Consider the following 72,089-nt stretch of genomic DNA (forward strand, 5'->3'; position numbering starts at 1 on the left):
GGGTATTTTATCTAACAGGAGGCAGAAGGGCGACTTCGAGACCGTAGCATTAATAGAAAATTACAGCGCTCTACTTATGGCAAATATTCCATCGAAACTTCAGGATCCAAGGAGTTTTTCCATACCTTGTAAAATTGGGTCTGAACTTATACAGAAAGCTTTTTGTGACTTGGGAGCCAGCGTTAGCCTACTTCCGTACTCGTTATGTAAGAAGCTGAGACTTCAGAACATTAAACTGACTACTATGACATTGCAATTAGCTGACCATTCATGTAGATACCCAATGGGAATAGTGGAAGACGTGCCAGTAGAAGTAGGCGGATGCATCATCCCCACAGATTTCATTATCCTGGATATAGAGGAGGATCCCAAGATACCGATCATCCTTGGAAGACCATTCCTTGCCACAGCTGGAGCTCTCATTGATGTGAAAAGTCACAAGTTATCCTTGGAGATCGGCAAAGAAAGGATTGAATTTGATTTATCTGATTCTTCTATCAGCGACCCCTCTTCTCAAGGAAATTCTAGCAAGATGAGCATACACAAAGTCGAGGAGTGCAGTTTCCATGAGAGGTCCCCTCCAGCGAGCAATAAGAAGTACATTTGTCTTGCACGAGCGAAACTAAAAGTGCAGACTGGAGCATTAACCCTAGGAGGAGAGCCGTGCTTCCATGGGTTTAGTCCACACTAACTGAAACGGGGTCGAGCTAAAGACCTAAAACAAGAACTTCTTGGGAGGCAACCCAAGAGTTTTTCATTTTAGTTCATCATCCCGTTTGTCATTTTATTTCTCTAGTAAGTTCAAGTAGAGTACTTTTATTATTTCTTTATTTTTGGGTATTCGTTTTCCGGATGTGCATAGCCTCCACGAGCTGACCGTGAGTGTTTCATGGGCGTGGAGGCGTCAGAGGAACCAAAATGGTGAAAGGCGAGTCACCGTGCGCTTAAAGGAGTCGGTCGTGTGACCCCATATGGCCGTGCAAAGCCGACAGAGGGACAAAGGCCATGGGTCGTGCAACCTTGCACGACCGTGTGGCCTGTGTAGAGAAGAGAAAGACACCAGCTGTGCCAATTGGCACGGCCATGCAAGAGAACCAGTGGAGAAAGATACACTGGTCGTGCCAATTGGCACGGCCGTGCGATCAATGCAGAGAAGAAGAAGGCACGGGCTGTGCAAATTGACACGACCGTACGACTTTGGCCGAAGGGAGAAGAGAGGGGGTCGTGCTAATTGGCATGGCTGTGCAGAAAAACCTACCTACCCGACCGTGTCTATAAGACACGGTCGTGCCCCTACCCGTGTGTGCCACCCACCCCTCTAAAAATCCCTAATCTCCTGCTCTCCCAAAAGTCTTCTCCTCCCCACTACACCTCATCAAACCCTAATCCCCACCTCTAGAGTTCATCTTTACTTAGATCTACATCTAGATCTAACACTTCTTCAAGCCACAAATCCGGAAAGAGAGAAGCAACTCCCCTATTTTTCTTCCTTCTCCTTCTCTTCCATCCTCAAGATCCATCTCCATAAGTAATTCCTCAAAGCCTTGCACATTATGTCGCAAATATTGAAGAGACTTCGTCGAGGAAGCGATGGATCTGGCAAAGGAGATGCGCCGGGAGGCGACAAAGGCAAAGGGAAGACTTCTTCTTTAAAAGGAAAATGAAAAAGGGTGGCACGCGACGAAGGTAATAAAAACGAGTTTAATATTATTTTTAGAAATCATGAACATAAAGCTAGATATGATATCCTTGTCGTTAGAAAAATTATATGCACTAGATATATGGATCCCACCACTTTGGATATGTTAGGAATTATGGATGACGTAAATTGGGTGATTAGTTCTTTAAACCGGAATGATATTATGTATGCTCATTCACCGACTTACCCCCGCCTAGTCCTTGAATTTTTTAGCTCGATTGATGTTAAATTTTCATCTAAGGATGACTACGTAAGGCTCATAACTTTTAGGATGATGAATAAAGAAGTTTGGTGGACTTTTAGTGATTTTAATAATTGTTTTGGTTTACCCATTGGTGGTGCCCGTGGATTTGATGATGAGATTAGATGGAATGAATTTTGGACATCAATAACCAGATCAAAGGACCCTTATGAACCCTCTAGAGCTAAGGCATCCCGAATACAAAACTCGACCTTTAGATACCTTCACCGAGTGATGAGCAAAACGATTTTTGGTCGAGGAGAGAGTGATGGGGTGGTTAGAAAAGTATAGCTCTATTCTCTTTGGGCGATGTTGAATAAAGTGGATTTTGATTCCGGATTTCATTTCTTACAAAATTTATTGAGAGCAGCTAAATTATCTTTAGGGATGATAGTGTTTAGTAGATTGATCACCCAAATAGTATTCAATCTGGATTGTGAGCTTGATGGATTAGAGGCTATTCATGGTAATGACAAGATCGACATCGATTCTTGTCTTGCAATGAAGATGATTTGTCGGGATGAGAATGAGTTTGCCTTCCCTAGGAACTTTTCCATTACCCCTTCCTTGCCCCGAGCGCACTTCAGTTCATAATCCCATAAACTGGGTGATTACTGACTTAATCCCCGAAACTATTCCCTCCATTATAGAAGAAACCGAGTGCCACCAAGAGCTCTCATCATCAGGATTCCCGCAACCTTTTGGATATCCGGAACCTCCTAGGCACTCTTTTGCCTATGGTACGGGACCTTCTAGATTTGATTTTTCTGACTTCTGTGCCTCCTTAGACTCCCTTCATGAGAAGTAAAATACCCAACAACGATTGTTGGAGGGTCGTTTCAAGTTATCTGACGACCAGTTTAGGGAGGTACAGGATCATTTTTAGTTTACTAGGGATTTCCATAGTCAGGCGTCAGGGTTCGTTCAGGACTATGAGGTTGACCAGGAAAGAATGAGAAATTTTATGAATGATATGGATATTACTAGACAATAAGTAGATGTCCTTTATCAATATCATCAATACCTTGGTCATCTTCCTGGTATGCCTAGATTTCCCTCCGGCACACATCGGGGACCCCCTTATCCCCCACCCTCGCCATCGTATTGATTTCATCGGGACGATGAAAAGTTTAGGTCTGTTGTGTCTGCACAACCGGAGTCGAGTCGAGTCGAGTTTTCTTTTCTTTCTGCATATTTTATTTTTCTATTTTGCATATTTTATTTTTCTATTTTGCATATTTTATTAGTCTGCTTTGTTTATTCACATTTTATTAGTTTCATATTTCTATTTACATCTCATTTGCACTTTCTTACCTAAAAAAAAATAAAAAAAATAGTTTTGAGACATATTTGAAAACATCAAACCTTCTACTTTTTTCTACTACTTATCCGATAGCAAAATGACTAGCATTTTCTTAGTTCATGTGTTGTCAAGATAGTGTTAGTATGTTTGGTGTATCTCTTTTCTCTATCTTTAGTAGCATGAAATAAGCTAAGTATTGTATGGAGTTTGGTATAAGTCTTGGCCTAACCTTAAGGATCTTATTTTCACTACACTTAAGTACTTAAACTTGAATAGAAGAAATATTTTTGAAATAGTTATGATTCATCCAAATTATTTAGTACTTTTGTTCTCATAGTGATTTCTTATTTACATTTTGGTTACTAGATGACCTCAGATCATGGAAGTTCATTTGGAAAAATCTAAATCCCAACATACACACACACACACACATATATAGATATGTATATATATATATATATATATATATAGTTGTCGTAAGTGGAAACTAACAATTCACCCTTTGGAGACCAAGTTAGGTTATTGGGGAAATGAATGTTATGTTTCTCTTGATTCCGAGTAGTATCCTTTAAGACCTTGTGTAATTTAAGGAAAACGAACAAAGTGTGTGGCAGGTAAGTGCCTATCACTGGGAACATTAGGAACTCAATTGTATGATGACTTAACTAGGACAGAGAATTGAAACTTGAAGAGTTTGAGTTACTTATTGCACTGAGCACAAGAACTTATGATTAGGTCATACTTAGGTTACTCCACAATCGTGCTTATCAATGAAACTAGTTGATAGAGTTAGGCGAATGTACTAGGGATTATGAAACACTGCCAGGAGCTCATGAACATAGTTTGCAGCGTTTTGCTTGAGGACAAGCAAAGGTTCAAGTTTGGGGGTGTGATGTGCGTAAATATTATGATCATTTATGCATGTTTTAACGCACATTCACTTGCTTTATACGTATATATTCTTTGTATGATCGTCTCTTTTATCATATACTCATCATAAATACTCTTTTGTTCGGATATCTGCTCTTTGTTTGATTTTGTGTTGACAGGGATAACTTTCAGAGCAAAAACAACGATTGTCGACGCACCGGAACAAGGCAGAGAACACGGCCGTGCAACCTCGCATGGTCGTGTGGCCAAACAGCAGAAGAGAAGTGCATGGCCGTGTAACTCTTGCACGGTCGTGCGGCCAACCAGAGACAAATCTTTGCATATGGCTGTGCAATCCTACACGGCAGTACCCCTCATGACCGGAGCCAAGCAGTGCATGACCGTGTCCTAGGAGTCGAGCCCCATATTCACACGGTCGTGCCAATTGGCACGGTCGTGTAGCACAGCCAGAGACAAAAGAAGACACGGTCGTGCCATATTGGCACGGCCATGCAGTGCGGTGCCCTAGCCTATAAGAAGGGTTTTAACCCTTCTCCTCGGGGGGGAGGGGGAAGCGAGTCGTCAAAGGGAGAATCACCTTGGTGCCATTCCACGCTTCATCACCTCATCAACTCCAGAAGCAAAGGATTGGATCCGAAGATCACTCGTCATTGTTAGATAAACATTCTTTTCTCTTCCTCTCTTCGTGTTCAAGAATTGTATGCTTAATTACACTATGTCTTCGGGTTTTTCTCCGACGTCCATGGAGTAGATTCCTTGTTCTAGGATAAGAGAGTAGTTGTGGATTGATTTTGATGTAAGACTCATATTTATGCCTCTATTCATTGGATGATTTCGCTTGCTTTGTTTCAACTATTATGCATGCTTGTTGCGTATTAATTGATTGTGTAGGAATTGCTAACCTAGTAGAGAGAGTATCTTAGATCGTATACCCGAGGGGCCCTAGTGACAGGGGTAACCTGTTCACGGACATCTAGGGTACTTCATTGAAATGAGAGGCAACTTCTCCACAAGGAAATAAGAGACCAAACTAAGCTCCTTATTTCTATCCTTAATGACACCCATTAGAGTTGCGTTCTTGTGATCTACCGAGGCGCCCTATTGACAAGGGTTAACCGTAATAGGATTTCATAGGGGTCTTTTCTATTTGGTACTTAAGGATAGATGCTTTAGCTTCTCGCGAATGCATGCTGATGGACAATGAGTAAAGCATAGAATGTGATACATCAATACCACCACAATGAAACCGAACTCCTAGAACTCTTCATAAACTAAGTTAATTACTCTCTTTTCACTAGTTCTCGTTTCCGCTTCCCAATCTATTTTCTTTAGATAACTTACAACCATCGATAGTTTAGCTAATCCTAAGTGAATCATCGCTAGTGCTTATAACCAGTCCTCGTGGGATCGATAATCTTTATTACTGACGACGAATCCATGCATTTGTAGAATCGTAACAAGTATCCGGATGGTGTAGGGACGTTGGTGACCGGCTAGAGGGGAAAGAATAGCCCTTAAAAAGAGTTAGAAGAATCTCTTGCTTTTTGAACTTTAAAAGGACACAATATTAGATAATCAAAAATAACATTCAAGAGAATAATATAAGAAAAAAAGTAAGAAGACTCAAGAGTTTACTTGATTATAATCTAAATAGTTGTTAATCTAACATAATTAAAAAAACTTCACTAAAATAATTCTTTCATAAAAGCGGAGTTGAAAGCTCATAAATTAAACTAACTAGGAATGGAATACAATGATTGTTATTTAATTCCTACCTCTAGTGGGCTATTTATAGCCTCTTGAGAAAAGTTACTATTATACTAACGTGGCTTGGAGGTGCCTCTAAAGTCATTCAGGGTGCTTCCAAGTGGATACAATTTTATCCACATTACAACGGTTAGTCAATGGCTTTGTTTCGTTGAAGGCGCCTTCAATATGATTAGAGGTGCCTCAATACTATTCATCCAAGGCACCTCAGGCACATTGGAGGCACCTTAGGTCCTGAATGCGACAACTTTGCTGTCGAAGCTCAAGGCGCCTACAAAGCCATTGAAGGCGCCTCGAGCACTATTCATCCGAATGGTCAATTGTTGTATTAACCATTCTTTTCCCCGTGTTTGATTGGGTGATGCTCCGGCCATCTAGAATTGAGCTCATCTGAACTCAATTCAGGTCTTCTCCTCGCGTATACTTTCTCCTAACTTCTCGTCCACCTGTGTACTCTCGTCCACCTGTGTACTCTCATCCACCAGTGTACTCTTCTATAACTTCTTATCCCACAGATGCACCAAGTCTATCGACTCATTTTTCATTCCATCTTTCTCAGTTGTCACATCTTCTGCTCAACTTCTTATGTTCATAAGTTTCTACACCCTTAGATCAAGGCATCAAAATAATACATGACCTAACTTAACTTGGTTGACCACATCAAAACTAATTCGGAGTACTTACAGATAGAACTACTTGGGTGGCTGCGGATGTTCACCCAAAGTTCAAGCAAGAACTAATTTCATGTCTCTCATGTAATCATGATGTCTTCACTTGGTCGGCTCAGAAAGTCACCGACATATCATTAATAGTGATGGTGCACCAACTGAACACACCTACGAATGCCTGGCCAATCCAACAGAAGAAACACTTCAGACCCAATAATAATAAGATAATCTGAGCAAAGATCACCAAATTATTATAAGTCAAGCATATTCAGGAAGTTTAATTCCTGACTTAGCTAGCTAATGTGGTGTTGGTGCCTAAACAAGAAAACAAATGGTGAGTCTATGTGAACTTCCGAGACCTAAATAAGGCTTGCCCTAAAGATTGTTATCCTCTTCCTCACATTGATCAACTAGACAAGTCAACTTTCGGATATGAGATGATCTTCATACTAGATGCATACCAAAGCTACCACCAAATTTCTTTAGCCTCAGAATATCAAGAAAAGGTTCGTTTTGTCACCTCTGATGGAATTTTTGTTATAATGTCATCTCGTTCAGACTAAAGAAAATAGGAGCAACTTACCAATAGCTAATAGACCAAGTATTCAAACATTATGTTGGGAGAAATATTAAAGTATATGCGGATGACATCCTAATCAAGACTACTTACGCCAAGAATTTGACCTCAGAAATGGAAAAGACTTGCAGCACACTAAGGCAATATGGGCTAAAGCTGAACCCAACAAATACCTATTTGGAGTCAAGAGTGGTCAGTTCCTCGGCTGTATAGTGATCGAACGGGGAATCAAGTATAATCTAAAGAAAATCCAAGCATTCCAAAATATGTCCCCTCCTTGCAATCTCAAAGAAGCATAAAGGCTAGTTGGCTGCATCACGACCCTCTCTCGGTTTATTTCCCGATGGGTCAATCGGAGCTTGTCATTCTTTAAAGTGCTCTGAAAGGCCTCTCAATTCGAGTTGTAAAAAGGCTTTTGCAGATCTCAAAGAATGGCTGACATGCTTGCCACTCCTTTTTAAACTAGTAGCAAGGGAGAGACTCTAGGTGTAATTGTCCACCACTAAGGGGACAATCGAATTGGTCTTGCTACGAAAAATGGGTAACATATAACCCCCTATTTATTTTTTAAGTCACTTATTGAAGGATGATGAGAGCAGATACACCACACTCGAGAAGCTAATCTTGGGTTAGTCTTAACAGCTCACCTATTGATGCCTTACATCTGATCTCATCCAGTCACTACCCTCATTAATAGCACCTCGAGGCAAGTGTCGATTAACCTGAAGCCTAAGAAAGATTAATCAAATAGATCATGGAGCTAAGTGAATATGACATTTAATATCAATCCAGAATGGCTATTAAAGCTTAAGCCCTTGTCGACTTTGTAATTGAAACTCTGGGTCAAAAATCAGAGGGAACATGGAAGATCTTTGTGGATTGATTGACGTCCAAGCAAGGTATTGAAGTTGGTATCTCACCCCCGGAAGATGTGCTGTAGTTATCTATTTGGTTGAATTTTTAGGCCTCCAATAATAAAGTCGAATATAAATTTTTACTTGTGGACCTCCAAGCATCCAAACTAGTCTGTTCTTATCGAGTCATCATCCACTCAGACTCATCGTGAGTCGTCCAACAGTTGAAAGGAAACTTTAAGATAAAAAAATAATCGACTTCAACGTTATGATGTAGCCTTCTTGAGACTAAAAGCCTATTTTCAGGAAGTCATTCTTCGGAAGATCTCCTGAGCTTAGAATTAGAAGGCAGATGAATTGATCAAAATGGCAAGTGCATTGACTACCTGGATCTTGGAAGATTCGGTCGCCCAAGTCTTTTTGATTGCTCAAATTAATCAAGTATTGAGCCAAGAAAAATGAGTTGATTGGAGAACTCCTCTCATTTCCTTTCTCTAGCAAGGAACTTTACCCATTGTACTGGAACTGGCTCGACTACTTAAAAGAAGAGTTACTTGCTTTACACTGATCAGGGATAGCATATACAAAAGGACTTTCTCATGCCCTCTTCATAAGTGCCTTGGCCCTGAAGATACTAATATTCCATGTAGAAGATTCATCAAGTTTGTTGTGGAAACCATGTTAGGGCCGACCACTTGTTCGAAAAGTTCTACTAGCCGATTACTTCTTACCAACTTTGTAGGCTGACATCACTCGTCTCATTGCCACATGTGTCCACTATCAGAAACACTAGAGCCTCACCAAGCATCCCACTGAGCTCCCGAAGACTTCAACCATTTCATGCCCTTTTGACCAGTGGGGGATGGATATCGTCGACCTCTTTCCAATAGAAGCCAACCACAAGAAATTTCTCCTAGTGGCGATCGATTACTTCTCCAAATGGGTGGAAGATGAAGCCCTAACTTATCTAATAGAAGATGCTATCCTCAAATTCCTATGGAAGAACATCATATATCGGTATAATATTCCTCATAAATTTATATCTGATAATGATTGGCAATTTCAAGGGCACAAACTAAAAGAATGGTGCGAGGGTTTTGATATCTAGCAAGCTTTGACTTTAGTCATCTATCCTCAAAGCAACAAACAAGCTGAAGTGGCCAATAGAAAAATAGTCCGAGGGCTTAAGATTAAGCTTAACCATGTTAACAGTAGTTAGGTGGAAGAATTGTCAAGCATCCTTTCTTCCTATTGAACCACGCATGGGAAAGCACAAAAATGACACATTTTCATCTTGTCTATGGAGGAAAAGTTGTTCTCCCAATCGAGGTAAGTGACAACACGGCAAAGCACCTATGACCAAGACAACCTCGACAATCGACTCCTTGAACTTGATAAGATAAGTGAGACTAGAGAAAGGGCAACAACTTGGCTAATGGCCTACCGACAGAGAATGTGTCAAATTTATAACAAGAGAGTCATCCCCCGCACTTTCCAATTCAGTGACTTGGTTTGAAAAAATATTAAACCTATAGGTGTTGTTGGAAAAACAAAGCCTCAATGGGAAGGGCCTTACCAGTTCATTCGCAAACATAACTTGAATGTTTACTACTTGCAAGATCTTGAAGGAAAGGTACTAATCCGACTATGGAATGCTACCCACTTACAACCCTATTGGGCATAGGAAGCCTAAGTATTTTTTTTATATACTATTTTGATATGCTGAAGTGCTATTGGATTGTACATGCTCTTTTTTATCAATGGAAAAGCTCTCCTCAAGCTAGCATATCCTCTCGAAGTTCAATTTCTCTTGACTTGGACAAAGTCACGGACCGAACCCCTATATCCCTTGGTCTCAAACTAGCGGTGTCCATCAGCAATTATCTTTTTTAGGGTCCAATCTCTCTCAACTTGAACATAATCATGGATTGAGCCCCTATATCCCTTGGTCTTGAACCAACGAAGTTCATAAGTAATTGTCCTTTTTAAGGTCCAATCTCTCTCGACTTATGGATCGAGTCTTTATATCCCTTTGGTCTCAGACCAGCAACATCCATCAGCAATTGCTCTTCTCAGGGTCTAATCTCTTCTGACTAGGACATAGTTACAAATTGAGCCTCTATATCCCCCGGTCATGGACTAGTAGCGTCCATCAATAATTACCCTTTTCGGATCCAATATCCCATAACTTGGAAATGGTCACAAATCAAGCTCAATTACCCTCCTCAAGGTCCAATGTCCCTCAGCTCGAGTGAAGGTAAAGTGCCTCTTTCCCATTAGTGTATGATTTGACTTAGGACTACTTGGATACACAAGTGAGAGTCAAAAATTCATCATTGACTTCTCAGTTAGATTTTTGTCATCTACTTCTCAGTCAAATTTTCATTATCAACTTCTTGGTCAGATTTTCATCGTTTACTCTTCAATTGGAAGCTCATCATCGACTACTTAGATAGAATTCTATCTCCAACTATTCAGTCAAGTTACATATCCGGCTCCTATGTCAAAGATGCCTCATTTAGATGGAAATCTCACTCTCACTCGAGATTAGACACTTAATACCGAACACACAAATTGTTGGGATATGCCCGATGTGATGTGTGTTAAAACATATTTCGTAAACATGCGCAGCAGAAAATAAAATAATAATAATTCCTAAATTATTACATCACACGCATCATACACATACAAGGATACAACATGCCAAACATGATCGCATAATTAAATTTTTATGGAAAGTAAATTTACGCTATGTGTACCTTACGGATGACCTGTTATGAGGGCATCAACCGTAGCGATGTTGTCGAACCTCGCCTCTGTTCGTATCCACAACAAGCTCCTTAAGACAACTCCTTGAGTACAAGCCTCTCCTTCGGAAGTTACTAGCCATGAGCGAAGAAGAGATATCAAGAGGAAGAGGAAGAGAAGCACACAAAGGAGAGTTTTCTCCCTTGTGGTGATCACTACAACAAGGGGAAAGGCTTCCCCTTGTTGGTGGCGGCAAAGAGAGAGGGGAGAGGAGAACAGAAATTGGGTTAAGGATTTCCAAAAATCTTACAAGCCAATTAATGATCTCATGTGTATAATTTTCTATCGACCATATCAATATATAGTCCTCATTAATGAGTTAGATTAGAAAGCCCAAATCCAACCCATTATCCGTTAACCAAAAATTAGCCCATTAACCCCTTGGTTTGGTTCACAACTAAACCAAGTTGGTTTATGACTAATTCATGATTAAACCAAATATGGTCCAACTCTTCCATAAGAGATGTGACTCATCCGTGCTTCCATTGCGACAAATATTTTCATATTTGTCTTATATATGGTCCAACCAAATATTTATCTCTTGGTCTATGAATCCTATTCTCTAACTTATTTTACGTCTTTTAGAGACTCGTTAGTGCGTGTGACCCAACAGGTTCCCAGTTTATCTTGGTCGTCCATAATTAACTACTTAATTATAGAACAATTATGAGTGACATCTAGTATTATATCATGATCCCCAATTAGCCGAAAAATCATAGTTGATCTTAGAATTAATTCTAAACTCCTCAGTAGCTATAGTGAGTTGTGCCTCGTTCCTTTCACTTGTCTTATACCCACTTGATTCAGGACATGGTATATATGTCTTGTCCCCACTAGGCTGACTACGTCACACCTAGCCCAAGTAATACTTCCTCATTCTACGGATTCAAATTACTTGTACATGTGTACAAGAGTCTCGCACTCTTAACATGTGACATTTTGGCCAAAGAGTTTGAGTAATAATTCTAATGAGTCGTCATAGGGTATACGTCTCCTCACAAGGAGTAGTGAATCCTCTATGGGCTATTCAAATACCTTCAGACACTTTAACTTATACCCAATTATCTTGGTCTACACCTTAATGAGATGCTTGCTTAAGATGTCAATGTATAAGTCTCCATGACCAAGATGACTTGTATACCTCAAGTCGAAGGAAACTTGCATTCGTGTTGCAATAAGAACTTCACAGACATATCTATATATATGTAGAGAATCATATAAAGTCTTACATCGAGTCATTCCAATGCACTAGTTACCATAATCAGCATCCACGTTTGACTCTCGAAATCCCAATGTCTCCAGCTAGTGAGAAAACAGCTGCTTGGCCAAACCAAGGAGTATAACCCATGCTAGTCTTATAGAATTGATGGTGTCTGAATACATCAATTCGACGACTAGGGAAATTTTAATATATTCATAATTACATGTAGAGATAATCACTAGTTACAATCCAATCACAAATTCTCTCATGCTATGAATTATATTATGAACATTCAGTAAATGAGTTTAAGACAATCAAACATATAATATGTACTCAAATAGTGAATCTATACTTATCAAATAAATAGAAAAAAAAAATGTAAGGCAATTGCCTTAGGACATCCCTCAAATTCTAACACTCCCACTTGACCTAAAGCCAATTGCCATGGTGTCCTAAACCGTAAGCACATACGTGACTCTCAAACTTGCTTTGTGGTAGAGCCTTTGTCAAAGGATCCGCTAGATTCCTTTTAGTGGGAATTTTCTCGAGTTGTATTTCTTTCCTACTAACGATCTCCCTGATCAGATGATAACGGTGAAGCACATGTTTTGATCACTGATAAGACCTCAATTCCTTTCTTATGCAATGGCTCCAGTGTTGTGACAGTAAACAAATAGTGCTTCAACAATTGATGGAGCCACTCCAAGTTCAGTAACGAACTTCTTGATCCAAATCACTTCCTTTGCTACTTCTGAAGCTGCAATGTATTCCACCTCATAGGTAGAATCTGCAACAGTGTATTTCTTGGAACTTTTTCAACTAACTACACCTCCATTTATATGAATATGAATCCAGACTAGGACTTGTAGTCATCCTTGTCCGTATGGAAACTAGCATCTGTATATCCGCGTATGGTCATATCACCATCTCCATAAACTAAGAACATATCCTTAGTTCTTTTTAAGTACTTAAGGATTATCTTAACAGCCACCCAATGATCCATTCCTAGATTAGACTGGTATCTACTTGTAACACTCAGAGTATATGATATATTGGGTCTTGTACATAACATAACATACATGATAGATCCTATTGCGGACGCATAAAGTATCTTGTCCATGCAAATTCTCTCGTCTTTTGTGCATAGACACATAGACTTCGAAAGTTGAATTCCATGCCTCATAGGTATGAAACCTTTCTTGAATTCAAACATGCTAAACCGTTTTAGCACTCTGTCTATATATGTCGACTGTGAAAGACCAAGCAGCCTTTTCAATCTATCTCTATAGATTTTCATCCTGAGGATGTAAGTTGCTTCTCCCATATCTTTCATGGAGAACGTACTGGATAACTAAACTTTAACTGACTATAGAACTGACACATCATTTTCTATAGGCAATATATCATCAACATATAATATTAGGAATACGACTACACTCCTACTAATTTTTTGATACACACAAGGTTCGTCTGAATTTTGTGAGAAATCTAACTATTTGATTGCCTCATCAAAACGGATATTCCAACTCCTGGATGCTTGCTCTAGTCCATAAATGGACCGTTGAAGCTTGCATACTTTATTTTTGTTGAAAGATATAAAGCCTTTGGGTTGTGTCATATACACATCCTAGAGCAAATTTTCATTAAGGAAAGCTGTTTTCACATCCATCTGCCATATCTCATAGTCATGATGAACTGATATGGCCAGGAGTATCCGAATGGATTTAAGCATGGCCACAGGTGAGAAAGTTTCGTCATAGTCAATGTCTTCTCTTTGACGATAGCCTTTCGCCACCAACCTTACCTTGTAGATAATAATATTACTGATCCTGTCTGAAAGTTGAAGAGATGGATGTTGGGGGTGTGGCGCTCCTGCTGACTTCCGGTGGACTCCGCTCCCACTTGCAACACAAGCAGCGTCAGTGCTGAGTCAGGGAAGGAGTCCCTAGCGATGGCCCTCCGACGCTTAAGTCAATCTCTGGCGAAGCAAGAAGAAGCAAAAATTGTAGCGCAATAGTAGAAATTATGTGCAAAGCATACCTCCGCCGATGCTTGGACCCCCTTTATATAGAGCTCCAGAAGCGCATGTGCACGCTTCCCAAGATAAGCACGCATCTCAAAGTTTTTCCTGAAAAGACATGACAGTAAAGTGTCCCTGATACAGTACCTTAACGGGCCAAACATATCTCTAAAGTGATAGTGCAAGCTTCTACAGTACGATCTTCTGTCTGGCCATGTCGCCTATCAGCAGCACTAGCTCCCAAAAGGATGTCCAAAGATATCATGCTGTGTCTTTTCTTGGCCGAGCAGAATGACCGCCCGATCAGAATTCTGCTATCCCTGCACTATCTGCTGTCATGCCGAGCGAGATAGCCACTCGACTGAAAGTCCACTGTCGCACTGAGCGGGATAGTCGCTTGGTTGAAAGTCCCCTTACAAGTGTCATCCATTGCTGGGCCGAGCGGGATGACCGCTCGGCCGGAAGCCCCCTGTCCACATTCTCTATTGCTTGGCCGAGTGGGATAACCACTCGGCGGGTAGTTCACTGTCCGCGTGCTCGGTTGATGTCGAGTCAGCTACTAGGCCGAGCGGAGGAGCCGCTCAGCTAGGCTTCTGATCATCCCTTGAGCGTCGGTTTGATTACTCCTTATGTCGAAGACGGTGGGTCGGTGCTTAATCCCTGGTCGGAGTATGATTCGCTCGACCGGCTAACACCGTCCACCCATTGACCGTCTTAACTTTGACCTCCACCGTGGCAGCGGGGTGGGGCCTCTCATCATCACCGCATCACAAGCCTCCCCTTCAAGTCTAGTTGAAGGAGGCTATAGTCTGACTAACTAGACACTTGTTGAGCAGATTCCCTCTCGATCGACCTTCATCACTGTATGGACTTTGATTAGGATAGGCCTGATCTTCGTCGATCGACCTTTTGAAGCTTATCGCTCGATCATAAGCATGCTCCCTCGATCCGATCGGACGGACGAAGGTTTGCACTTGTAGAATTTTTTTCTTAGGCTATCTCGGGCGAGCCCGAGCTTGGTTGACGTCACTCAAATTTCTTGGGAATTATGCAAATCCCCTCTCATTAAGGCTGAACATGTTCCCACATCTTCCTTAATTCCTGGCCTGTGGTGGTGTGCCACGTGTCACGCTCACCGCCGCCACACGTCTGACGTGACAAGCGTGATGTGACGTTTAATGGTTTGAATTCAACGGTGAGATCTTGGCATGGGTTTCCGCGACCTAGATCGGACGGTTCCGGTTGGTCGAGCTTGGGCCTTATAAGCCTGCTGCGCCGCTTGCTTCGCACACTTTGCATGCGAGTTCCCTAGCGTTCGAGTTCCTGTCTCCTTCGATCTCCGGCGATCTTCAGTGCTTCTTCTCCAACGATCTCGACTTTCCCAGTGACCTCTCTTTCATAAGCCTTCTCCCCCTCGCGTCTGCTTTCGCTCCTTTTCAGCATTTCTTTTTTGCTCTGACAGTATTCGAGCGACCTTTCTTCCTTTTCAATCGCGTTTCTACCCCCTTTTTCTTCTATTTTTGCGATGACCAGCTCCTCTCAGTCGCTTGCGCCCGTCCCTGGACTCTAGTACTCATCCATGGAGTCTAGGTTTGATGGGGGCGATGTTGAGAGCCTGCGCGAGGCTTTTAAAATTCCTTCTGATCATCAGATCATTCTACCTTCTTCGTCTGATCGGCCCAACTCTGTGCCGACTGGCTGCATTTGTGTCTTCTGAGACCAATTTATCGTCGGTCTGTGGTTTCCCATTCATCCCTTCATTCCCATAGTGTGTAAATCTTTTTGCATTTCCCCTAATTAACTCATGCGGAACTCCTTCCGACTGTTGTGCGGCGTTGTTATTTTGTTTCAGCTGCACGACATCCCTATTACCCTCCGGATCTTTCATTATTTTTATTATCCCAAACTGTCTGATCTTGGGACTTTCCTTTTCCAGTCTTGAGTCGGTCTAGTCTTTTTTGACAAGATGCCGACCTCCAATAAGCACTGGAAGGAATACTTTTTCTTCATTCGCCTTCCTAAGCGGCCAGATTTCCCGACCAGCTTGCAGCTCAAAGTGCCACCTCAACCCCCTCTGAAAAGCTACAAGAGCCGCTCAGACTACTTGAACGCAACCTCCATGCTAATCAGTCAAAAGTATGACATCCATAAGCTGCTGCTGGAGAGCGTCTTGTACATCTTCGGCTTGAGTCCGATCCGCACCTGACTGCCGACCAGCCTTGGTATGAAGCTTTTTTACCTCTTCCTTTGATGCTAACTGATTTTTCTTTTTCTCTTGCAGCCGAAGTCATGATGCGAGCATGTATGGTCGGCAAGGCTAAGCTCCAGGATGCCGCGATCGATGTGGTAGCCAGTGAAGAACTAGCGAGCCAAGGCCTGCAGCCGGTCGGCTCACATGATGATCCGCTCGACGTGAGTGAGGAGACGCTTGTTGTTGTGGGCGAAGGCGAGGCCAACCACACGCTGAGTGGAGGAGTCGCCCCGGGCTCATAGCCTCCAGTCGAGCGACGCCCCATTATTCCCGCTGAGGAGTCATCGGGCTCGGTCTCCTCTGATGTGCCACTGAACAGGCGCAAGAGGTGCCGAGCCGGACCCTCTCGCATTCCGCCACTTCAGGGGCGCAGTCAGCTGAGTGGTTCGAAACTTCGACCCCTACTCCGGTTCAACAAACGGTGGCCTCCGCGTCGTCTAATCAAACGTCGTCCCTTGCCGAGCTGCCACAAGGGACTCTTGTCTCACCACTAGTGGCCTTCATGCCACCGACTTCGAAGCCCTCCAAGGTTCATAAGTCCTGCATCCGTCCGGCCACGGTGTCTCACCCCTCGGATCGAGCAACCTCGCGCAGTCGGCCTCGAGCAGCTAGCGCTATATCACTACGATCCTCCATTTGCCCACCGAAGAGTACAGCGAGCCGAGTCTTGGGTATTGAGGCCCTGAGGATCAGATCATTATCCAGGGACCGCTCGCCAAAATCTAGGAGGACGCACGAGGTCATGAGGTGATGATGCCTCCGGGCGCCCTTGCGAACAACCACACTCAAATGTCTATTGGAGTGAGTATTTTAATGTAAATTCATAATGTACCTCCGATCGGCACTCACGAACTCTTTTTTGCTTGTCCGCAGTACTAGGTGGAGAGCCTGGCCATGTGCCACAGGCTCACGTTTTTGGAGGAGGAAGTAAAATAACTGAAGGCGTCGAGTGGCCAATCCTCCAACTCTCAAGAAAAGACAGACGCCGAGGTGGCCCGACTCCAAGCCACTCTAAAGAAGAGTGAGAAGTTGCTCGAGACCGAATGAGCAAAGAGTGCTGGGTAGGCCACCATGTTGGAGCGGCTGAATAAGCAGATCGGCACCTTTGATAACAAGATCGAGTCGGCGAACGTGAGGAAGAACCGGGCCATCGTCGACCTGGACGAGAAGAATAAGGAGGCCCGAGCTCTCACCCAGAAGCTGAACGAAGCTGAAAACTTCCTGGTCGCTGAGCGGCACCACCGCTCGGTCGAAGAGACGACCCTTTGTGACCAAATTACCACCGCCAAGGATGAGCTGGAGGGCTCCCGGGCGGTATTGAGGATTTATCAGGATGCCGAGAGGAGTATGTTTGAGGCCATGAAGCAAACCTACATCCGTTTGGATGCATTTTGTGATTAAGTCACCGACCGAGCCCTCCGACTATTCGACTTGGCAATCGAAGGGACGATCGATCAGCTTCACGAGGGAGGCCACCTGCCGCCCGCTCTGACTAGCAAGGTCATAAGCCAGGATAAGTTTACAGCCGTGTTGCCCGAAGACGCCTTGGATTACCTTGAGTGAGGCTGAGGGCTCTATCTTTGTAATCTCTCTTTTGTAAATTTTGAAGTATTAATGCATGCTCGTCCGTTCGGACGAGCTCTTACTCCTTGCATGTTTTTCGACTTCTAATTATTTGTCAAAGCTCCTAGCTCCGCTCATACTTTTTCTATTAGCCGACCGACCCTCTAGTAGCCAGAGTCCATGTTTGTGTGGCCTCCCGCTCGGCCCAGGGCATGCTCCAAAGGCTAGCGTCGAACGGTTTTTGCATTCTACATACTTTGAGTCTGTGGCTCAATTGTAACTTAAACCCAGCCGATCAGCCTGGGAGTCTCTGACTCAAGGGTTTATAGTCGCCGGTTGACTTTTGATAAAGGCTTGAGTTTAAGGTCATCGTTTGACTACTGTTGAAGAATTCGTGAAGACTTGAGTTTAAGGTCGCCGCTCGACCATTGATGTAGACCCGCGTTTAACGTCGCCGCTTGACAATTTGATGTATACATAATTTTACGGTCGTCGCACGACCGCTGATGGAGACAAGAGTTTAACATCGCCGCTCGACAGTTTGGTGGAGACTCGCGTTTAATGTCGCCGCTGGTTGGTTGATGCAAACATGCGTTTAAGGTCACCGTTCGACCCTTGACAGAGATAAGGTTTTAAGATTGTCACTCGACCATTGGTGGAGGTAAGAGTTTAACATTGCCGCTCGACGATTAATGCAAACACACGTTTAAGGTCGTCGCTCGACCGCTAACAGAGACTAGGTTTTAAGGTCATCGTTCGACCATTGGTGGAGACAAGAGATTAATGTCGTCGCTTGATGATTTGTTGCAAACTTGCATTTAACGTCGCCACTCGATGATTTATTGTAGACTTCAATCATTGTAAATATGGGTTTAAGGTCGTTGCTCGACTGTTGATATATAAACTCGTACACCCGAGCTTAAGGTCACCGCTCGACCGTTGGTGGAGATGCACTTAGAGATGCCTTTGCTTTTTTATTCAAACTTTGCCTTGCGTTCGGCAAACATACAATAACTACAAAGTACAAGATTCACATGCGCCCCTCTCATCCTGCCCTGTAGGGTTGTAGATAATTCATACTCCATGGCCTCTTGAGCTGCCTCCCTTCTTCCTCCTCCAGATAGTAGGCGTCCAAACAGAGCTTCTGCACGACCCTGAACAGTCCTGCCCATGGTGCCTCAAGCTTGGTGACGTCGTCGACCCACTTTCTTCTAGACAAGATCGCCGACCTGAAAGGATCTCGGGATCACTCACCGATTGTAGTTCTACTTCATTCACTGTCGGTATGCCGTTAGCCAAACGACGACTTTTGCCCGCGCTTCTTCCACCAAGTCGAGCTCCATCAGCCTCTGCCCGATGTTCCCTTCATCGTATAGCTGCACACGATCGGATTCTACTCCGACCTCCATGGGGACAACTGCCTCGCTGTCGTATACCAACTGGAATGGAGTTACGCCGGTCGCCTCCTTCGGAGTCGTGTGGAGAGCCCACGATACACTAGGGAGCTCGTCGAACCAGCTGCCTCCCATGTGATCGAGCCGAGCGTGTAATACTCTGAGGATCTCCTGATTGGCGACTTCGGCTTGTCCGTTGCCCTAAGGGTAGGCCACTGAGGTGAAGGCTTGTTAAATGTCATAGCCTTCACACTATTCTCTAAGCTCTCGACCGGTGAACTGCCTTCCATTATCGGACACTAGTCGGCGTGGGATTCCGAATTGGCAAATAATGTTCTGCCAAATAAATTTGGTGACCATCTGCTCAGTGATTCTTGCAAGCGGCTCAGCTTCTACCTACTTCGAGAAGTAGTCCATCGCAATGAGTAGAAACTTCCACTGACCGGTCACCATGGGGAAAGACCCGATGATGTCCATGCCCCATTGGTCGAACGAACATGATATCGTGGATGCTTTCATTTTCTCGGTCGGTCGGTGCGGCATATTGTGATACTTCTGGTAGGACAGGTAGATCGCCACCGTCCGAGCGACATCCTCCTGGAGGGTCGGCCAGAAGTATTTTTCAGGCTAATGTGTGGCTGCTCAAATAACCTCCGCAAGAGCCTTGGTGCATCTCCTTTAGGATGTACTCAACGTCCTCCGGTCCGACGCACTTGAGGAGGGGCCGAGAGAAGGCTCTCTTGTAGAGCTGGTCGTTGATTAATGTGAACTGTCTGACCCTCTTCTTTTACAAGCGAGCTTCTTCCGGATTGGTAGGTGCAACTCCCGAACGCAAGAACTCTGCCAAGGTCATCCTCCAGTCGTTTAGGTAAGTTATTCCCTCCATCCGATCAATGTGAGCCACCAGTGAGACCTGCTCGATTGGTTGACCTATGACGATCGACGTTAGCGAACATGCTAGATTTGCCAACTCATCCGTCGCTTGGTTCTCTGATCGGGGGATCTTCTGTATAACGACCTCTTGGAAGTTGGTCTTCAGCTTCTTGAAAGCCTCTGCATAGAGCCTCAGTCGTGCGCTACTTATCTCGAATGTCTTGGATAGCTGCTGGGCGGCGAGCTGAGAGTCCGAGTGGATGAGGACTTTAACTGCTCCCACATGTCGTGCCGCCTGTAGGTCGGCTATCAACGCCTCATACTCTGCTTCGTTATTAGTGGCTCGGTAATCCAGCCGAACGGACAACTACATCCGGTCCTCCCGTAGTGAGATAAGAAATATGACGATTTCGCTATCTTGCCGAGTGGACGATCCATCCACATATATCTTCCATGTTGCCGCTGGCACATCACTCTGGACCTCTATGATGAAATATGCCAAGGCCTGAGCTTTGATCGCCGCTCTGGGTTGATACTGGATGTCGAACTCGCTAAGTTCTGTCGTCCATTTAATCAACCATCCGGACACCTCCAGATTGAGGAGGGCTCTTCCCAAAGTGCTGTTAGTCATCGCTATTATTGAGTGCGCTAGGAAGTACGGGCGATGTAACGCTCGCCCTTCCCCTACTAATGGTCGGGGCGGGGCTACGCGAGCATACATACATGCATAAGAAATCATTGCAGCGGAAGAAAAATTTTGTTCTTTTTTTTCTTTACAACTTAAAACTTAATCATATAACCAAAACATGTGAACATGCTAGCATTCATGTATATAAAAATTTATTTACTATCTATTACTTGAAACATGATACATGCTTGTCTAACTAAAGCATAAAGTGTACTAAGATAAGAAGAAAACTAAACATGTATACTGCTCTCTAGAGCTCATGATCACTAACAATTCTCTAAATGAATAAGTACTTAGCATTTTGAGGTATCATGGAAGCAAGGGTAAGTATAGTTCACCTTAAGTATAAAACATCCAACAAGTCAAGCTAACATCATCTAAAGTAGCAATAAAGAAATAGTTCACATGCAAAAGCTTAAAACATATATAAGTCCTGAAAACACAAAACAGATCTCTTCCACCATGCCACTGCCACATATCTTTGCCTTTCCTGCTGCTCCCTTCAGTTTAACCATGCTTTACCCTTTTCTACAATACAAGGGAAATAAAACTATAAGCACATAGGCTTAGTAAGATCCTTTCCTACTCACAAAAGTCATAAATCATGAATTAATATAGAGTAGTGATATATTCATTTAACCAGGATCTAGATTTAACATTTCATGTTAGCATGAGGTAGTGTCATATTCATTAGGCAAATCATAACATAGTATAAGAAAGCATAAGCATAATGTAGTAGCATGTTCTTCTAGGTATCATAGGCATATCTCAAGAGAGCACCTTCCTTAAAGCATAACAATCACATAACATGAAATCACATATATATGCAAGATGTTCTTTTGAAAACATGTATCAAAATCATATAGCATGAAACAATATATGCAAGATGTCCTTTTGAAAACATATATAGTAGATGTACTTAAACATAAATCTCAACATGAGGGCTCGACATTGTACCACATACATGAATTGCGCGCATCCTAAATAAATCCGAGGTAGCTAATTTCGAACCTACTAGGAACTAGGCCCGTTTCCTTGACCATCGACCTAGGGGCAACTTAGGAGCCCATCCCATGGACCATTCTTAGGGTCCGGTACAAGCCAATACAAAAGTAAAATAGCATATCATGTTCTTGTCATATCTTGAAACATAGCATGTTCTTGTCATATCATGAAGCATATCATGTTCTTGTCATATCATGAAGCATATCATGTTCTTGTCATATCATGAAGAGTGCTCTTAGTCCCAACTTAAAGGGAAGCATCTCTTATACATTCCATCATACATAATTTTTTCATAAGCATAACATGGTGACATAAAGTTCACATATCACATAACATAACATAGAGAGTCATTGTCATGCATAGTTAGGGTTTTGAACTTTCCAAAAATCAGAATTCACATCTTGGCCAAAACTTGCATGGACATGTTCTTAAATTTCAAGCAACTTTAAAACATGAAAATCTTAGCTAACATCATATAGTGGATCACATACCATAAGGAATCATAAGCAAGCATAGGTTAAGTTTTAAAACTTTCTCAAGTCTCTTTTAATTCATCTTGGCTGAAACCTATAGAGCAAGGTTCTAGGGTTCTTTTAAACAACTTTAAGAATGAAATATTAATTTGACAAGTGAGACTCTTATCAAACATACATGAAGTTTCCAACCCTAATTTCCAAGTCATGGCCGAAACATACAAGCATGAATCTAGAGTTTTCTTTTAAGCAACCTTAAGCATGAAACATTAAATTAAGATCACATGATACATGGCATAACAAGTGAGACCCTTAGCAAGCATACATGAAGTTTCCAACCCTAATTTTCAAGTCATGGCCGAAACATATAAGCATGAATCTAGGGTTTTCTTCTAAACAACCTTAAGCATGAAACATTAAATTAAGATCACATAATACATGGCATAACAAGTGAGACCCTTAGCAAGCATACATGAAGTTCCCAACACTAATTTCCAAGTCATGGCCGAAACATATAAGCATGAATCTAGGGTTTTCTTCTAAACAACCTTAAGCATGAAACATTAAATTAAGATCACATGATACATGACATAACAAGTGAGACCCTTAGCAAGCATACATGAAGTTTCCAACCCTAATTTCCAAGTCATGGCCAAAACATATAAGCATGAATCAAGGGTTTTCTTCTAAACAACCTTAAGCATGAAACATTAAATTAAGATCACATGATACATGGCATAACAAGTGAGACCCTTAGCAAGCATACATGAAGTTTCCAACCCTAATTTCCAAGTCATGGCCGAAACATATAAGCATGAATCTAGGGTTTTATTTTAAGCATGAACCTTAAACTAATACCATATGATACATAGCATGACATAGAAGAAAACCTAAGCAAATCTAGTTGGAGTTCAACTTCCCTAAACCTTTTTCATTTTCTTCTTAGCCGAACTCACAAGGCTTGTTTCTAGGGTTTTTAAGCTACATAAATCATGAATAACCTTTTGATAACATCACATCACATATTAGATATCATAAGAAAACAACATAAGCTAGACAATTTGAGTTTAGACTCCTCTAGTCCTTTTAATTCATCTTGGCCGAAACCTATAAGCATGATTTCTAGGTTTTCAAGCAACATATATCATGAATAACATCTTAATAACATCATCTAACTTATTAGGCATCATAGGAAAATACATGAGCAACCTAAATGGAATTTAAACTTTCCTAAGCCCTAAATCTCTTCTTGGCCGAAACCTATAAACATGATTTCTAGGTTTTCAAGCAACATATATCATGGAAAAACACTCGTAACTACTTGTACCGTAGGTGAGGGGGATACTTACATCCTCTTGCTTGGTTTACTAAGAGAATACCCTTGGTGGAGAAGAAGAAGGAGACCCTTTTCGCTTCTAGAATTTCCTTTCCCTTTCTTTTTTTTTTTTTGTAATGAGAAGTATGCTTCAAGAACTTCCCTTTGTGAAGCTTCCCTAGGGAGAAAACTCTTAGCTTGAATTCGGCAATAGTGGAGGAAGCTTGGAGTTTTCGGTGGAAGAAGAAGAAGAAGAAGAAGGAAGAAAGGAGAAACCAAATTCCCTTGCCCTTTTCTTCCTTCTTATTCTACATGAAAAAGGAAGAAGAAAGAATGAACTTTTCTTTCTCTTACCTCTTTATTTCCATTCATTTCTATAAAGAAAGAAGTAAAAATGAATCATTCTAAGTGGAGGGAGAAAGAAAAGATAAACTTTTCATCTAAGTGGAAGGTGTCCCTTCACCCTCCCTACCCTTAACTACAACTTCCCTTTCCTTCCTAACAATACTTTCTCTTGAGCTATTGGTTATCCCATTCTACTTAAAGCTTGTCACCTACCAAAGGTTCAAGGTTCAAACCTTGACCATGCTTCTTTTTGGTTCTATTTTCTTTCTTTTTAAAAAAAATAAATTCATATGAAATTGCTGGGCGTTACAGGCGAAGCATCCGAGTGGCTAAAATCAAACTGTATGCGAGTTTTTTGAGACTGGTGTAGCGGGATTCAACATCCTTCAATATATGGTTCAGAAAATATACAGGCTGCTGATCTTGGCCGTTCTGCTTAACAAGAGCTGACTCGACTGCATGCTCATTGGATGACAAGTAGATCCAGAGTGACTCGCCCACAACTGGCTTGGCTAACACAGGCAATGAGTTTAGATACTCCTTCAACTCCTCCAGCGCTCGATCGCACTCGGCATCCCATTGGAATTTCGTGGCTCGGTGAAGCACCTTAAAGAGTGGCAGGCTTCGATCAAATGACTTGGATATGAATCTGAATAGTGTCGTGATCCGACCGGTCAGAGCTTCCTTCAAGTTCCGAGGCAGAGGCATGTTCTGCAAAGCTTGGACCTTGCTCGGATTGGCTTCGATGCCCCGCTCGGTTACAATGTAGCCCAGGAAACGTCCACTCTTCACGTCGAATAGATACTTGCTTGGTTTCAGCTTTATTTCGTATGTCCTTAGCGTCCTATAAATCTCGTTGATATAGCGCATAGGTCAGTAGCTCGGAGGGATTTAATCAGTATGTCATCGACATATACATCCATATTACGATCGATCTACCGCCGGAACACCCTATTCATTAGTCTCTAGTAGGTGGCTCTGGCATTCTTTAGTCTGAATGACATGATGTTGTAGTAATATGTCCCTTTGATCGTGATGAAGCTAACCTTCTCTTGATCCTCCCGAGCGAGCGGTACTTGGTGGTATCCCTGATATGCGTCGAGCATGCAGATAAGCTTGTAGCCCGTCATCGAGTTCACAATTTGATCTATCGTAGGAAACAGATAGAAGTTCTTCGGGTATGCCTTGTTTAAGTCACGGAAGTTGATGCAGACCCGCCATTTGTTGCCCATCTTGGAGACTAGCACAACGTTGGCAAGTCAAGTCGAGAATTGAACTTCCCTGATATGGACGACTTCCAGTAGCTTCTCTACCTCCACCCGGATGATCATGTTCTGCTCTGTGCTGAAATCCCTTTTCCTTTGTTTGACCAGACGAGTGTCTGGTCAGACGTGAAGCTCATGCAGCCACGCTCAGGGAGAAGCCAAGTAGCTCATGTGTCGACCAAGTGAACACATCATGATTCTGTTTGAGGAAGGTGATCAACTCTGTCTTCTTCTCCTTCTCCAGGTCATTGGCGACGAAGGTTGTGGCTTTCGACCGACTCGGGTGGATCTGGACCTCTTCCTTTTCTTCATATACTAAAGTGAGAGGTTTTTCGACGATAGCATTTACCTCTAGTCGCGGCGTCTTTCGAGCGGCTTTGGCCTCAGTCTTGACCATCTCCATATAGTAGCGCTGAGCAGCTAATTGGTCACCCTTGACCTCGCCCACCTGATCGTCCATTGTGAACTTTATCTTTTGATAGTAAGTTGACACTATCGTCCGGAACTCGTTGAGGGCTAGTCGGCCCAAGATAACGTTGTAGGCCGATGGTGCGTCCACTATTATGAAATTGGTGGTCCGGGTCCTCCTCAACGACTCCTCTCCCAGCGAGATAGCCAGCCTTGCTTGGCCGATCGACAAAACTTCGTTACCTGTGAATCCGTATAGCGGGGTCGCCATAGGCAGCAGCTCACTTACATCGATCTGCAGTTGATTGAACGCCTTCTTAAAAATGATGTTCACTGAACTTCCCGTGTCGACGAAAGTCCGGTGAATGGTGTAGTTGGCGATCACCGCTCGAATGATCAGAGCATCATCATGAGGGACCTCAACACCCTCCAGATCTCTGGGGCCGAAGCTAATTTGGGGGCCTTCGTCCCTCTCCTTGCTGCATCCTACGGCATGGATCTCCAACCGTCGAACGTATGACATCCGGGCTCGGTTAGAGTCACCACCGGTCGCCCCTCCGGCGATCATGCCTATCTCTCCCCGAGAAACGTTGTTCCTATTTTTTTCTTCCCGAGCAGATGGTCTATCTTGCTCAGCTGGGATTTAGGACGGATTGGTGTCTTCTCTCCGCTGATGTTGGTGATGATGATGGCGTTTAGGCGCCCTTCTGTCATCCCGATGCTTAGCAGATCTGTGCCATTGTTGCTGATCGGGCGAAGGCGATCGACGACGGTATCCTCTTAGAGCCGATCAGTTGACAATCAGTGTTAGTCCCCAGCAATCCCGCGTGTTGTGTGTCGCCGACTGGTGAAATGAACAAAACATAGGAGTCCATATCTTGCCCTTCGATGCCTTAGGCCCACTGGATGCCACATGCTGTACAGCATGTGCCCTGGTCTCCTGGTGCGACCGTGCTTCTTCAGCTCTCGGCCCCTTGGGTGGAAAATGACTGCTCACCGGTCGACGCTCGGTCGATTCCATACTCTAGGTCGGCGCCTCCTTTCTTCTGGCCGCCTATGCTTCTTCCACATTGATGTATTCGTTGACTTTCTTGAGCATGTGGTCGAAGTCCCCAGGCGGCTTCCGAATGAGTGACCAGAAGAAATCTCCCTCGGCGAGCCCCTAGGTGAAGACATTCATCATGGTCTCGGATGAGACCGAGGAGATGTCCATGGCCACTTGATTGAAGCGTTGAATGTATGCTCGGAGCGCTTCTTTGGGCCCCTGCTTCAGGGTGAAGAGGTCAACGCTTGTCTTCTAGTAGCGTCGGCTGCTGGCGAAGTGATGCTAGAACATGGCTCGAAAATCCTAGAAACTTCATACTGAGCCATCCGACAGTCTTCTGAACCAGCGCTGCGCCGATCCAGAGAGAGTTGTGAGAAAGACTCTACACTTCACTTCGTCCGTGTATTGGTGCAACGTAGCTTCATTGTCGAACTGATCCAGATGATCATCTGGGTCGGTCGACCCATTGTACGTCACAATCGCCAATGGGATGTAGTATCGGGGCAGAGGGTCTTCTTGCCCTGCTTGCCTATCGATCGCCAATGTTGCAGGCTACGATGCTAGCCGATAGGCTAGCGCTTGTTGTTGTTATTGCTCTATCATTTTTGCTGCTCGTGCTTGCACAAGCATCTCCAGCTCCTCCTGAGTGAGTGTCACAGTGGTTAGTCATCCAGCGTCTTCCATCTTCTCAGCTCGGATTCAGGTGACGTTTCCACAGACGACACCAAATATTATCCTGTCCAAAAGTCGAAGAGATGGACGCTGGGGATGTGGCGCTCCTTCTGACCTCTGGTGGACTTCATTCCCGCCTACAACACAAGCAGTGTCAATGCGGAGCCAGGGAAGGGGTCCCCAATTATGGCCCTCCGATGCTCAAGTCAGTCTTTGATGAAGCAAGAAGAAGCAAGAACTATAGCGCAACAATAGAAATCACGTGTAAAGTATACCTCCGTTGATGCTTGAATCCCCTTTATATAGTGCTCTGGAAGCGTGCATACATGCTTCCCTAGGTGAGCATGCATCTCGAAGCTTTCTCTGAAAAGACGTGTCAGTAAAGTGTCCCTGACACAGTACCTTAATGGGCCGAGTATATCTCTGAAGTGATAGTGGAAGCTTCTGTCGTAGGATCTTCTGTTTGACCATGCCGCTTGTCAGTGGCACTAGATCCCAAAAGGATGTCCAAAGATGTCCTGCTGTCTCTATTTCTTGGCCGAACGGAATGGTCATCTGGTCGAAATTCTGTTATCCCTGCGTTGTCTATTTTCAAGCCGAGTGGGATAGCCGCCCGGTTGAAAGTCCACTGTCGTGTCGAGTGGGATAATCGCTCGATTGAAAGTCCCCTGTACAAGTGTCGTCCGTTGCTGTGCTAAGCGGGATGACTTCTCGGCCAGAAGCCCCCTGTCCACATTCTCTATTGTTTGGCAGAGTGGGATAACCACTCGGCGGGCAGTTCACTGTCCGTGTGCTTGGTTGATGTCGAGTCTGTTGCTAGGCTGAACGAAAGAGCCACTCGGCTTGGCTTCTGATGTCCCTTGAACGTCAGTTTGATTACTCCCTATGTCAAAGACGGTGGGTTGGTGCTTAATCCTCGGTCAGAGTATGATTCGTCCAGCCGGCCAACACCGTCCACCCGTTGATCGTCTTGACTTTGACCTCCACCGTGGCAGCGGGGTGGGGCCCCTCATCATCACCGCATCAATTACCATCCATGTCAGTTTTCTTCTTAAAACTCATTTGCACCCTATAGGCGTAATGCCTTTAGGTGGGTCCACCAAGTTCCAAACTTGGTTTTCGTACATGGAATCCATTTCCGACTTCATGGTTGTAAGCCACTTGTCCTTTTCTAAACTATTCAGAGCCTCTTTATAATCAGTAGGTTCCTCATTCTCAATGAGTAACACATCATTCGATTCTCTTACAAGAGATCCATATCTCTCAAGAATATTGCATGTCCTACCTGATCTATGAGGAGGTTGTGTCATAATTGGTTGTGGTTCTTGACTAGACATCTCATTAGTGTTTATTAGAGTCTCTTGAATTTCATCAAGTTCAACCATACTCCCACTTGCTTCCTGTAAGAGAAATTCTTTCTCTAGGAAGGTAGCATGCCTCGAAACAAACACCTTTTGTTCCAAGGGGTGATAGAATTAGTAATCCTTAGTTTCCTTAGGGTATCCAATCAATAAACACTTAACAGACTTGGCGTCCAACTTGTCTAATATAGTTCTCTTTATATAAGCAGGACATCCTCATATCTTCAAATAAGATATGAGAGGTTTCTTACTAATACATACCTCATATGGAGTAGTTGAGATTGTCTTCGTCGGGACTCTGTTTAGCAAGTAAATAGTTGTCGTGAGTGCATAACCTCAAAAGGTCTTGGGAAGATTTGCACGATCCATCATTGATCTAACCATGTCTAACAAGATTCAATTACGCATTTTTGATATACCATTATGTTGTGGCATGTAAGGCGGAGTTCATTGAGATAATATACCATTATTCCTTAGATAATCTAGAAACTTTTAGCTTAAATATACACCAACTCAATCAGATTGAAGTATCTTAATATTTTTACCAAGTTATTTTTTTACTTCACTTCTGAATTCTCTAAACTTTTCAAAAGCTTCAAACTTGTGTTTCATTAAATACACATACTCATAACGAGAGTGATCATCAATGAAAGTAATGAAGTAGCTATAACCTCCTAATGCATGAGTTGTCATTGGTCCACATACATCGGTAAATACGAGCCCAAGTAACTCATCAACTCGTTCACCCTTTCGAGAAAAAGGTAACTTTGTCATCTTGCCTTTTAAACATGAATCACATGTATCAAATGTATCTAATTCAAATGATTTGAGAATTGCAATCTTTTACAATTCAGACATGTATTTCTTGCTTATATGGCCAAGTCAACAATGCCACGAGTAAGAGGTTAATTGATTATCTATTCGGGGTACATTTATTGCTCTTTTCGATATTGAGTACGTCACTAGATATATCTAACTCGTAGATGTCATTGCATAAAGTTTCAATGCCGTAAAGAACGACATTTAAGGTTATATAAAAAAAATTGTTACTAAAAGTTAAATTGAAACCTTTTCTATTTAAGAAAGAAATAGAAACAATGTTTTTTATTAATGCTGGAAAATAATAATTATTTAATTCTAAGACAAGTCCACTAAGAAGTTTTAATAAGTATGTTCCGATGGCGACTGCAACAACCTTTGCTCTATTCCAAATTCATAGACTTATTTCTCCTTTGACGAGTCTTCTGTTATTCCTTAACCCCTGTATGTCATTACATATATGTGAGCCACACCCAGTATCCAATATCCAAGTGTTTAAGGAAATAGTATGACAATCAATAACAAAAATACCTGAAGAGGATGGAGCATAGGATACCTTATTCTTCTTTACAGACTCAAGATAAATCTTCCAGTTTCTTCGTTAGTGTCCCATCTTGCCACAATGATGGCATGAGCCCTTTGTGTCGATCCTACTGTCTTGGCCTTTTTGCTCTTCCCTTTAGCTTGATATTTTGGCTTCTTCTTAGAACCTTTTTTGGAGGAGTTTACTAACATCACAGTTTTCTGTTCATCTTTAACAGAAGACTCCACAGTCTTGAGCACATTTATTATCTTGGGGATGGTCAATTCCAAATTATTCATCCGATAGTTCATCACAAATTGTGAATAATTTTTTGATAAACTATATAGAATTAAGTTAATATTTAATTCATGATCTATTATAAAATTGAATGATGCTAACTGTTCTATCTAATCATTTATCTTTAATACAATATCACTTTACGCCTGAAAGAGAGCTTCATCTCTTATAGTTAAAAAATAGAAAGAAGGAGAAGGGAATTTACTTGTGAACCTCTAAGTCTATATGAAAAGTCATGTCTATATATTATGGACAAGAGAATACAATAATTCAAACATGCAAGAAGATGCTCGGCCTATCTACAAATGTCAATTTTATCGAGACCTCTCTCAATTACCATTTGAAGAGAATCAGCTTAATGAAATCAGGTTTGCCTAATCTGTAAGACAAGGTCTATATATGATTTATCATAATATCTAACATGTGTTGTTCTCCACTTATGACCTTAGTCTCACATATATCAAGATATAAAAAAGTATTTTTTATAGGACAACGACAATTTGTTAACCTCAATTATTTGCACACTATCTTGAGCCCTTGTTATTATTTTAAAGATAGCTCCTTTTGTAATAATTTATGCCCTACACATGAAAGCATGGGGCATTCTCTAATCTATATTCACATTATTAAATCCCTGTATGTATACTTTTATTTTTTAAATTTGTATTTCACATAATCAATCAATCAATCTCTCTCTCTCTCTCTCTCTCTATATATATATAATAATAATAATAATAATAATAATAATAATAATAACAATAATAGGGTGTCCGACTTCCATCCACAACTCTTATTCATGACTCACATATATTCAGATAGATCATTTCTATATATATATAGGTTTGATAGCCTGAGAGACGCACGTGGGCGCCTCATTGTACGGGAGGTGCTTCTAGTGAATGAAGGCACCACCCATGCAATGAGGCATCCACGTGCATCGCCCAGGCTAAAATCATTCTATATATATGGCTTTGATAGCCTGAGCACCAACGATGAGTAACCATTGTGGGTGCATCTCACATGCGATGCACCTCTCATGTAAGAGGCGCTTACAGTGATCGTCTACCATGGATATATATATATATATATATAGGGGTGTAATCGAGCTGAGCTAAGTTAAACTCTTGAATGTTTGTGTTTGGCTCATTTATACTCGAGTCGAGTTCGAGTTTTATTTAACGAATATATTCATAACTCACGAGCTTATTCTAGCTTTTATCGAACCTAAACGAGTTTAATAAATATAAATTATAAATTTAAATATTCATTAAAAACTGAATTATATATTTAGAGAAAATTATAATATTCTTATTAAAATTTATAATTTTATTCTAATAAACAAATTTAATATATTTGTCTATATGTTTCACAAGTAAATTAAAGTGTAAAATCTATAAATTTAATATCAAAACTATTATTTTTTTATTTAAAAGTTGATTCATGAGCTTAACGAACATGTTCATGAGCTAACGAACCGAATATTGTGAAGCTTGAGTTAGGTTTGTTTATCTTAATGTGCCTCATTAAATAAGCTCAAATGAGCTTTTATCGAATCGAGCTTCGAATAGCTCATGAGCAACTTGATTCATTTACACCCCTAGTCATATAGCACTTCTCTCTTCACATGACATCCTATGTTTTAGCCATCCCCTTTCAAAAACACTCAATCACTCTTAGTATTTAATAATTTGTATTTTGTTTGTCGTATAAAGCTAAGTACTTTAGAAAAAATTGTAACCTTTCCTTGATTTTTAGAATAAAAATTATGTGAAATCAAATATATATATTTTAGAAGGGGCTATATCCATGATTTTCTAGTTGATGAACAATAAACGTTGGGACACAAATTTTCCTATTGAATCTTAGTTTCTATAAATTGGTGGATAAATTTTTATTAATGAACGATGATCTAAGAATGCTAATTGATGGGTCGCTTGTTACGAGAACTTTTTAATTTACTTGGTACTCAATAAAATTTTTTTATAAGACTGATTCGATTATTTTTAGGATTAGTGGTCATAAGTTAAATATCTAATGACAACTAAAAAAATTTTCATTCCTAAGAATTATTGCAAAATATAAAACAGTTACCTTAAATGCTTCTCCAAGATGTCCCCGGCCCACAGACTTTAAAAGGGAATAAATCATAAGCAACATTTGTTTAGCATAGTAACCGAGAGATCTAACACTGATTGAAGTATTTTTCACATTCACCATAAATTAACTCTAAAATCTATTATAACAAACAGGCGTATAGATACCACATGCATGAATGGACTTTCATATATATACAGTTGATATATATATATATATATATATATATATATATATATATATATATATATATATATATAATTTAAGATTTTATTAACATGAACGGCAATACGATTCGGCGTATGTATGGGCCGGCCAATTAATGGGCTTTTGCATAGAACACGGTCTCGTTACTACGCGTTTGAGGTGCTTTCTACAGACGTTTTTACAAATTACTTCGACAGAATTAATGTTCGAGATATAAAGGGAAAACTGCTAATTGAAGCTAAAGAATCAATATTGCAATAGTTTAGAGCTTTGAAAGTAAGCTTCTATAAACAGATTTTTTATTTGAGTTAAAGCATACGACGAAGTAGCATCCGTGCATGATCGAGAGAAGAAGAAGATAAATACAATGAACATTGTTCTACAACAATTGCAACTAGATCCTCTGTTTCTTACAAGTGACAGATTGCGGGGCAGTTGAATTAAAGTACAAGGCATGCGTAGAAATTAAGAGCCCGGCGCGAACTTGGTGGCGTAAACCCAGGCATTGTTGGCCACCGGATTGTCCAGATGATCCAACAGGTTCTCCAGCGGCCCCTTTCCCGTCACGATGGCCTGCACGAAGAATCCGAACATGGAGAACATGGCCAGCCGCCCGTTCTTAATCTCCTTCACCTTCAGCTCCGCGAAGGCGACGGGGTCGTCTGCGAGGCCCAGCGGGTCGAAGTAGGTGCCGCCGGGGTAGAGGTCATTGCCCTCGCCGACGCCGGGGATGCCGTTGATGCGGTAGCCCTCCACCAGCCCCATGAGGATGACCTGGAAACCCAGCACGGCGAGGATGCTCTGCGCGTGCACCAGGTTGGGGTTGCCCAGGTAGTCGAGGCCGCCCTCCGAGAAGATCTGAGATCCGGCCTTGAACCACACCGGCTCCTTGAACTCCACCCGCAGCCACTTCTGCAGCACCTCCGGCGTGATGCACCCCAGCGCCCCCAGCATCGCCCACCTCCCGTGGATCACCTCCAGAGCGCGGTTCTTGGCGAAGGCTTCCGGGTCGGCGGAGAGCCCCGCCGTGTCCCACCCGTAGTCGCCGGGGAACTCTCCGGTGAGGTAGGAAGGTGTCTGAGCTGAGAAGGGTCCCAGGTACTTGACACGGTCCGGGCCGTACCACAGATCGTTCCCCTGAGTGCGATTCACCATTGTTAGGCATCTGTACATTGTGACAATTCCAATTACCTTGCTAGATCGATCGAACGCTTAAGCTTACCATGGTGAACTTTCCTTTTCCCATGGGGACAAAATCCCTGAGGGGGTTGTGGCCATTTGATGGCCGGGCTTGGCCGAGGAAGGTGCCGACGACGGTGGCTGCTGTGAGAGTTGCTGCTGCCATCTGCGGATGTGCTGCGGTTGCAGTTGTGGCGGGGCTTGTGGTGGAATTGGGAAGGAACAGAAGGTGTGGTAGGCGTATGTAAGAGCACGGGAGTGGCGAGCGATGTGGACACGAGGGCGAGGTGGAGATTTTCTAGATTTTGATAGGGCCAATGAGAGAGCTCCGTTAGATTTGGAGCATATCCAGCTCACTTCATTTTATCTGACTGGTTATCTCCTGGCTTGCATAACCAATCAAAAAGAAAAAAAAAAAAGAAAAAAAAAAAGAAATAAGACATAAGGAAAACTAATGCATTATTTAAGTGTTGAAGAGGTTAAATTAGTTATTTAAAAAAAAATTTAAGTGCAAATTATGAATCATCTTACCATTTAATTTCACATGAATAAGAGCACGGGAGGTTAAGAACTTAAACTGTTAGAGGAAGGAAGAACTAGTGAAATGAATAATAAAGAGAGGAAGCCTTCTCTTCTCATCCGGTTAAAGGGAGGAGCCAGTACTAGATATTCAGGGGCCAATAACAAATTTAATAATCATCAATTATTTATTATATATAACAGTAAAATTTAAATATATCATATTTACATCAAATAATACATCAATATGCAATATCCACTATCAAACTTTCCAAAATACATCATTACTCTCAAAGTTTCCAAAATACATCATTACTCCCAATTCCCAAATCTATTAGAATTTATAACGTCTCTTGCATATCACGAAAATCATCTGTAATTGAATCTATATTGATTTGTTTAGCAGTTTGCTTCTCAATATACACTAGCAAATAGTCATTCATAAATTCATCATCTATCTTATTACGAAGTATAGGCTACACTATATTCATTGTAGAAAAAGATTGCTCTGTGATAGCCATAGAAACTGGAAGCATGAGAATAAGTGTTACGACTCTAAACACAAGCGGATAAATTTCTGACTTTCTACTTTCACCAACCATTGGCATAAATCAGAAATAGTTGTCAATGTTCTAAAATCAGGAAGTTGTCGAACATGATCAAAATGCTCAAATTGGATTCTTAATTGTGGCATCTCGTGCTCTGCAAAGTCTTTAAGGTAAAACTGTTGTACCAGTCTGTAAATATCATCAAATCTGAATGAAGTGTGCATCTCTCTTGGATCTAATGTTAAGCTAAGAATAATCAACTCTACCGTGTTGTCATTGAATTTATTGTTCAATTCTTGCAATTGAGAGTCTATCACAACATTAAAAAGATCAACTTTGTAATGATGTTCTACTATAATTTCATCTTGTTGATGGTGTGCCCTTCCTCTTCTTGCAATATATTAAGCATTGAAATCCGGCATAGGTATACTAACTGTTTGACAGAAAGATTTCACATTTACAACCAATTCATCCCATCCATCATCTCTCAAATTCCGAATAAGCAACTTAGTAGATGAAACAAGATGCATTGCATTCAAAATATCTTGAGATTGAAGTTGAAAAGCTTGACAAAGTAGATTAGAAATCTCCAAAATCTTCCTCATAAGATGCAAAATAAACACAAATTCAAAAGAAGTTAACATCTCATAAGCTGCATCAACATCTCCACGTTGAGCGAGTGCATTTCCATCCTCAATGATATTCAATAAAACTTCACATGTTGCACTAAATATCTTTATCAAACTAGATATAGATTTCAAATGAGAACTCCAACATGTATCACCTACCTTTTGTAAAGAACCAATTTGATTAAGTCCTTTCCCAGTTTCAAGCTCATTAATATTAAGTAAATGAGCAATATTTGATGCATGAGTTGCTTTTAATTGGTCATTACTCTTACACAAGGCACCAACAACATTGATAATAGAGCTTAACTTGGTAAAAACATGATAGACACGGATAACTGCTTTCAACGTAGCAACTAGTGTCAATTGCAAACGATGTGCAAAACAATGAATATAGTAAGGATAAGGACATTCACTTAAAATTAAAGCTTGCAATCCATTCCATTCACCACACATGTTACTTGCACCATTATAACCTTGCCCTCGAATATTTTGAATGTCAAGTGTATGACGAGGTAGGACAGAAAAGATACCCTCTTTCAATGTTGATGCAACAGTGTCTTTAACATGAATAAGTCCAAAAAAATGCTCTTGCACATAACCATCTTTGTCAACAAATCTCAAGACAATTGGCATTTGCTCCTTTTAGATTCATCTTAAGCTTCATCAACAATGATACAAAATTTTGCATCACCAATTTCTTCTCGAATGACATTCTTGACTTTAGCTGCCAAGACTTGTAAAATTTGTTTTTGTGTTGTTGGTGATGTATATGATGCATTTCGTGGAGCTTTGTCCAAAACTTCTGCTACTTTGTCATTGTAAGAGACTATGAAACTCAACCGTTCTACAAAATTTCCACGATTAGTTGATGTTATGAACTTATCATGACCTCTGAAAGAACATCCTTAAAATGCAAGCCATCTAGTCACCTCAATTGAAGATTTCAAGCGAAGTCTATTATCATTAATTTCTTGAGAAGTGAACTTCTCAAAACTTTGCAAAATATGTGATTGTTGGTTCATGAGATCTTCACATGCGTTCTCATCTTTTCGATAAGGAGAAGTTAGATCTTTTCCAATATGTGCCAAAAATGCACAATTTTTCCCATATCTTCTTCTTCCATGAACGAAACCCGTTAATACTAAATGCATCTAATCCAAAAGGTCCATCTTGAGTATGAAATACATAGCATGGTAAACAAAATGCTACATCTGCACTAGGATAAAATTTTAAACAAGATGGGAATAACTTAAACCATGATGTCTGAAAATTGCGAAGATGTTTTTCTCCAAACTTTGGATAATTTGAAAGCATACATTGATATGGACCAGCTTTAATATAAGCTCTTCTAAATTCATCACACTTTTCAATGGGGTACTCCCATATTCTCGGTCGCAATCCTGGATCACGTTATAATGTTTGAATATTAAATCTGTCATTGATTTCAACTCTAAAAAATTTTGCAAGGCTACCTTCAGAATTCAAATGATTAACATCTGTAGCTAGATTTGATTGAGATATTTGAATTTCATCATTCTTTCTTTTGAAGAACAAATCAATTATTTATGATTTTTTCATCTACAAAAAAAAAATGATTGTTCAAGTTTGAATCACCAATAAAATTATAAAATTACTCATGTACTTTATAAAATTATAACACAGATTAGGTAGTTAACAAATAAGATACATTTTCATATAGCATAACTCGTTAAATCCAACAATAACATTTTCGATTGTGATGTGGGTCACATGACTCACATCGAAATTAAGTAATCACCAAGTGATAGTGTGACATATTAGTAGTCTATTGATGCTGCAAATTTGTAACGCATTGAAAAGTTACAATTGAGAAAGGAAAGATAATCGCTTGAATTGCCTACCAGTTATCATGGGATGACCTTGAGCGGCCTTTAGAAGCGATTAGGGAAGTTCGAGAAGTATGATTGACACATAAAAGATCATAAAATCTACTAAAAGTTTCAATAGACACTAAGAAAGATATCTTATTTCTTACCTTTGTGCGAAGATTAGACGTCGAAATAACGAAAGAAATAGAAGGGAGCTATTAGATACGGAAATCGGAATGAAAATAGCGACCAACGACCTCCTCTAACAGAGTGAAAAAGCTCATGGTACATGCTGATGGCCCCAAACCCTAACTTATTCACAATTTTCGCTCCTACCAAGTCTTTTGTATAAACATGATTCGACCCGATAATAATAAAAAAAACTTGACGGATCATTTGCAAAGCAATACAATTTATTTCTGACCGCTTGGCATTTGCGAAGTCGGTGTTGTCGCAAGAGTCGCAGTAGAGGCGCTGAGGCAGGGATCGTCCTCCTTGACCTTGATGCCGCTATGCCAGAAAAGGAAGATACGTCCCAATCCATGTCCTCCATCGACCATCGCTAGCGAAAAAGGGCGAGAAGAGGGAGGAGGGGAGGTGGGTAGCGTTGAACGCCGTTTCAGTTCGAGTTTCCGAGGCGATACAGTGTAAACCATGAGCGTATGACATTGATAATTATGAGAAAAGATGTTACCAGTTTAAAATGTTTTGAGTTTTTTTATTAAATTTAAATTTATGTGGTGCCTTCTGAAAATGTGAGAAATTACAAGAAGTATTTTGACATAATTTCATAAAGTTAAAAGGGTTAAAACATAATTAAAAATTAATAAATTGTGGGCTGGACTCAGCCCGGGAATATGCCCAGCCCAGCCAAAGAAAGTTTATTCAGATTCTGTCTCTTAAGTTTTATCAATTTTATTTGTGAACCGGATCCAAAGTAGCAGTCAAAATCCCACCCCCTCTTCTCATGGCGGGTGTGCCACTTTCGCTCGACGTTCGTCGGCCTGTTGGGCGGCATGCCTCCTACCTCAGGCCGGGGGGGGAGGAGGGAGCCAGGGTCCCCCATTCATAGTGTGCTTGTCGATTAGATGTTCTTGGTCATTATTGATATTAATTACATGCGCTTATTAGATGTCCCTAGGACAAGGTTGAGTTGACTAGTGCGGGGTAGAGTTGTTACAATAGTGCAAGGGTGTGTTTGGTTCAAGTTATTATGTATAACCTTGGTTATGTGATTACCTGGTAATCACATAATCAAGGTTATGAGTAATAAAACATAATCAAATGTTGTTTGATTCAACTTAGGTATGTTGGGACCGAAGAGTAGCTAGAGGGGGGGTGGGGGGGGGGGGGTTGAATAGCTCGTCGCGTGCTCAGTACTCGTTGCAGCTTGTTTCTTGCGATGATGTGCAGCGAAAATACAAGAAAACAAACTACACAATGCTAACAAGGATGGTTTACTTGGTATCCACCTCACAAGAGGTGATTAATTAGTCCAAGGATCCATACCTATTCACGCACCCTCCACTAAGAAATCACTCCTTTTCGGTAACTACCGAAGGTGGAGAAGCCCTACAAGTTCACACTACAAGAAGAAAGGGAAAGGATACACAAATACAAGCAAAAGCTTACAATGAGTATAGAAAAACCCTAACCTTAGCTTTCTTCCTCAGCGGTAGAGTCACCTCTTGACTTGGAAGACCTCCAGGAACCTTCAAGAACTGGCGGTGAGAACCCTGTGGAGAAGAGCTGAAAGCGCAGAAAAGGATCGGAGATGAATCATGTAAGTTCTGTCGAAGAAGACGCTCGCCAGCAACCTAAATACGACACAATGGTCGAATCCCGATCGATTGGATTTCTCCCAATCGATCGGGGAAGCTTTGGATCGATCGGCTGATCGATCCAGAGCGCCTCTGTACTCTGCAGGAAAAGTCTGGATCGATCGGCTGATCGATCCAGCCTTTATCGCATCAAAACGCGCCACCCCAATCGATCCACTGATCGATTGGGGTCTCTGATCGATCCACTGATCGATCCAGAGGCATTCTGTGCGCTCTGCGACTTGCCCACTCGAGGCTTGTCACAGGGGCCTTCCCAATCGATCTGCCGATCGATTGGGCTCCAGCCAATCGATCGGCTGATCGATCCAACTGCTGGTTTCTGCCCAAAACCAAGTCCTAAGCCCCCCAAACCAACATCCGGTCAATCCTTGACCTGTTGGTTCATCCTCACCAAGTGTCCGGTCAATCCCTTTGACTCACTTGGACTTTTCCTCATCGTGCCAAGTATCCGGTCACTCCCTTGACCTACTTGGACTTTCCCTTCTTGCCAAGTATCCGGTCAATCCCTTTGACCTACTTGGTCTTTCTCCTCTTGCCAAGTATTCGGTCAATCCCTTTGACCTACTTGGACTTTCACCAGATGTCTGGTCAACCTTGACCCATCTGGATTTCCCCGTGCCTAGCTTCACTTACCAGGACTTCCCTTCTGCCTAGCTTCACTCACTAGGATTTTTTTCTGCCTGGCTTCACTCACCAAGACTTTCACCTGGATTCACTCACAAGGATTTCCTTCTGCCTAGCTTCACTCACTAGGTCTTTCATCTGACTTCACTCACCAGGATTTTCCTTCTGCCTAGCTTAACTCATTAGGTCTTTCCCCTGGCTTCACTCACCAGTATTTTCCTTCTTCCTAACATCCCAGTCAGGACTTCCCAATCAAGTATCCGGTCAACCTTGACCTACTTGACTCTTCTTCAACCAACCTGATCAGACCCTGATCAGAGGGAAATTGCACCAACAATCTCCCCACATGAACAACTGCACCTACATTATTCATGTATTGTCAAACATTGAAACCATGACCAAGACTCAAGCTTGGTCGACCAGGTCAACCTTGACCTAAGGGATATTGCTCCAACAATCTCCCCCTTTTTGATGTTTGACAATACATTTAAGTTAGGCTAGTCCCATAGCCTCAAACTTCTTTCTCATGCCACTAGGTAATGAGAGCGTAAGTTACAACCTACATTCTCCCTCTAAGAAGGCATACTCCCTCTTAGATAATGAAGGTCTAACTTAAACCCTACATTCTCCCCCTATTGGCACACATCAACAAATTTACTTGTTGAAAACTCTCCTCTTTGAGACTCTCCCCCTGAAGAGTTACTCATCGTTGTTCACAACTTCACTTGTTGTGATCAACACGATAATGAAGATCTCATACCCTTCATTTATCCTCAATGCTCACCCTTGAGCATTAACCACTTGAATAACACTTGTATAACCAAATGAAGGTCTCATACCCTTCATTTTCCTTTAACCTTACATTCTCCCCCAATGTAGACAAATGCCCAACCTTGAGCATTTATAACCTAAACAATGAAGATATCTACTCTTCATTATAATCCAATGCTCAACCTTGAGCATTTTTACTAAAGAAGGGTAACCACCTTCCAAGGTTTATGAAAAATAATTTTCATGTCCTTAAAGAGTACCTCCCCCTAAAGACATGGTTATACCTTCTGTCATTGCACCAACAATGACTTGGAATCCCTAAACCTTTAGGAAGCCCAAATTTAAAAGTTTTGAGGTTCAAAAGTTCAAAATTTGAATCAACCTCAACCTAAACTTCAATTTAGTCTTCCTTATCCAATCCATCCTTGTTTTCAACATGAAAACATCCTATTTATGTATACAAATATATTTTGAGGGGTTTGGAATGGTTACCTAGACTAAAATAAGTTTAAAATGCTAAAAATAAGCTTTCCTAGCCAAAATCAGCATCTTCGATCGATTGGAGTTGGGTTCCAATCGATTGAACCCTGCTGAATCGATCCACTGATCGATTCAGTATGCTTGGATCGATCGACTGATCGATCCAGCGAGCTTCTGCTCGCGAGAAATGTCTTCTCAATCAATCGTCTGATCGATTGAGGCACTCCAATCGATCCACTGATCGATTAAAGACCTGAAATTGCTGAAATTCAATTTCAGCCAATTTCAGAAACCCCTAGAAAAATCTACAAAATTCCAAAAATCGTGAAAATTTGTGTAGACATTATTTAGGGTATACTTTATCATGGAAAAATAGTTTTCTAAGAAAATACATCATATTTTCAAAGATGGACACAAACTCGAAAACTTACAAAAGCTTTAGTGTTTTCTTCAAGTTTGTGTCTAACTATTCAATGTTGATTACTATTAGAAGATAGCCTTCACCAAGGTTTTCCAAAATCATTTTAAAAATATTTTTAAAACCAATATCCCACCATGTTCCTTGGGCTTAATGCACATGATTTGTACATTAGCTTTTCCAATGATGGTAAAACACATAATTATGTGTTTTGATGAACTTAAAACTCAAGGAAATGCACTAAATCAACATGTTGAGTTTTGTTCATCATCCTAACATCTCACTTGTATCTAATGTGCACAAAACACATACAAGTCATCTTATATGTCTTTATGAGATGTAAAATTTGGTTTTGTCCTAATCTAGAGATCATGCATATCTATTTAGCCATTTTGTGGATATTGAACATCCACCTAGGATGTCACTTGTTGATACACTTGTACCACTTGTTAATAAATTTATTGATAAATGTCACTTGTTGATAAATGTCATTTGTTGATAAATTTGTACCACTTGTTAATAAATGTCATTTGTCCTTAATTTTAAGGAAATAAACATAATGTGTGATAATGTTATGACATACATCAAAAAGAAATAATTTTCAAAAGAAAATTTCTTATAACTACATGATGTATGTATGTCATGACATGGTATTTTTTATGTTTTTCATAATAAGACATGAGTGCAAACACAAATAAATAAATATGATGTCATGACATTTGATGGGCAAGCAATCATGACAAGGTTTAGCATAAGTAAAATACCTAGATTACCTATCTAAGTGTCCTTAAACCTTAGTTAAGTTAAAAATTAAACCTAAATTGCCCTCTAAATACTCCAAGAAAATGTCAAAACCTAAATTGGCATTTCTAGTTCTCTTGATTAACTTATGCCAATTGAAATTAAGCTTATTCCTCAAATGTTGGCATATTTCATTCTTCCACAAGAGTAAAACTAAGAATATACCAAAATCCCAACTTGGTATTTCCTTATGTTTTCCTAATATGTGCCATTTTTAAAATAAAATCAATACTTCTCAAATTTGGTACATTTTACTCTTTCAAAGAGTAAATCATAAATCCATTTCATTTTCAAAGGTTAATAATAACCTTGAAAATGCTCCTTGAGTGTCAATTTCTTCAAAGTTGGGTTAACTACCCTTCTTCTTAGAGTTGACACTCTCTAACCCATCTATGGGGTAGAGAAAATGCTCCTAGGAACCCAAAACCTATGGGTGCTCCTTGGATGCTCTAGGTATTCACTAGGGATAACTTCCCTAGATACCTTCCTAGTGACCTTGTTTGGCTTCTTAAAAGCCTTGGTCACTTTTTCTAGGTCAACTCTAGGGATTTCTTCCCTTGTGACTTTCTTTGTGACTTTCTTAGACTTCTTAGAAGTCTTGGTCACATTTGTTGCAAAAATACTCTTAGGGATGACCTCCCTAGAATTTTTGGCTTGCCCCTTAGACCTAGACTCGGTTCCATAGCTATAAAGAACCCTATGGTAAGAAGTTACATCATTCTTAGACTTGGGTTTGTATCCCAAACCTCTATGGTCATTGGATGACCTTTGTTGTACTCCTAGACCTAGGTTTTGACTCTTGGACCCTTGTGTCATATTTGTGATTTTTCAAAGAGTCCTCTCTAATTTATCAAGTATTGACCTCAAGACTTGATTTTCCTTCCATAATTCTTCAACCTTAGGTTTTTCACTAAAACCTTGATTTTTCTTCTTCTTAGGCAAATACCTAGAATCCTTAGGGTTCTTGCCTAAATCCCTATCTACCTTTCTAAACCTAGGTTGAGAGGTTTTAGCATGATAAGCTACATGATTTTCCTTAACTTTATCATGCCTCCTATTCTCATGGTAAATAGCATTAAAATGATATAAATTAGAACTATCATGCTTTTTACCATTATTTAAGGGAATAGGCTCAATGAATGATACCTTCCTTTTTACCTTGGAGGCTCCCCCTTGAATTGAGCTTCCTCCTTGAGCCTTGACCACCTTCTTCCCCTTAGGGCATTTACTTCGGTAATGCCCTTTTTGTTGGCACAAGAAGCACACAATATGCTCCTTGCTCTTCTTTGTTGTGGGGATGGTCTCCTTGGGCTTCTCCTTGCCCTTGGGTGCCACTTGACTCTTCTTCTTGGCCAAGTTGGGACACTTGTTCTTGTAGTGCCCATTCTCCCTACACTCAAAACATATAATATGATTTTTATTATTAATTGAGATATTTTTACCTTCACATGTAGGGATGACACTTGGTCCTCCATGTGATGTGGATGTAGAGGCTTCCTCTTGATCCGATAGTGATGCTCCTCCATTAGGTTTGACTTGACTTGTGGAGGTGGAAGCTTCTTCATCCTCTTCCTCTCTCCTTGACCTGGATGTGGAGACTTCTCCTTCTTCTTGATCCGGTGTCACCAAAAATTGCTCCCCCTCAATCCTAGAGGTGGAGGCTTCATCATCTTGTACATGGAACAAGGAGTATGCTCCCTCCTTGTTTCCTTCATTGCATTCCCTCGAAGATGAAGCTTCTTCTTGAACTTCTTCTTCGAAAGTTGAGCATCTCTCAACTTCGAAGTCCTCCTCTCGGTCTTGCTCCAATGAGTCGCCCTCTTTGGATTCCTCTTGATTCGGTACAGTGGAGGGGATCTCATGAATAGTTGCCAACTTGCTCCAAAGCTCCTTGGCGTCCTTGAATTCTCCAATTTGAGCCAAAATGTGGCTAGGCAATAAGTTGACCAAAAGCTTGATCACTTTATCATTTGCCTCACTCCTTTGAATTTGTTCTTGGCTCCATTTGCTTTTCTTGAGGACTTTTCCCTTGGAGTTCTTTGGAGCTTCGAAACCTTCCATGAGAGCAAACCATTGCTCTATCTCCACCATTAAGAAGTTTTCGATCCTTGATTTCCAAAGATCGAAGCTTGTAGATGTGTACGGTGGAGCCACCCTTGTGTCAAATCCAAGTCCATCTTGGAATTGCATCTTGAAGTTGAGCTTCTTGATTTCTTTGACTTTGATGAATTTGCTCCAACTTCTTCACCCTCTAGCTTTTCTTGTTTTGTTTCTCCCTTCCGGCGATGAATCCGGTGAAGAGCGACCTCGCTCTGATACCACTTGTTAGGACCGAAGAGTAGCTAGAGGGGGGGGATGAATAGCTCGTCGCGTGCTCAATGCTCGTTGCAGCTTGTTTCTTGCGATGATGTGCAGCGGAAATACAAGAAAACAAACTACACAATGCTAACAAGGATGGTTTACTTGGTATCCACCTCACAAGGGTGACTAGTCCAAGGATCCACACCTACTCACGCACCCTCCACTAAGAAATCACTGCTTTTCGGTAACTACCGAAGGCGGAGAAGCCCTACAAGTTCACACTACAAGAAGAAAGGGAAAGGATACACAAATACAAGTAAAAGCTTACAATGAGTATAGAAAAACCCTAACCCTAGCTTTCTTCCTCAGCTGTAGAGCCGCCTCTTGACTTGGAAGATCTCCAGGAACCTTCAAGAACTGGCGGTGAGAACCCTGTGGAGAAGAGCTGAAATCGCAGAAAAGGATCGGAGATGAATTGTGTAAGTTCTGTCGAAGAAGACGCTCGCTAGCAACCTAAATACGACACAATGGTCGAATCTCGATCGATTAGATTTCTCCCAATCGATCGGGGAGGCATTGGATCGATCGACTGATCGATCTAGAGTGCCTCTGTACTCTGCAGGAAAAGCCTGGATCGATTGGCTGATCGATCCAGCCTTTATCGCGTCAAAACGCGCCACCCCAATCGATCCACTGATCGATTGGGGGTCTCTGGATCGATCCACTGATCGATCCAGAGGCATTCTGTGCGCTCTGCGACTTGCCCACTCGAGGCTTGTCACGGGGGCTTTCCCAATCGATCGACCGATCGATTGGGCTCCAGCCAATCGATCGGCTGATCGATCCAACTGCTGGTTTCTGCCCAAAACCAAGTCATAAGCCCCCCAAACCAATATCCGGTCAATCCTTGACCTGTTGGTTCATCCTCACCAAGTGTCCGGTTAATCCCTTTGACTCACTTGGACTTTTCCTCATCGTGCCAAGTATCCGGTCACTCCCTTGACCTACTTGGACTTTTCCTTTCTTGTCAAGTATCCGGTCAATCCCTTTGACCTACTTGGTCTTTCTCCTCTTGCCAAGTATCCGGTCAATCCCTTTGACCTACTTGGACTTTCACCAGATGTCTGGTCAACCTTGACTCATCTGGATTTCCCCGTGCCTTGCTTCACTTACCAGGACTTCCCTTCTGCCTAGCTTCACTCACTAGGATTTTCTTCTGTCTGGCTTCACTCACTAGGACTTTCACCTGGATTCACTCACCAGGATTTCCTTTTGCCTAGCTTCACTCACTAGGTCTTTAACCTGACTTCACTCACCAGGATTTTCCTTCTGCCTAGCTTCACTCACTAGGTCTTTCACCTGGCTTCACTCACTAGGTCTTTCACCTGGCTTCACTCACCAGGATTTTCCTTCTTCCTAACATCCCAGTTAGGACTTCCCAGTCAAGTATCCGGTCAACCTTGACCTACTTGACTCTTCTTCAACTAACCTGATCAGACCCTGATCAGAGGAGAATTGCACCAACAATCTCCCCACATGAACAACTGCACATGCATTATTCATGTATTGTCAAACATTGAAACCATGACCAAGACTCAAGCTTGGTCGACCAGGTCAACCTTGACCTAAGGGATATTGCTCCAACAAGGTAACGCAACAAAAACTTGTTTGTTTGAAGTTTTAATGAATACCCTTGATCCAGTGATAAGGACGGGGGACCCTCATGGGCGGAGGGTCAAAGACACGTGGAGGTCAACCCCGAGTTCGCGCCGAACGGAAGGATGCCGGACCGACCTGACATTCGGCCAGGAGCTTACCGGGCCGGACAGAAGACAACCCGACCATGGGTGGGTTTCCGCCGTTCATAGTGAAAAGGGTCACTTGGCCGAGCGGATAGCCCGCTCGGCCGAAGCATAAAGCATCGTTGCTGTGGAACACTCTCAGCCGAGCACCTGGTCGGACCGATACCAACGCCCGGTCGGACCTATGCCTGCCGAGCGGCTGGCCGCTCGGCGCGGGAACAGAAGAGACAAAAGGACAAAGGAAACATCGGGGGAACATCTCCTGACAGCGGGTATATTCAACGACCAGGCCATACGCAAGATCTTACAACAGAGGATCCCGCTGTCCCATCATAGATGTGCTCGGACTGTAGCAATATGGTGTCAGGTAAGCCCTTCTGACAAGCCCATACCGAGGTATGGATAGAGGACACGTATGCACCTCGGTATGTGTGCTCGAGCCTCTTCACAGCTCTATATAAAGGGTCCTCACCCTTCGCCGGAGGTACGTACTCTCTGATATTGAGAGCCACTTCTTTCTTGTCCACTTGCCTGACTTGAGCGTCGGAGGATCATCGTCGGGAACCCCTTCCCAGCCCGATTTCTTTGCAGGTTCGTCGGAGCGCCGTGCGACCGGCCGGAGATCTACGTCAGCGACAAGGAGAGCGCCACGTGCCCAGCGTCCGTTGACTCAGCGATTCGGACAGGATCAATTTGGCGCCGTCTGTGGGAACGCTCCTGCATTCGATCGGAAGCAATGGACGAGGCTGGATGACCACATTCGGTGATGCTTTCCACAGAGGAGCTCGACGCTCTGATCGAGGCAAGAGCGGTTAAGCTTGTGGAGCAACAGAAACAGAAGGCGCAAGCCGAGCGGATGAAGCAACAAGCGACGTCAGAGTCAGGAGGCCGAGTTTCGAACGGAGAACATCTCACCAAGGGGCCAAGATAACGATCCGATCGGCATTCAAGGGGAAAGAGGATGGCCAAGCGAACCACCTCCAGTCGTACCGAGCTGGGTGAAAGGTGTGCCGATGTAATTCATTTTATGTATGTCTTGGTCGCCTGTGTCCTTTTAATGCAGGAGGCAAAGTGATAAAACACATTTTGGAATTATTGGCCGAACGGCCGACTACAGAAGACGACATGCCGCTCGGACCGTGTTGAAATTAGCCTTGAAGGCCGTCGAGCTCCGACGTTAAAAATCGAGAGACGAGCCGGCGTCTATAAACCCTTCGAGCGGAAGACCGTCGAGCTTCGACGTTAAAAATCGTGAGACGAGCCGGCGTCTATAAACCCTCCGAGCGGAAGACCGTCGAGCTCCGACGTTAAAAATCGAGAGACGAGCCGGCGTCTATAAACCCTCCGAGCGGAAGACCGTCGAGCTCCGACGTTAAATATCGAGAGTCGAGCCGATGACTATAAACCCTCCGAGCGGAAGACCGTCGAGCTCCGACGTTAAAAATCGAGAGTCGGATCGGCGACTATAAACCCTCCGGCCGGAAGACCGTCGAGCTCCGACGTTAAAAATCGAGAGTCGAGCCGGCGACTATAAACCCTCCGAGCAGAAGACCGTCGAGCTCCGACGTTAAATATCGAGAGTCGGACCGATGACTATAAACCCTCCGGCCGGAAGTAATGCTCTTTAGCAAAAATTCCAGTTAAAGCCATGCATGTATTCAACTAAGCGAGTCCGGCGGACCAAGTGTGCAAGCGGGCGGGTTACCAAGAGTACCTCGTAAACATTTGACGAAAATCCCATTTGCGAAACGAGATATATTCAGCCGAGCGAACTAGATATACAAAATACTTCGTGAGAAATCCCTTGCAAAACGCAAGAGAGGTGGGATGAGAGGCGATTAACGAGGAGAAGCGGAGGATGGTTTTTTGGATGCGCCGCTCGGCACTACGCGCGTCCAGTCAGTCGGACTATGCGCCTCCTTCGACTAGACTTGAAGGGGAGGCATGTGATCCGGTGGTAAGGATGGGGGACCCTCATGGGCGGAGGGTCAAAGACACGTGGAGGTCAACCCCAAGTTCGCGCCGAACGGAAGGATGCCGGACCGAACAGAAGGATGCCGGACCGACCTGACATTCGGCCAGGAGCTTCCCGGGCCGGACAGAAGACAACCCGACCATGGGCGGGTTTCCGACGCTCATAGTGAAAAGGGTCACCTGGCCGAGCGGATAGCCCGCTCGGTCGAAGCATAAAGCATCGTTGCTGTGGAAAACTCTCAGCCGAGCACCTGGTCGGACCGATACCTACGCCCGGTCGGACCTATGCTTGCCGAGCGGCTGGCCGCTCGACGCGGGAACAGAAGAGACAAAAGGACAAAGGAAACATCGGGGGAACATCTCCTGACAGCGGGTATGTTCAACGACCAGGTCATACGCAAGATCTTACAACAGAGGATCCCGCTGTCCCATCATAGATGTGCTCGACTGTAGCAGTATGGTGTCTGGTAAGCCCTTCTGACAAGTCCATACCGAGGTATGGACAGAGGACACGTATGCACCTCGATATGTGTGCCCGAGCCTCTTCACAGCTCTATATAAAGGGTCCTCACCCTTCGCCGGAGGTACGCACTCTCTGATATTGAGAGCCACTTCTTTCTTGTCCACTTGCCTGACTTGAGCGTCGGAGGATCGTCGTCGGGAACCCCTTCCCAGCCTGATTCCTTTGTAGGTTCGTCGGAGCGCCGTGCGACCGGCCGGAGATCTACGTCAGCGACAAGGAGAGCGCCACATGCCCAGCGTCCGTTGACTCAGCGATTCGGACAGGATCAATTTGGCGCCGTCTGTGGGAACGCTCCTACATCCGATCGGAAGCAATGGACGAGGCTGGACGACCACATTCGGTGATTCTTTCCACAGAGGAGCTCGACGCTCTGATCGAGGCAAGAGCGGTTAGCTTGTGGAGCAACAGAATCAGAAGGCGCAAGCCGAGCGGATGAAGCAACAAGCGACGTCAGAGTCAGGAGGCCGAGCGGAAGCCGAGTTTCAACCGGAGAACATCTCACCAAGGGGCCAAGATAACGATCCGATTGGCATTCAAGGGGAAAGAGGATGGCCAAGCGAACCACCTCCAGCCGTACCGAGCTGGGTGAAAGGTGCGCCGATGTAATTCATTTTATGTATGTCTTGGTCGCCTGTGTCCTTTTAATGCAGGAGGCAAAGTGATAAAACGCATTTTGGAATTATTGGCCGAACGGCCAACTACAGAAGACCACGTGCCGCTCGGACCGTGTTGAAATTAGCCTTGAAGGCCGTCGAGCTCCGACGTTAAAAATCGAAAGACGAGCCGACGTTAATAAACCCTCCGAGCGGAAGACCGTCGAGCTCCGACGTTAAAAATCGAGAGACGAGCCGGCGTCTATAAACCCTCCGAGCGGAAGACCGTCGAGCTCCGACGTTAAAAATCGAGAGACGAGCCGGCGTCTATAAACCCTCCGAGCGGAAGACCGTCGAGCTCCGACGTTAAATATCGAGAGTCGAGCCGGCGACTATAAACCCTCCGAGCGGAAGACCGTCGAGCTCCGAAGTTAAAAATCGAGAGTCGGACCGGCGACTATAAACCCTCCGGCCGGAAGACCGTCGAGCTCCGACGTTAAAAATCGAGAGTCGAGCCGGCGACTATAAACCCTCCGAGCTGAAGACCGTCGAGCTCCGACGTTAAATATCGAGAGTCGGACCGGTGACTATAAACCCTCCGGCCGGAAGTAATGCTGTTTAGCAAAAATTCCAGTTAAAGCCATGCTTGTATTCAACTAAGTGAGTCCGGCGGACCACGTGTGCAAGCGGGCGGGTTACCAAGAGTACCTTGTAAACATTTGACGAAAATCCCATTTGCGAAACGAGATATATTCAGCCGAGCGAACTAGCTATACAAAATACTTCGTGAGAAATCCCTTGCAAAACGCAAGAGAGGTGGGATGAGAGGCGATTAACGAGGAGAAGCGGAGGATGGTTTTTTGGATGCGCCGCTCGGCACTACGGGCGTCCAGTTAGTCGGACTATGCGCCTCCTTCGACTAGACTTGAAGGGAAGGCATGTGATACGGTGGTAAGGACGGGGGACCCTCATGGGCGGAGGGTCAAAGACACGTGGAGGTCAACCCCAAGTTCGCGTCGAACGGAAGGATGCCGGACCGAACGGAAGGATGCCGGACCGACCTGACATTCGGCCAGGAGCTTCCCGGGCCGGACAGAAGACAACCCGACCATGGGCGGGTTTCCGACGCTCATAGTGAAAAGGGTCACCTGGCCGAGCGGATAGCCCGCTCGGCCGAAGCATAAAGCATCGTTGCTGTGGAACACTCTCAGCCGAGCACCTGGTCGAACCGATACCTACGCCCGATCGGACCTATGCCTGCCGAGCGGCTGGCCGCTCGGCGCGGGAACAGAAGAGACAAAAGGACAAAGTGAACATCGGGGGAACATCTCCTAACAGCGGGTATGTTCAACGACCAGGCCATACGCAAGATCTTACAACAGAGGATCCCGCTGTCCCATCATAGATGTACTCGGACTGTAGCAGTATGGTGTCAGGAAAGCTATTCTGACAAGCCCATACCGAGGTATGGACAGAGGACACGTATGCACCTCGATATGTGTGCCCGAGCCTCTTCACAGCTCTATATAAAGGGTCCTCACCCTTCGCCGGAGGTACGCACTCTCTGATATTGAGAGCCACTTCTTTCTTGTCCACTTGCCTGACTTGAGCGTCGGAGGATCGTCGTCGGGAACCCCTTCCCAGCCCGATTCCTTTGTAGGTTCGTCGGAGCGCCGTGCGACCGGCCGGAGATCTACGTCAGCGACAAGAAGAGCGCCACGTGCCCAGCGTCCGTTGACTCAGCGATTCGGACAGGATCAATTTGGCGTCGTTTGTGGGAACGCTCCTGCATCCGATCGGAAGCAATGGACGAGGCTGGACGACCACATTCGGTGATGCTTTCCACAGAGGAGCACGACGCTCTAATCGAGGCAAGAGCGGTTAAGCTTGTGGAGCAACAGAAACAGAAGGCGCAAGCCGAGCGGATGGAGCAACAAGCGACGTCAGAGTTAGGAGACCGAGCGGAAGCCGAGTTTCGACCGGAGAACATCTCACCAAGGGGCCAAGATAACGATCCGATTGGCATTCAAGGGGAAAGAGGATGGCCAAGCGAACTACCTCCAGCCGTACCGAGCTGGGTGAAAGGTGCGCCGATGTAATTCGTTTTATGTATGTCTTGGTCGCCTGTGTCCTTTTAATGCAGGAGGCAAAGTGATAAAACGCATTTTGGAATTATTGGCCGAACGGCCGACTACAGAAGACCACGTGCCGCTCGGACCGTGTTGAAATTAGCCTTGAAGGCCGTCGAGCTCCGACGTTAAAAATCGAGAGACGAGCCGACGTTTATAAACCCTCCGAGCGGAAGACCGTCGAGCTCCGACGTTAAAAATCGAGAGACGAGCCGGCGTCTATAAACCCTCCGAGCGGAAGACCGTGGAGCTCCGACGTTAAAAATCGAGAGACGAGCCGGCGTCTATAAACCCTTCGAGCGGAAGACCGTCGAGCTCCGACGTTAAATATCGAGAGTCGAGCCGGCAACTATAAACCCTCCGAGCGGAAGACCGTCGAGCTCCGACGTTAAAAATCGAGAGTCGGACCGGCGACTATAAACCCTCTGGTAGGAAGACCGTCGAGCTCCGACGTTAAAAATCGAGAGTCAAGCCGGCGACTATAAACCCTCCGAGCAGAAGACCGTCGAGCTCCGACGTTAAATATCGAGAGTCGGACCGGCGACTATAAACCCTCCGGCCAGAAGTAATGCTGTTTAGCAAAAATTCCAGTTAAAGCCATGCATGTATTCAACTAAGCGAGTCCGGCGGACCAAGTGTGCAAGCGGGCGGGTTACCAAGAGTACCTCGTAAACATTTGACGAAAATCCCATTTGCGAAACGAGATATATTCAACCAAGCGAACTAGCTATACAAAATACTTCGTGAGAAATCCCTTGCAAAACGCAAGAGAGGTGGGATGAGAGGCGATTAATGAGGAGAAGCGGAGGATGGTTTTTTGGATGCGCCGCTCGGCACTACGCGCGTCCAGTCAGTCGGACTATGCGCCTCCTTCGACTAGACTTGAAGGGGAGGCATGTGATCCGGTGGTAAGGACGGGGGACCCTCATGGGCGGAGGGTCAAAGACACGTGGAGGTCAACCCCAAGTTCGCGCCGAACGGAAGGATGCCGGACCGAACGGAAGGATGCCGGACCGACCTGACATTCGGCCAGGAGCTTCCCGGGCCGGACAGAAGACAACCCGACCATGGGCGGGTTTCCGACGCTCATAGTGAAAAGGGTCACCTGGCCGAGCGGATAGCCCGCTCGGCCGAAGCATAAAGCATCGTTGCTGTGGAACACTCTCAGCCGAGCACCTGGTCGGACCTATGCCTGCCGAGCGGCTGCCCGCTCGGCACGGGAACAGAAGAGACAAAAGGACAAAGGAAACATCGGGGGAACATCTCCTGACAGCGGGTATGTTCAACGACCAGGCCATACGCAAGATCTTACAACAGAGGATCCCGCTGTCCCATCATAGATGTGCTCGGACTGTAGCAGTATGGTGTCAGGTAAGCCCTTCTGACAAGCCCATACCGAGGTATGGACAGAGGACACGTATGCACCTCGGTATGTGTGCCCGAGCCTCTTCACAGCTCTATATAAAGGGTCCTCACCCTTCGCCGGAGGTACGCACTCTCTGATATTGAGAGCTACTTCTTTCTTGTCCACTTGCCTGACTTGAGCGTCGGAGGATCGTCGTCAGGAACCCCTTCCCAGCCCGATTTCTTTGCAGGTTCGTCGGAGCGCCGTGCGACCGGCCAGAGATCTACGTCAGCGACAAGGAGTGCGCCACGTGCCCAGCATCCGTTGACTCAGCGATTCGGATAGGATCAATTTGGCGCCGTCTGTGGGAACGCTCCTGCATCCGATCGGAAGCAATGGACGAGGCTGGACGACCACATTCGGTGATGCTTTCCACAGAGGAGCTCGACGCTCTGATCGAGGCAAGAGCGGTTAAGCTTGTGGAGCAACAGAAACAGAAGGCGCAAGCCGAGCGGATGGAGCAACAAGCGACGTCAGAGTCAGGAGGCCGAGCGGAAGCCGAGTTTCGACCGGAGAACATCTCACCAAGGGGCCAAGATAACGATCTGATCGACATTCAAGGGGAAAGAGGATGGCCAAGCGAACCACCTCCAGCCGTACCGAGCTGGGTGAAAGGTGCGCCGATGTAATTCATTTTATGTATGTCTTGGTCGCCTGTGTCCTTTTAATGCAGGAGGCAAAGTGATAAAACGCATTTTGGAATTATTGGCCGAACGGCCGACTATAGAAGACCACGTGCCGCTCGAACCGTGTTGAAATTAGCCTTGAAGGTCGTCGAGCTCCGACGTTAAAAATCGAGAGACGAGCCGGCGTCTATAAACCCTCCTAGCGGAAGACCGTCGAGCTCCGACGTTAAAAATCGAGAGACGAGCTGGCGTCTATAAACCCTCCGAGCGGAAGACCGTCGAGCTCCGACGTTAAAAATCGAGAGACGAGCCGGCGTCTATAAACCCTCCGAGCGGAAGACCGTCGAGCTCCGACATTAAATATCGAGAGTCGAGCCGGCGACTATAAACCCTCCGAGCGGAAGACTGTCGAGCTCCGACGTTAAAAATTGAGAGTCGGACCGGCGACTATAAACCCTCCGGCCGGAAGACCGTCGAGCTCCGACGTTAAAAATCGAGAGTTGAGCCGGCGACTATAAACCCTTCGAGCAGAAGACCGTCGAGCTCCGACGTTAAATATCGAGAGTCGGACCGGCGACTATAAACCCTCCGGCCGGAAGTAATGCTGTTTAGCAAAAATTCCAGTTAAAGCCATGCATGTATTCAACTAAGCGAGTCCGGCGGACCAAGTGTGCAAGCGGGCGGGTTACCATGAGTACCTCGTAAACATTTGACGAAAATCCCATTTGCGAAACGAGATATATTCAGCCGAGCGAACTAGCTATACAAAATACTTCGTGAGAAATCCCTTGCAAAACGCAAGAGAAGTGGGATGAGAGGCGATTAACGAGGGGAAGCGGAGGATGGTTTCTTGGATGCGCCGCTCGGCACTACGGGCGTCCAGTCAGTCGAACTATGCGTCTCCTTCGACTAGACTTGAAGGGGAGGCATGTGATCCGGTGGTAAGGACGGGGGACCCTCATGGGCGGAGGGTCAAAGACACGTGGAGGTCAACCCCAAGTTCGCGCCGAACGGAAGGATGTCAGACCGAACGGAAGGATGCCGGACCGACCTGACATTCGGCCAGGAGCTTCCCGGGCCGGACAGAAGACAACCCGACCATGGGCGGGTTTCCGACGCTCATAGTGAAAAGGGTCACCTGGCCGAGCGGATAGCCCGCTCGGCCGAAGCATAAAGCATCGTTGCTGTGGAACACTCTCAGCCGAGCACCTGGTCGGACCGATACCTACGCCCTGTCGGACCTATGCCTGCCGAGCGGCTGGCCGCTCGGCGCGGGAACAGAAGAGACAAAAGGACAAAGGAAACATCGGGGGAACATCTCCTGACAGCGGGTATGTTCAACGACCAGGCCATACGCAAGATCTTACAACAGAGGATCCCGCTGTCCCATCATAGATGTGCTCGAACTGTAGCAGTATGGTGTCAGGTAAGCCCTTCTGACAAGCCCATACCGAGGTATGGACAGAGGACACGTATGCACCTCGGTATGTGTGCCCGAGCCTCTTCACAGCTCTATATAAAGGGTCTTCACCCTTCGCCGGAGGTACGCACTCTCTGATATTGAGAGCCACTTCTTTGTTGTCCACTTGTCTGACTTGAGCGTCGGAGGATCGTCGCCGGGAACCTCTTCCCAGCCCGATTTCTTTGCAGGTTCGTCGGAGCACCGTGCGGCCGGCCGGAGATCTACGTCAGCGACAAGGAGAGCGCCACGTGCCCATCGTCCGTTGACTCAGCGATTCGGACAGGATCAACCCTAATTTAATATTTTATTGTATTACCCTTAGTTACAAAACCAACTTATACTTATTATTATTATTATTATTATTATTATTATTATTATTATTTAATTCTTTTATATTTTTTTACTTTTCTTGTTTTCTGTATATTTTTTTATGTTGTTATGTGTTTTTTTATTTTTTAATGTTTTTATATTTTATATTTTTTTACATTTTTAAAATTTTATTGTTTATTTATTTTTATTTTTTTTATTTTTAAAATTTTTAAATTTTTTTGTTTTTAAAATTTAAAATTTTTATTTTTTAAAATTTTTATTTTTATTATTTTTATTTTTTATTTTTAAATTTTTAAAATTTTTTAAAATTTTTATATTTTTAAAATTTTAAATTTTTTAGATTTTATTTATTTTATTTATTTATTTTTAATTTTTTAAAATTTTTTATTTTTTTAAATTTTAAACATTTTTTATTTTTTTTTACTTTTTTCATATTTTTTTTACATTTTTTCTCTTTTTTCACATTTTTTCTTATCGGGGGAATATTTTTGGTAAAAAAATTCGTAAACCCCGGGATGTTTTCTGAGGTTTTCCGATTCCGGGTTACATGACTCTTTTGCTGACGTATCGAGCATGGAACATTACTCAGGAATCATCGATTATCTAAACCAAATAAGATTTTCGTTGATAACCTTGTATGGATAACCAAGGTTATCAAGGATAACCCTGAACCAAACACACCCTAAGGGTTTGAATCTCGGCAAAGTCGAGGAAAAAGCTCTCCCCTACACTAGTCAACTACAACTTTCTAATTTACTTCCTCATAGATGATCATAGGATTAATTGTATGGGGTTGCTGAATAGTGGATTCCACCTTTTTACTAGAATAGATGCCTCGATTCAAATGACAATGAGTATTCATAACACAAATAAATTTATAAATCCTCTAATTATTGGATTTCACTCTCCGTTTGATGGACTTTAAACGTCATATATTGGGCCCGAAGAAGCTTTTTGGATACTGATCAAGAAGCCCATGGCTGGCCTGATTTAGTTCAATATGCCCCCCTCTTGTGATCAATTCAGTCGATTAAATAATTAGATTACATATAACAATTAGAGAGTAATTGGTTCATTATCCTTCATTCAACGTCGCTGGTAATAACAGAAAAGATAATATAATGTTATATGAATAGCGACTACTATACGTACTTGTGGCAATTAAAATAGTGGTAAAAGATGAATACGTTCGTTTTTAGTATCTCTATCAATTCGTTTCAAGATCAACACGTAAGAGATAAATTATGGACAACAAAAAAAACTTTATTTTTGTGCGGGAGATATTGCAAAAATGTGATGCAGTAGGTTCCCAAAATTGTCTTTTTTTAGTTATTTTTCTTTTTGTATTTTAGGATTTCACGTTTGTTTCAGGATTTTTTAGATTTTGCGTCTTATTTTTTTTCTGTTAGATTTTTTTTCTTTTCTTTGCATATTAGGATTTTGAATCTATTTAAATAATCATTTAGCTTATGTTAGGGCAACTTTTTTGGACGAATAATATTTTTGATCATGTCATTTATTTTTTTTCTTATTTTATGATATTCTTCCGAATCAATAGATTTTAGAAGATGATTTTTAACATTCACAGTTGAATCAGCGGAATCAATAGAGCCGGTAAGATAATCATTATTTTGTTCAGCATTAATTGGTATCAAAGTCTCTAAAAAAAGGTAGATCCGTTACCTTAGCGGCCTCCCTAGTGCCTGCCCCACGGATATGGAGAGAGGTTCATGCAGGTACACAGGCCATAGGCGCATGGCAGGGTAAACCCCAGCTCGTCAGTTCCTGAGAATCGACCCCTGACCATTACGCCAGAGATACCATGCGCCCACCGTCTGCGCTACGCCTTGGGGGCAAAATAATTGGTATCAAAGTCTCTAGATCTCATAGATGGTTGTTGTAGATGATCAAGGTTGTGACAAATATATTTATGTTGAGGAAGTCTCATACCAATGATCATAGAATCCAAAATGAAATCTTTGAAGATTTATAGATGCAAGTCACATAATTAACTTAGTGTTTAACAACACAAAATCTTGAAGATCGTGAAATCTTAGATTATGAATCCGAGTCTACTTTCGAGAATCTATATCACCATTATGCTACTACCGGGTGAGGATCGAAAACAGTGTTGTGTGAATAGCGCTCGTCGTTTCTTCACTTTTTGGAAAACACGAGAATACGTAATGGAAATAAAAAAATGAATATACACATAAGGCTAACATCTTTATTTTTTTATTTGGTTCATAACCTGACGACTACTAGTCCAAGGCCCGCACTTGTTGAGAGATTTCATTAGACAATTTACTAATAATTCGATAAGTACAATATATATTTGATTACTAGTAATGAGATGAAGCATAAAAGAATGACAAATTAGATCGACAACCCAGAAGGAGTATAGACTTGAAGGTTGTTGTCTGAGTTGCGTTTCCGTGTTGTAGCTTAGTTTCGGAGTAGCACGAGCATTGTTGGAGTGTAGAAGAATGGTTTTTGAGTCGCTAGTCGAAGTCTTCTTTCATAGGGCACTTCTTTTATAAGGCACTTTGGGCGCCTGGATCCTTTCCAGACGCCTAGAGTTGACTTGATCTGATCTGACTCCGTCGGCGATTATCCACCTCCGAGCGCCTTGATTCCTTCTAGGGGCCTGAACTGTTGACGTGGCTACACCTCAGCGAACCTCTATCCAATTCGTCTCTATCCATTCACGGGTGCTTAGATCCCTTCCAAGTGCTTGGAGTCTGACGTGTACCAACCAACTAGGGTATGCCAACTCACCTACTTACCTTATTATATTTGGGTCATTCCGGGCAACTGAATCCTTTGTGGTTGCTCGGACCTCCAGGTGCTTGGATCCATTCCGGGGGTCTGAAATTCCTTAACTCTAGCTTTGATTTTCTAAATCACAGAGTTAGCACAACATAATATAAAATATAAGTATAAAATTAGATAGTTTTGAAACTGTCCGGTCATGACTTTCATATTTCGCTAGAATCCTAAGTTAGACCGACGCCTACTATTTCCTCAATGAGAACATGTCCTCACTTACTACTATCAAGAGAGTTTATCTGTTGCTAAACATCCTATTCTCTTATCATATTTGTGCTCGACATCTAATCTTGACCTTCTTCCCATTAGGCGTCTGATCCTCGACCCGCTTAGACTTTTGCTCGGTGTACGCAACCCCCAGCGCTTCCCACCTAGTGTCCTTGACCCCTAGGACTTCTGTCGGACATTCTCGATCTGCCAAGACTTCTACCCAGTCCACTCGACCAGGACTTCTTTGTCCAATCCACTCGACCAGGACTTATTGCCCAATCTACTCAACCAGGATTTCTTTACCTAGTCTTAAGTAGAACTTTTTTTGTACATTTAGTTAAAGTCATTAGATCACAATGAATTAACTTTGAACCTTACCTATATTAAAACTTTGGGTTCGACTATCCGGTACTCCTTGCACCTACATCGGAAATGTTATGGTCAAGAGGAGCATTATTGAGACTTTGATTTTTGGATTGATCTGCTTAAATTTTCTGGTATATTATAAGTAGAGGGCTTCATTGATTGGATTAATAAAGTGGAGAGTATTTGTGAATATAAGAAAGTTCCATATCAAATGAAAATGAAGTTGATTGCTATTAGACTTAAAAGTTGAGCATCGGCATGATAAGAATAGTTATGATGGTCACAAGAGCAAAATCAAGATTATTGATTAGGAGAAAATGGAAAATAAAATAAAAGATCATATTCGATCTTCTATTTGATTACTTCAAAGCTTGTTTTAGCGCCTACATGTATTGGTATGGGATGTAAATTTCCAACGTTCTCTAGTCGGTGAAAAATCACAAAATCGGAAGCTCAAGAGCAACCAAAATAATCGGCTAATGTCCTTCGGGATTCACATCCCACCCAGTAGCCATCGTAGATTGAGAAGACTTTGCACGAGAATCTAGTGGAATCTGCAGAAAGAAGGGTTGAATATGAACACAAATTTATAGAAACTCAGACAAAGATGAATGAAGCCGAACAGAAATTTGATGAGGCTAAAAGAAAACTACTTGCAGCAGAATCTATTATATCATTGAAAAATAAATTAAAAAATTCTACAATTTACTAGACTTTTAAACAAAAGTGCAATTAAAAAGTCTTAGCTTAACTTTTCTCTCCTCCGTGATCTCTTCTTTCCCTTTTCTTTTAAAACCTCCATAAACCTAATCTTCCTCAACCCACATTTGTGCACCCTCAAACCCTTTGTCGCGTCGCTGTTACCGTACATCGCTATTGCCGCACGTCACATGCCGCTGTCACCAAATTAAGACCATTGCTGCCAATGATACCATCCCCGCACTATTATAGTTGCACCGCCGCCGAGTTGTGTTGATTGCATCTATCTTGTTAAATTTATACATTGTATCTATTCTTTATCTTGTTTGTTTTAAGTAGTAGAGGATATAAAATCTTATCAAGTTGATAAAACCATTTGATAAATGGTTTCCTTGTGATTATGGCCTAACAAAATTTATTAATGATATTTATTATGGGCGATGAAAAATTTAAAGATATCACAAGAGAACTTAGGATAGTTTCTTGAAAGAGAACGCAAATTCTCATGAAAATTTAAGTGAATAAATAATAGAAATTGATCCTGCCTGTGAACGTCAATAAGTGAATCATCGATAAGTTGACTTTGATGATAACTTGATCGCTAATTTCTAAATTACAATGAGGATGATGACGTAGTTCTGCAAGCCTAGGCGAAAGTAGACAATAAGAAGAGGGTTAGAATGATGACTAGGGGTTCCTCGGGATAGCCATTCTGACGCTCAAGTCAGAGAATGAAGAAGAGGAAGATAAGTATTAGGGTTTAGATGTATATATGTGAGTATACCTTAGATGTCGGAAAGGGCTACCTTTTATAGGGAGAAAACATATATTTTCCTTATTTCTCTCTCCTCACGTTATCATTATTTAATTTCTTAAATAATCTAAAACTTATTCATGTTGTTGTTTTTTTCCTAAAATAATTCTGAATTCCAAAATCCACACGAGTATTATCCTCTTCCTAAAAGAGTCTTGAATCTCAAAATCCATACGAGTATGTCTTCTCCCTATAAAAGGGGTTATTCTAAGGATTTCTCTTTGTCTAATGTCCATTAGGATTTTTGCCTTGCCTAGTATCTAGTCAACTTGATCTTCTAGGGCTTTCTAGTTGAACTATCTGCACACTTAGTTAACATAATTAGATCACAATGAAACTTAACTTTGAACCTTTTCCAATATTAAAATTTAGATTTGACTATTTGGTACTCCCTATACCAACATGATCAATTTAGTTCATTGCATAATTTGACTACATATAAAATTAACCAAAGTGGTTCATTATTCTTCATTTAACCTCATTGGAAATAATAGAGAAGACAATATATTGGTATACGAACAGTGTTGACTATACATACTTGCGGCAATTAAACTTTTAGTGTGGGAGATATTGTAGGTAGGGCTGTAAATTAACCAACATTCGTCATTAAACTTTGTATTTGGCTCGGTAAATGCTCAAGGGTGGATCCAGGATCTTAAGTTGGGGGGAGGGGGGGGTCTCGCATATTGAAAATCATCTACTCTTTTGAATGTTGAAACTGCCCTAAGACACTTGTCAAGGACCGAAGCATAACCTTAAACACTTGAATGATTAAAATAGAAAAAGAATGATCAAAGTCTAAATTAGTATTTATAATCCTTAATAAAAAATCTAACATAGCATAATATAATCTACATGAATATTGAAGGGATGTATCATATTTGTTTCAAACAGATGGAATGATAGTATAACTAATTATAAATTAGTCTCCTAGTTAAAGAACAAACTATGCTTGGTTGAATGCATGATCAACGTGGAAATGTTTACATCAAACTGTTGGTAGTATTGTGAAGGTTCAAAAAAAACTGACTATTAGTTCATATATTGTGAGATGAGTCATGCATATTAAATTTCCTAGTATAAAGCCTTATTTAGGAAGATAAAAGTCATAGAGTAATTGTAACATTGGTTTATTATGAGGAATATGTAGGAAATGGGGAAAGTGGGAACATGCCCACGTTCCCCACTACTCTTAATGGAAAAGTTCATTATATCTCCGGGTTATTTTCCTTTATAAAAGGTGCATCCAAGGATCATTTGGCAGGTTTTTTAGGAGAGATAAGAAAGAGAGAAGGAGAACATCTGAGTCGGTGAGATTTGGTTCATGAAATTGTGGAGAACTTTCTGATCCTGTGATTGTTCTTCCGATAGTAAGTCTTGCCACCACCGATTATGGATCTGCGAAAGATCGTTGTAAGTTTTAAAGGCTTTTAATAATATATATCATGTTGTAGAATTGCTTCAATGGTATCAGAGCACATGCATTCTAAAGCATGATGAAACATGAGATGTTATTGTTAGTAGAACATAACTTACTTTTCCGTAAAATCCATGTTATGGCTTGGCTCCATTTGTTTTGTTTGCTGAGTAAAATCATTACCCCAACGGAGTTTGTCTCCGATTTTGTTTTTCCGTATCCAAGCAAGATCATGTCCATGTCGCGATCTGCCGACAGCAACCGCGATCAGCGACTGTAATAAGGCCTCGAGTGAACACCCACGGGGTTTGTCTTCGTTTGTTGGCCGGCTGCGTGCTCATGGCCGCCGGTGACTGGCCGTCGTGGCTGGTGACTGTGTTTGTTGCTGTTGAGATGGTCTGCGACATGAGGATCGTGCGAAGACAAACGACAGATTTGGGGCGACAACATAAAACGTAGAGAAAGCTAGGTTCCGACTATAAGGCTTTGATAGAAATTTTATTAAAAAGTTTTTTCTGCATTAAACTCTGACTTGTTAATGCATAATAATAATAAAAAAAATTTGTGCATCGACGAAATATGCTAATACATGCCTACTGTACCATGCTAATGTATGCCAACTGTAGCATTTTAATTTGTGTGCATGCGGTAATTAATTAGAAATGAGCTCAATTAATTTATCATTTATGACAAATGGAGTAGATCAGTTTTGGTCCATTTATATCTGGTTCAGGTTTAAATCATTAGTTGATTCAATCGAACTAATTTGATCCAAACCCAAATCAATTTGGGTTGATTAATTGGGCTTGGATCAAATATGATCAAATGATCAGATTTGTTCTATTGGGTCAGTTTTAATCAATTGATTAGATTTATTCTAATTGGTCAGACTTAAACCAATGGGCATTAGTTTGATCAAACAGACCTAAATTTGATCAATAAGTCTGAAACTGGCTAAAATGAACTTAGATCAAACAGTAATAGAACATAGGTACAAAAATCCCTATCTAATTAGATCAGTTCTAATTATGGACTATGGACCAAGCTTAGGATCTGGATTCCTAATCAACCAATCCAATGAGTCAGTCGACTTAGACTCTTGAAAATCGAGAAGATTTATTTTTTTTGATTGATTATGTTGGTACTATGCCTGTATAAATTGAATTAAGCCGATTTTGTACTAACTTATTTAATTTTAATTTTTCATATGGTTAGTCGTGATTTACGACAACATGAGCTTTGAGAGGAGATTAAGGAGCTTGATTTTGACCCAGTTCAAGGACTCGAATGGCTAATTGGTCGGCTCAATCAGTTGTTCTGGAAACTCGAGCGAGAAGAGTTTTCAGTCCAAGACACACATAGAAGATGGGCTCTGGTCTATTCACTGCTGAAAAATCTTAGGCAGATAGCATTCCAACTTTGGGATGATTATGATGGGCACATCTCATATTCAGAGATATGCAGACAATTACTTCATTTCTATTGGGGTCCTGAAGATCCAGAGGAGAATCCAAATGAATCTGAGGAGGATTCAGAAGATCCTGAAGATCCAGAGGAGGATCCAGATGAATCTGAGAAGGATTCAGAAGATCCTGATGAATCAGAAGAGGATCCAGGAGAGTGTGTGGAGAATCTAGAAGAGGATCCAATTGTGGATCCAATAGAGAATCCTGAAGTTGTCCTGTCTGATATTACCCCAAATGAGTCCAGGCTGAAAGGAATAATACTGGCCACTACACTAGTGTCTGTCCTAGTGGGAGTGGTAGTAGCCTATCTAGTTTACTAGAGTTATATTATTGTTATTTTCATTATGTGTGAACAATTTTAGTCCATTTCGTTCATGTCAGTTGGTTATATGTTAACAATATGCAACATGATTTTATATTAATGATATGTTCATTTATTTATGTTGTTTACTTGACATGATGCATGATTAGTTCATTTTTATTAAATGATCAGTTCATTTAATTAAAGTAATCATGATTTATTAAATGATCAGTTTATTTAATTAAAGAAATTATGATTTTATAAATGATTAGTTCATTGGTTGGGATGTGTGTAATAGAATTGATTAATATTGATTTGATTGGTCATACAAATGATGAGTGAAAATATAGTTGTCACTTGATTTTGTAAACCAACTCAAATTAATATTGAGTCAATCATAAATTGCATGCATATGATTTACACTGAATACTAAATAATGTGTTTATTTATGATAGATTATGTCAACAAAAAATATTATAGCTGAAAACAACAAGGGTGAAAAACTTAATGGGGATAACTATAAGATCTGGCACCTCAAGATACAATATATACTTGAGGAATAAGAAGTTCTGGAGGCTGTAAATCAGGTTATGGTAGAACCTGTAGATGATCCCACTGCACAACACAGATGAGATCTTGATGCCTATAAGGCATGGAAGAAAAAGAACTCCACTGCAAAGGGCATATTGATTAATTCAATGGTAGATGACCTAGCTTTTGAGTATGAGTTGAATCTTTTGGCTCATGCAGTCTAGGTAGCCCTTAAAGAAAAATACAGTGCAGTAAGTCTGAGCAAGCTTCGATAGCTGACAATCAAGTTTGATAGCTACAAGAAGCGTCCGAATGTATCAATGGTTCAACACCTCAGGGAGATATCGAACATGATTCGGGAGCTTAAAACTGCTGGTCATGAGTTAACCGACGAACAAGAGGTTCAAGCAGTTATTCGTTCACTTCCAGATTCTTAGGAGACCATGAACCAGACCCTAACTCACAGTGAGAGTATCAAGGCATTCACTGACGTCTCACATAATATAGAATTGGAGGTGGAGAGAGTTGAATCCGCAAGAATTTCTGGACAAGCCTATGTGGCTGCAGGTTCTGCTGGATCATCTGGATCCATAAAAAAGAAATGGTTCAAGAAAGAGAAGGGAAAGAAGAGGGAAGCTACTGCTATGGGACAGGGCCCAATCAAGAAGATAGTAAAGAAGACTGGAAAGAAACCTAAAAACAAGTTGACTTGTTTTAACTGCGGCAAGAAAAGTCACTTCGCTCGGGAGTGCACTGAGCCGAAAAAGGTAAATCCAAATATGTCTTCATTTTTTGAGCATTTTGTTGCTAGCTCAGTGTTGTTAGCTGATTTTTATCCTTTGTGGATTATAGATTCGAGAGCAACCAACTATGTAGCTCGAGAACGAGTTACATTTGTAGAGTACTGTCAGGTACCAACTGGCAACAAGTGGATCTATGTAGGAAACAATGCAAGAGTTGAAGTCAAAGGAGTTAGCACTTGCAAACTCAACCTCCGTGGTGGTAGAGTTTTGTTTCTACATGATATCCTATATTCTCCTGAAATTTGACGAAATCTTGTTTTCGTTACATGTCTTCTTGATTTATGGTATTATATTAATTTTTACAGTCGGTGTGTTGAACTTAAGATTGACTCAGTGTCAATCGGACATGATTTTTTTAACAAATGATTTTATGATTCTTGATGTAGAACCAAATGCCAAATATGCTATTGATGGTTGTTTTTCAAACATTGCTCTAACTAGTGATGCAGATATAACTGATGAGGTTTGGCATGCTAGATTAGGACATATAGGACACAAACATATGAATCGGCTTGCTAGAGAGGGTCTATTGGGCACTCGGGCTAAGATTCAATTATTTATATGTGAACATTATCTTGTTGGAAAAATAACTAGGAAATCATTTGGTAAGGCTATTAGATCTGAATCAACATTGCAGTTAATTCATTCAGATATTTGCGGTCCAATGAATGTGAAAGCTAGACATGGAGCTTTCTATTTCATTACATTTATTGATGATTTCTCTCGGTTCGATCATGTGTATTTGATTTCTCACAAATCTGAAGCATTGGATCGCTTCATTCATTATATGAACGAAGTTGAGAATCAAATGGAATGTAAAGTTAAGACTTTACGCAGTGACCATGGAGGGGAATATTTGTTTGATATATTCAAGACAATATGTAATGATAGAGAGATTATAAGACAACTGACAATCCCTAGAACTCCACAATAAAATGGGGTAGCTGAAAGAAGAAATAGGACTCTTCTTGAAATGGTTAGGTCTATGATGTCACAGGCTAATTTGTCAATCTTCTATTGGGGAGATGCATTATTAACTGCAGCCTATATACTTAACAAAGTGCCTTCAAAGTCAGTTCCATCTACCCCATATGAACGTTGGACAGATAGAAAATCATATTTGAGTAATCTGAGACTCTGGGGGTCAGCTACTTATGCTCATGATCGTTCTCACAAGTATGGAAAACTGGGACTTAGGGTAAGAAATGTATCTTTATAAGATATCATAAGACCTCCAAAGGTTATGTTTTCATATGTAAGTAACTAGATGGAACTATCTTCGAAATATATTTGAGAGATGCAATTTTTCTCAAAACAGAGTTCCCAATCAGAGGTGATGTTGATAAAAATGTTCCTCTATTTGAGGAGGATGAGATATTATCAACAAGAGAGGTGTCAAAAGGGATACCTAAGTCTAGTCAACCGAGTGGGAGTGATATGCCGAGTCATGAGTTAACTTCTCAACAGCCTAACTTATGGAGAAGTGTTCGTAAGATCAAACCTAAGAAGAGGTTTGATATTGAGAATGAGGCATTGATTACACTTCCAATTGGCGACGCTGAACCTCAATCCATTGAGGAAGCATTGGGATGTAGAGTTAGAGAAAAATGGAAAGCTACAATGGTTGAAGAGATGGAGTCTATGATTCAGAATCATGTTTGGGACTTGGTTGATCTTCCTCTGAGCCGAAGGGCTATTGGGAACAAGTGGATTCTCAAAATAAAGAGAAAAGTTGATGGATTGATTAACAGATACAAAGCTCGTTTAGTTGCAAAAGGATATACCCAAATGGAGGGTATTAACTTTGAAAAGACATTTTCTTCCGTAGTGAAATTTGTGTCAATACGAGTTATTTTGGTTTTGTGGCACATTATGACTTGGAATTACATCAAATGGATGTAAAAATCGCTTTCCTTAACGGTGATCTTAACGAAGAAATTTATATGGTTCAGCCAGAAGGTTTCATTGCTGAAGGCCAAGAACAGAAAGTATGTAGACTTAGAAAGTCTATATATAGGCTAAAGCAAGCGTCAAAACAATGGAACATAAGATTTAACAAAGTCATTTTATCTTATAGTTTCGAGATGATCAATGAGGATCATTGTGTTTTCCTGAAAAGGGAAAAAGGAAAGTATATCATTTTATCATTATATGTTGATGATATACTGATAGTTAGAAATGACATAGGATATGTGAATGAAGTCAAGAAGTGGTTGTCATCACAATTTGATACAACGGATATGGGAGAAGTTAAATACATCTTAGGAGTGACTATCATAAGAGATCATCCTAAATGACTTTTGAATCTGTCGCAAGAGTCTTATATAAATAATATGTTACATCATTTCAGCATATCAAATTGCAACGTAGAACATACACCTATTGTGAAAGATACTATTTTGAGTAAGAGTATGTGTCCTAAAACTCCAGAGAAAATAGCTGAGATGAATAAAAAATCATATGCTAGTGCTATTGGTAATTTGATGTACACTATGTTATCTACACGTACCGATATCAGCTATGTTGTGGGATTGGTCAGTCGCTTCCAGTCAAACCTAGGACCGAGACACTGGAAGGCGGTAAAAAGGATATTTAGATATCTGAAGGCGACGACAGATTATTGTCTCTGTTTTCAAGGATCAGATATGAGTTTGAAAGGTTATTCAGATGCAGATTGGGCAGAGGACCTAGATGATAGAAAATCTATATCAAGCTATGCATTCTTGCTGAATGGTGGCACCATCTCCTGGTATAGCAAGAAACAAGCTTGCGTAGCTTTATCGACTATGGAAGCTGAATATGTGGCATGTTCAATAGCTGTACAAGAAGCAGTCTGGTTGAGAAGGTTCCTAAAACACTGAAAATTACTGAGGATAGTGGAAGTCCAGTAACTATCTACTATGACAGTCAAGCTATAATAGCTTTTTCCAAGTGATCCGGCAGTAAGGTCGGGGGACCCTCTGGAGAGGAGTCAACGCCACGTGGAGGTCAAAAGTCAAAAAGGTCAGCATGAGGTTCGGCCGATCGGAGATGGGGTGGGTTGACCAGCCGAACGGGTCCGAGCGGAATCAAAGACAACCTGATGGGGAGTCGGGTTTCTGACGCTCATGGTGAACAGGGTCGCCGGGCCGAGCGGGTGGCCCGCTCGGCCGAGACGTAAAGCATCAATGTTGTGGAACCCTCTCAGCCGAGCACCCGGTCGGACCTTCGTCTGGTCGGGCCGATGCTTGCCGAGCGGATGGACGCTCGGCTCAGGGAAAAAAGAGACAAGGATAAGGGGACATTGGAAAACATCTTCTAATAATAGGCATGTCCGACGACCAGGCCATACGTAGAATCGTACGACGGAAGGTTCTGCTTTCCCATCAAAGAGGTGCTCAGACTGTAGCAGTATGGTGTCAGGCATGCTCCTCTGGCAAGCCCATACTAAGGTATGGTACAGGACACGTGTACGCCTCGGTAGGTGTGCACAAGCCTTCCCACAGCTCTATATAAGAGCCCTCAGACTTCGCCAGAGGTACGCGATCTCTCGTCTTCGAAGCCACTTCATCATTTTCCTCTTGCCTGACTTGAGCGTTGGAGGGTCATCGCTGGGAACCCCTTCCCGGCCCGACTTCTTTGCAGGTTCGCCGGAGATCCATACGGTCGGTCAGAGATCCACATCATCAGTTGAAAGAGCGCTACGTGCCCAGCGTCCATCGATTCAGCGTTCGGACAGGATCAAATTGGCGCCGTCTGTGGGAACGCACCTGCATCCGAGCAGAAGCGATGGACGAAGCTGGACGACAGCACACTGTGATGCTCTCCCAGGAGGAGCTCGACGCTCTAATCGAGGCAAGAGCAGCTAAGCTTATGGAGCAACAGAAACAGAAGGCGCAAGCCGAGCGGCTAGAGCAGCAAGCGACGTCAGCGTCAGGAGGCCGAGCAGAAGTACCGCCTGCCACCGTTCCATTTCATCGGGCCATATTCCGTACGCCTCCTAAAGTCGCAACAGCTAACCGTATCGAGGATCTTCATCCGACGAGGTGCCCATGTGAGACAACCGAAAAGGCAAGGCTCCCCGAACGGACGCCTCCCCCGAGCGGATCAACCAGCAATTTTCAGAGGCCATCTTGCGGGACCCTTTGCCCAAGCATTATGTGCCCCCGGCGATCGAAGAATATAACGAAACCACCGACCTGGACGACCATCTAGGAAAGTTCGACAACACAGCTACACTACATCAATACACAGATGGAGTGAAATACCGGGTGTTCCTTACCACCCTCTCGGGATCGGCGCAACGATGGTTCCAGAGGCTGCCGGACGGATCCATCACCAGCTTTAAAGAGTTCCGCATCGCTTTTCTCCATCATTTTGCGAGCAGTCGGCGTTACCAGAAGACCAGTGTTAGTCTATTTGCCATCAAGCAAGAGCCCAGGGAGCCGCTCCGAGCTTATATCCAACGATTCAACCGGGTGGCCATGGATATTCCAACGGCCACCTCAGAAACAATGATGAATGTGTTCACGCAAGGCCTCGTGGACAGTGACTTCTTCCGTTCACTTATTCGAAAGCCGCCCCGAGACTATGATCATATGTTACACTGGGCCAATGAGTACATTAATGTGGCGGAAGCCCAGGCGGCCCGAAGAAAAGAAGCTCCAACTGAGCGGCCAGCCCCTGCCGAGCGGAAGCCGCTCACTGGCCACCAGCCGCCTAGAGGACCTCGAGCCGAAGCAGTCCGCCCTCACCACGCAAGGTCCCACGCCGTTCAAGAGATAGCTGCCAAGCGGCCCAAACCAAAAAAGAAGGTATGGACCCCCATGTTTTGCTTGTTCCACCGGATCGACACGCATAACACACGAGATTGCCGAAGCCTTCCCCTGATCGCCCACCCCGCTCCTCGGAGTGGCCACCGTCGATCGCCATCATCCGACAGGCGACAGCGACACCATGAAGCCGATCGGCGGATATCAGAAAGTCCCCCGAGCGGTATCATCCCCAGAGGCACGAGGACAATCCCCGGGTATCTAAGGAGTGGCCTAGGTCGTCCGCCCGGGAGGAAGAAAATAGAAGCAACACGTCCCGAGGTGAAATCAACATCATCGCTGGCGGACCGACCGGAGGTGACTCTAACATAGCAAGGAAGGCGAGTGTCAGGCATCTCCAGATCCATGCGGTTGGCTGCAGTCAAGAACGGGCGAGCGGGCCCGAAATCAGCTTCGGGCCCAGGGACCTTGAGGGAGTCGAAGTGCCACATGACGATGCCCTCATCATTAAAGCGGTAATAGCTAACTATACTATTCACCGCATTTTCATCGATACAGGCAATTCGGTCAACATTATATTCAAGAAGGCTTTCGACCAACTGCAAATTGATCGAGCTGAGTTGCTGCCCATGACAACCCCTCTCTACGGGTTTACGGGCAATGAAGTTCTGCCGGTCGGACAGGTCCGACTGGCTATCTCACTGGGAGAAGAGCCGCTCAGAAGAACGCAGACTGCCAACTTCGTCGTGGTCGACTCTCCCTCAGCATACAATGTTATCCTGGGGCGACCAGCGCTTAGTGAGTTCCGAGCGGCCGTCTCCACCTTCTACCAAAAAATTAAGTTCCCGGTTGAAGACAAAGTTGGAGAAATACGGGGAGATCAGCGGGCGGCTCGACGATGCTATGTCGAAATGGTCCGAGCCGAAGCTAATGCCGCGCGGAAGATGCCACGGATCGAGGTAAATGCCATAACCGAAAAACCACCCTCTTTGGGTTATGAAGAAAAAGAGGAAGTATAAATCCACCCGACCCGATCGGAGGCCACCACATTTATTGCAGCCGATCTGGAGGCAAGCCAGAAAAAGGAGGTGATCCAATGTCTCCAGAGAAACTGCGACGTCTTCATTTGGTCGACGCATGAGCTGCCGAGAATTTCGCCAGGTATAGCGCAGCATGAGCTTCATGTCCGACCGGACGCTCGGCCGGTGAAGCAACGGAAGAGGGACTTTAGCGCCGAACAAAACGCCATCATCTGAGCGGAGGTCGAGAAGCTCCTGGAGGCCGGCCATATAAGGGAGGTCCTGTTCTCGAGCTAGCTCACAAATGTAGTGCTAGTCTCAAAGTCGGGGAACAAGTGGAGGGTTTACATCGATTTCCGGGATCTCAACAAAGCATGCCCAAAGGATTTCTACCCTTTACCTCGGATTGATCAACTGGTGGACTCCACGGCCGAGTGCGAGTTGATATGCATGCTAGACGCCTATCAGGGCTACCATCAGGTGCCGCTTGCCCGAGAAGATCAAGAGAAGGTCAGCTTTGTCACAGCCGATGACACTTACTGTTACAATGTAATACCGTTCGGACTGAAGAACGCAACGCTGAGGAAGTATGGAGTCAAGCTGAACCCTCAGAAATGTTTGTTCGGAGCAAGAGGCCGGCGTTTCTTGGGCTACATAGTGACCGAGCGGGGCATAGAGGCAAATCCCAGCAAGGTAAAAGCGTTGCAAGATATGCCGCCCCTAAGAAATTTGAGGGAAGTACAGCGCCTGACCGGGCGGATAACTGTATTATCAAGATTCATCTCTAAGACTGCCGACCGGAGTCTCCCTTTTTTCAAGATCTTACGCAAAGCTACTAAATTTCATTGGGACGAAGAATGCGATCGGGCGTTTGAGGAGCTGAAGACATACCTGAACTCCTTGCCCGTGTTAGCCAAGCCAGCTGTAGGTGAGCCGCTCTGTATTTACTTATCCTCAACCGAGCGGGCAGTAGGCTCGGCATTAGTGAGGACGAGCGGTGAAGAACAACCCGTGTACTTCTTGAGACATATTTTAAAAGATGTTGAATCTCGCTACACTGGGCTCGAGAAGCTGGCTTTTGCTTTGGTCCTCGCCGCTCGGAGATTACGTCCTTATTTCCTGGCACATACAATCATCATCCGGACAAATAGCCCATTGGGAAGAGTGCTGCTAAATCCAGAAGCGTCCGGACGACTCATCAAATGGACAACGGAGTTGAGTGAATTTGACATTCAGTATCAACCCCGTTCGGCGATAAAGGCGCAGTCCTTAGCAGATTTTGTTACCGAAGTGCAAAATCCCGAGCCCGAAGCGATGTGGAAAATATTTATGGATGGATCATCCACTCGGCGCGGGAGCGGGATTGGTGTGCTATTACTCTCTCCCCAAGAAGAACGGATGCACCTATCCGTCCGGCTGGATTACAAAGCCACAAATAATGAAGCAGAGTATGA

The 72,089-nt window shown here is 43.0% G+C and overlaps 2 protein-coding genes across 2 annotated transcripts; both read right to left on the reverse strand.

Moving 5' to 3' along the window:
- Nucleotides 1–32,966: 32,966 nt before the first annotated feature.
- LOC122026221 (chlorophyll a-b binding protein 3, chloroplastic) lies at nucleotides 32,967–34,034 on the reverse strand. Its single transcript, XM_042584875.1, has 2 exons — nucleotides 33,850–34,034; nucleotides 32,967–33,764 (listed from the first exon to the last, which is right to left on the reverse strand). Exons 1-2 carry the CDS (start codon nucleotides 33,970–33,972, stop codon nucleotides 33,093–33,095), a joined length of 795 nt encoding a protein of 264 aa, XP_042440809.1. The 5' UTR covers nucleotides 33,973–34,034; the 3' UTR covers nucleotides 32,967–33,092.
- Nucleotides 34,035–35,274: 1,240 nt separating this feature from the next.
- On the reverse strand, nucleotides 35,275–36,135 carry LOC122026595. Its single transcript, XM_042585332.1, has one exon. It carries the CDS (start codon nucleotides 36,133–36,135, stop codon nucleotides 35,275–35,277), a length of 861 nt encoding a protein of 286 aa, XP_042441266.1.
- Nucleotides 36,136–72,089: the final 35,954 nt, after the last annotated feature.

The sequence above is a fragment of the Zingiber officinale genome, chromosome 10A, assembly GCF_018446385.1.
Source record: "Zingiber officinale cultivar Zhangliang chromosome 10A, Zo_v1.1, whole genome shotgun sequence".
Lineage (NCBI taxonomy): Eukaryota > Viridiplantae > Streptophyta > Magnoliopsida > Zingiberales > Zingiberaceae > Zingiber > Zingiber officinale.

What these genes read in the sequence shown, in the direction of transcription:
- LOC122026221 (XM_042584875.1), bottom strand. Translation starts at nt 33,972, where the DNA reads ATGGCAGCAGCAACTCTCACAGCAGCCACCGTCGTCGGCACCTTCCTC. An exon ending in GAAAAGGAAAGTTCACCATG is followed by an intron (nt 33,765 to 33,849) that starts GTAAGCTTAAGC and finishes AATCGCACTCAG; the next exon opens with GGGAACGATCTGTGGTACGG.
- LOC122026595 (XM_042585332.1), bottom strand. Translation starts at nt 36,135, where the DNA reads ATGCCAATTGTCTTGAGATTTGTTGACAAAGATGGTTATGTGCAAGAG.